Source organism: Passer domesticus, chromosome 7 (genome assembly GCF_036417665.1).
Source record: "Passer domesticus isolate bPasDom1 chromosome 7, bPasDom1.hap1, whole genome shotgun sequence".
Classification (NCBI taxonomy): domain Eukaryota; kingdom Metazoa; phylum Chordata; class Aves; order Passeriformes; family Passeridae; genus Passer; species Passer domesticus.
The window spans coordinates 31,919,758-31,975,106 of NC_087480.1; the positions used below are offsets into that span (position 1 = coordinate 31,919,758).

General features: G+C 41.9%; 1 protein-coding gene and 1 long non-coding RNA gene across 4 annotated transcripts; one reads left to right on the forward strand and one right to left on the reverse strand.

Moving 5' to 3' along the window:
* Positions 1-436: 436 nt before the first annotated feature.
* On the forward strand, positions 437-28,700 carry LOC135304724 (uncharacterized). 3 transcript variants are annotated; one of them, XR_010365998.1, is made up of 8 exons: positions 437-497; positions 1,259-1,372; positions 10,106-10,200; positions 14,179-15,298; positions 15,645-15,785; positions 17,115-17,167; positions 17,545-17,638; positions 28,169-28,700. It is a non-coding gene; the product is annotated as an uncharacterized LOC135304724 (long non-coding RNA). The 3 variants fall into 3 exon arrangements; XR_010365997.1 differs by lacking the exon at positions 14,179-15,298; XR_010365999.1 differs by lacking the exon at positions 14,179-15,298 and having other exon boundaries at positions 15,699-15,785.
* Positions 28,701-40,124: 11,424 nt separating this feature from the next.
* Positions 40,125-43,070, reverse strand: RGS2 (regulator of G protein signaling 2). Its single transcript, XM_064427442.1, has 5 exons — positions 42,920-43,070; positions 42,659-42,760; positions 42,496-42,557; positions 41,479-41,645; positions 40,125-41,095 (listed from the first exon to the last, which is right to left on the reverse strand). The coding sequence occupies exons 1-5, from the start codon at positions 42,982-42,984 to the stop codon at positions 40,901-40,903; spliced, it is 591 nt and encodes a 196-aa protein (XP_064283512.1). The 5' UTR covers positions 42,985-43,070; the 3' UTR covers positions 40,125-40,900.
* Between the last annotated feature and the right edge of the window lie 12,279 nt (positions 43,071-55,349).

A 55,349-nucleotide genomic window follows, 5' to 3' on the forward strand; every position in this document is an offset into this window, starting at 1 on the left:
TGGAGTGAAAATACAGAAACTGGAGCTAGCAGAAATTGCCATAGAAAGCACTTTTCTAGCACTTTGCTTGTAGAAGCTACTTTACTAGGGTGGACTGTTGTGGTGCGTTTTATATGCTTTAGCCCGGTTAAGTTGTAATTTGGTTTGTTCCATGTACCCTTTATTTGTAGTGGTTCTGCCCTGGTTATCTCTCTCCTCCCTCGCCCCATCAGTCCAGTGTTTCCTCCTCGTTCCCCCTAGCAACCCATGTATCTGTTCCTTAGTCGTCCCCCCCCCCCCCCCCCCCCCCCCGGTGCCCTGTCCATCACTCGGCGGCCCATCCTTTTCCTCTAGAATCTTCCAGCCAGGGCGTCGAGTGATTGGTTCAGGGGCCAGGGCCCCTCCCCAGGTTTTTCCCTATTGATTGTTCCACTGTGTCCATCACCTTCTCCCCACCCCCACCCTCTCGCTGATTAATTGAAGACCAGACTGTATTGAGTTTGTTTTTCTTGGACCAGGTCTCATAAGCTTTCAAAAAGAAACATAATGCACCCAAGGATAGCTTAGCTATTACTTTGGGGGCACAAAGAAGCAGGATGACTTCTGCTGCAGTGTTAGAAACAAAAAAGGTTTCATAAAAGGCAAAATAACAAACAGAAAAACTGGAGCCAGGTGCAGAGGTCTGCTCCTGGTATAAACACCTTACAAAAGCACTTTAGTTCTTTTGTTATCTTATTTTCTGCCTGATGGGCCAGGCAGGACTTTTTGGCTTCTATCCAATTAGATGTCCTCAAGTTTTTGGTGAAGTCCCTGAGGTCCTATGAGGTGGCTTTTCACCTAATCGTTGAGAGAAACTTCTGGGCTTCTTTCCTTTTTTGGGGGACAAAGGCTAGTTTTGCCACTCTTGTCATTAGGGGGCACACTCCTACAAGACTCACCTCTGTATCCTCCCCTCTTTAAAAGTTACTGTCAGACCCCGGTTCGGAGTCTTCAGCTGTCAGTTCCCCTTGACCAAATAAATCTGGATTACACTGCAGCTGGAGTCTGTCTCCTTTCCTCCTGTTGGGTGGCAGCCCTCTCTTCGCTGATCCTCATCCCTCGAGGCAAAAGCTGACTGGAGCAGGGATCGGGAGAGTGTCCCAGTGCTGCTGGTGGTGCTGGCCACAGCTAGCAGGGTCGTCCCGAAAGGGCAATCGTTTTCCCCTTTGAGGCCAGCTGCTGCTGCAGTGGACAATGTTTCTGGGTTTTTATTGTGCTGTTATTTTCTGTCTTTATCTAGATGGAGGTACATCTGCCCCTCCTGTTATGCTACTCCCAATTCCTGTGGAAAAATGAGAGGATTTTTGCTTTCTTCCTTGGAGAATCCCTTAACCATGAGGATGTTATGGAGGAGGTAAGCACCATCACTGCTCTCTTCCTCTGCACATCTTTAGAAGAAAAGTGTTCATCCTGTTCTTGTTTGGAGCAGAAATTGTGGGATCGTGTTCATCAGGTGTGCTCTGGACTCTGCACACAGTGTCACCCTTTGTGATAGTACACTGGGGGTTGGATAGACCACTAGTAGGGGTTTCCATGTTCTTGATGTGTTTTTGACACTAAATTCCCCCTCAGTGTTGTAGGAGTGAACATTTCACTGGAGTTTAGACTAAAAGACCTGACTAAAAGATACAGACCTAAATTCTCAGATTTGTTAATGGAGTTGGATGCCATGAATTTCTCTGAAAATCATTGCCCTCAGCCATTCTGGGTGTCTTCCTTAGCAACACGTATTTTACATGATGTTCTGTTTTTGGACCTGTATCTCTGCACTGACAGCAGTGGGGAGAATCACTGCACAAAGCAGGACTGGGTTTGGGTAAGGCCAGGACTGCACTCAACTGCTGCTCAGTACCTGCTTGATATGCTCATGGCCAGTCTCCACAAAGCACTGCTGTAGCATGTGGGATTTGCCTAAGGCTGAGTGCTGTTTGTAATTGCTTTCTAATTTACAGAGCATAACATGGTTTGGCTTTAAGCAAAAAGAGAAAATAAAAAGAGGTTTTAAATTGCAATTGGAGCAAATCATAATAAGGAAGTTGCTAGCAGTAGTCCTTCTGGTGGAGATAAGTCTTATATGCAGTGATTTAGAGAACACATTAAATTAATCACAAGCTCTTAGAAGTTAATATTAACTCGATTAGACTGAAATCACCCTTATATTTTATTTCTTGAAATTCATTAAATAAGGATGTTTGCTCTCATGTTCAGTTGCATCAATTGTCTTATGATCCATTTTGCTTTAATCTTTTTCTTTCTACAAGTCTTGACACCTAGAAATTATTAATGACAGCAGTCATGCTTATAGTTAAAACATTGTCTAAATCCTTAACAGGATTGAAAAAAATCACCCCCGTAGCAGCATCCCATTTTTGCCTCAAGACGTACAACTAATTGCTTTCTGGTTTTCTTTGGTTTTTTTAAATGTAATTTTCTTTTTTTTTTAATCTTTATTTTGTTGATTATTTATGACTCTTATAAGCAGATGTTGCATTTTATGTTCTTAAATAGTTATGTAAATGTATTTACATAGATAAAAAAATCTGGCCTGCAATTGTCAATATCACTATCTTGGTGAGCAGCTTGATAAAATAATTTTTTTTCTCATCAACCTTTAATTTGCATTTAAGATACTACATAAACATTGATATGATTTTGATATGTTATCACATATGAAAGGTGCTCCTCCCACAAAAAAAAAAAAAAGAAACCTTATCTTGTCATAAAACTTTTTTAGTTATCTGCAGTCACAGAAAAGCATAATTGCTTGTCAGTCACTGCATTGTTTCCCAATATCTGTTCTGGGTTTGAACACCTGTATGTCCAACAAACAGCAAGAACTTTCATTATTCTACAGCCATTTTGAACAGAAAAATGTCTTTTAGTGACATTTCAAGTGCAATAATCCTATTTGTATTGGTACACATAGCTCACATGGTGTTTTACTTGTTTTCTCTCCAAAATATCATTCCTTTGCAAAGTTTAGCTTTAGATATGCAAAAATACAAGGGTTTCAAATGCCATTCACAGACTTCAAACTAACATCTACCTTAGAGCTCTTGAGGAATTGGAAGTTGAGCTTAGCTGTGACTGCTTCAGTTATGGTTGCTGTTGCTGAAGTTGCTGGATTTAGTTCACTCAATCCTTAGTGCATCTGCCAAAAAACCGTTATGACAACTTCCAATTTTTATTTCATTTCAGCAGGAAAAAAATTACCTGTGTTATGAACCTATGATACATTTTAATTTGGAAATATCAGCTACCCACTTTCCTGAAAAGACTAGAAAATTCTAATTTGTAACGTTTAATTTGAATAGGTACATTCAGGAGGAGTCCTTTCTTGCTGATAGTGCAGTGGCCTCTGAAAGACTCCAGTTAAGGCCTAATAGACATGGCACAAAATATGTAGCATAAATTTAACAAAATAAATTAACAACAGTGTGCAAAAATCTCAGATGGCACCAATGAGTTTATCCCCTCTGCACTCAGTCATGTGAAGTCAGCCTCCATCAGAACTATTTCCCATGTGTTTATGTAATTGTGGGAATAAAATCTAATGAAGCCACTGAAAGCAAAATTATACCTTTTGTTATTCATTTTTGTTTGCTCCTATTGCCATTTTTGGGTCAACGAACTCAGACAGAACAAGAGCAGAAGCAGTAAGAATATTAGCATTGCCTATTACTATTGAAATATATATGTGAAATATAGGAGTGGGAATATTCCTATTGTATATGTAGATGTGAGTGATTTTCAAAAAAAAATTAATTTTTTTTAAACCAGTTTTGACTGTTACATGTGCTTGCATGTAAACATTGATTTGTGTAAATCAAACCTCAGATGAATAAAGACAATAACAAAGATGCAAAGGGATGCTCCCTCCTCTCTTTCTGATCTTAATTTTGATCTTAAAAAAATCCTCAAAGTTAAAATTTAAATCTTTTAATTATTGTGTCAGGAAGAAGAAAGAAACAGAAGAGCAAGTGATCTTCTGCCTTTTTCTTTCATCCTAAACTTTGTCTAAAAACCTGATGGTGCTTCTGACAATATTGCCAAGTTACCTAGTTCAGAGGGATGCCCAGGATTTATAGTATTGGTTCCCTGGAAACTCAGGCTGAGTCTCTTTCTTTAAAAAGCCCTCATTTGGTTACTGAAGAGCTTCTCCATTGATGCAGTACATGTTTGATAAAGAATCCATACACTTATTTTAGATATACCTCCCATTCTGTTACAATCTGATTACTTTTGATAAGTACTGCTAGAGCAGAACCTCAAAAGGAGTCACTGCCTTACTCCTCTTCTTCTGAGTTGTTGTCAGAAACTGCATTTAGTCTAAATATCCATGCTCAGCCCACCATTCCAGAACTGTCCATAACAGTACATGTTTTTCCAGTTCTTTATTTTAAAAGGGAATGTCTTCTGTTAAATCCCTTGCATGAGACTCTCATCACTATGACCTGAAGCAAATGTTTGTCTCCTGTTTTGTAAGAGGGCTTGGCTCATGGGAGAAAGCAAACCCCACCAAAGAGAGATCTGTGTGTCTTGCAAAAGTAACTGTAATATATTTTTATCTTTGTCCTACTGTCAGGATGCAAACCTATCTAAATAGGGCCTGCACAGATTCTGACCTAGACACATTCATTATTTACAACGTGGGTATTGGAACTTTTGTGCCCTGGTCCAAAACTTACTCTAGTGAATTTCACAGAACTGAGTAAATGGGCTGAATTCAACAGCTCCTGGAAAATCAGGTATCATCTTTTTACGCATGAGGGCAGGAAACATTTTTAGGAATTGCTACCTTTGCCTTTCTGCAGTATTGCACCCAGGGCATCTCTGGGAAATGCAGACCTTGCAGTGGAAAGAAATGCTATCACAGAAATGTGACTGCTGAGCAGCAAACCAAAGGGAGAACAAGTCCTGGCATAAATAATAATAATAGACCTGAGCAGGGTTTTGTCCTTGGCTGCAGTTTCAGACCTTCCCTTGGTGCCTCAGACAGTCACTGTTTGAAACAGTGACCTGTGAGATGAATAGGGCAGGAGATCTTTCTCCTTTTTAATGCCTTTATTAAAAAGAATCAGCTCAGGTGGGGAGAAATCGACGGGTCACGCCCACGCCGCCGGTGCTCCCAGGAGTGGCACGGAGGAGGAGGAGGGTGATGGAGCTGTGTCCGCTGGTCTGCAGGCAGAGCTGGGGATTCCATCCTCACGGGAGAGTCAGAAATTCCGCTTTTTCCGTCTAACATTCCAGGTCCTCTTTCTAGTTAAGACCTTTTGAGGTTAGGGTTAGAAGTAAAAGGGTCTTAGCAGATACTGGATTAAGTTCCTCATCCTTAGACGTCACTTAGGTCTCTTAATTGCATGTTGGCTCGTTGTTTTTAGGGTTTTTTTCCTTGAACGTTACAAAATCTGGTGAAATGCATTCTCATCTGCATACTAACTCTGATGTCACTCACCGTCCTGCCACCTGCAGGGTCTGGTGTCACTCCCTGGCAAGCATCAGGGGGGACAATGGCTAATCACCAACCATTAACAGGTAATTGAAGAAGAACTCTTAACAATAGGTGGCTGCAACATGCAGGTAACCTTCAATTCAACAGCAACTGGCTCAACTTAACTCTGCAACCTTAAAAAAAATTGATAACTTTTTATTCGTAACAACCTGCAGGTTGGGTTTGGCAGCCAGGGCTCTCCATGGCCCCGCTGCCAGCCAAGAGGAGAGCAGCTTCCCAGCTTTCTTGGCCACTCTGAGCAGCTCTGCAGCCCTCTCCCTGTGCTTTCCGACACAGCTCCAGCGGGGTGGCCGAGAAGGAGGGGAGTGTGTGTGGGGGTGTCTGCATCTATCCCCAGGCTTCTCTCGGGAAATGGCCCAGCTAATTTTAGAAGCCAAAACAGTCAAAAGAGGCCCGTTTCAAATGCAGCCGGAGTACCTCCCCTCTAATCAGCGCTGAAATCTGATTGATGCTAAAGCCTTTCCTTAGCAGAATGTTTATTGGTCTTGAAGGGGGCGGGGAGAAAAACAACACAAGAGACCTTTTACAAGGCAGGCATAAGTGAACAGAAGCTCTTTAAATATGGAATTGTAGGAGCCGGCTGACTGATGCAATATATCACGGGGATAGAAAGGCCAGAAGACAACTTTCCGAGTACATGGCATAAAATCAGATGGGGAGAAAAGAAATTGGTTCTTTTTGCCTGACATGACCTGAGGAAAATTACTGGCTGTTGTGTGGCTCTTGCATGGTTGTTTCAGGCATATCATGTTCTGTAGTGATTAAAATACAACTGGTGACAGCAGGAACCCAAATGCCCTTCTGAATTGTGTGCAAAGTGTGACAGTTGTTCCTTCAACCCAGGTAGTTTTCAGAACATGCTTCAGCTATTGCTTTTTATTGCATTTGATTCCTCTGTTGTTGTACTGAATGAAAACACAGGAAGTGCAGAATCTTGTGGCAATATTCTGTTTATAAGGGGAAGGGTCAGCTGTTGTCAGGGTCTGTGGGTGTTGTATGGATTCACATCGTGCCAGGAAGGTAGGGAAGACAAAACAAAAGTATGCACATTTTCCAATATTTCATCTAAACTCTGCAGCATAAATTGAATTTTTTTTCACTGAACAGCTGTTGGAGAAAACATTTTGCTGCAGGAGTAAACCAGTGGTGTTTTCATTATTTTCCTAGCAGGACTACCAATGAAGCTCCTCTCTTCCTCACTGACTACAGGAGCCTGGGGCATGAAGAAGGTCCTAAAGAGAGGGAGTCACATCCATTTTCTGCTGTCTGCTCCTCAACAGACCTTTACCATGCTTCTTTTCACAGGGGGGGGGGGGGGGGGGGGCGGTGTTTTTGCACAGTGTTTTTTATCTTATTTGCATCTTACATAACTATTATTAGCTTTGAATATGTTACTTAGCTGCAGACATGAGAAACAGACTTTAACCTAAACAGAGTAGGCCTGAAACTGATGTATTTGGGCCTGGCTTTAAACGCTCACATTTTGGGCTGCATATTATAGCTCAAGTTAAAAGGTGCTTCATTGTTTCTAACTGTATGTACATTTCTCCTTTGATTGCTACATGTGAAAGAACCAATTCCCTCTTATTTTTGGTAGGAAGGTACTTCCTGGTCTTCCTTGTAGCTTCAGAAAAAGAGCAGTTTTTCTCTGTACAAAATATCTGCCACAAACCTAGTGCCATTCTAGAACATTTTGTTACAGCTGATTGTGCCTCAAATCTCATCTTTGGGACATTTTGGGAAGACTTCTTTTCTCTCTTTAGTCTGGACTGACATGAACGCTGGTGAGTGATTTCTTGCATGATTTAAGTTCTCAGAGCAAAGCTGATAAGAGCAGCAGCAATCATGTAATGTACAACTTGTGACAACTGTCTGCTCTAGTGGGTTTAACCAAGCTCTTGCCACAAATTCTCGTGGGAACAGATGAGGATGTGCTGAAGGCTTTTGACAAATCCAACCAGGAACATTTTTTGAGAACTGTAGGACCTTTTTGAGGATGTATGTAATGATCTAATTTGAGGCACGGAAGTGAGAGCCCTAAAGCAAGGAAACTGCTCCATTGTTTGTGCTCTTAAAATTGCTTTAGGGCTCAAGTCACTTCTGAGCCAAAACCAATAAGATATTAGACCTCAGTGAACTTGTGGATGTCAGAGCTATTTTGAGAAATTGGAATACTTCATAGTAACCACATATTTGGCCATGATATGATGTGTGGCCCCAATTCAAAGAAATTGTAAATACTGCTGTTTGTCCAAATTATTATTCCCTTGTTATGTCTAAACTTCAAAGAAAAACAGTTTCTTAATAGTTTGTATTCTGCTATAAATAATATTTCTCTTTATTGCATACTGAGAAAAGAATAGCATTCAATGAGTCATACTTATTGTGGGGTCTGTGGACAAAGCTCTCAAGACTTTATGAGATTCCACAATGTGCAAAAGCTTTAAGGTTCAACAGTCTTGCTTATTCCATCAATAAATCAAAGGCAGATTCTTAAAATACTTCAACATGAGTAACTGAACTTGCTTTAAGAAACACCTTGGTGCACCTAAGTTGCTCTCAGATTCAAACAGAGGAAAGCAAAACCTCCTCCTTACAGGTAAGGTGAAGGAAAATCTTTGTCCGGAGATTTCTTGGGTGTTATTGGTGTTATTATTCAATAACAGGTAATAAGTTCACTGAATGCTATAATGCAAAACTGACAGGATTGGTTTGGGAGTCTTTAATTATTTACTTGAACTGAAACCTACTTAAGAGAAGTGACACTTGGCCATCATTTATTGCAAGTGACACAAATCCTGCTCTAGTCCTGTTGAAATGCATAGTAGCAGAGGGAAAAATTTTACCTTCCTGATTATAATTTACAACTTTGAGCCAAATTGCCAGATAAGCTGCTTCAATACAATTTTGATCATTTTGATATTTCTCTTGTATGAGAATTGCAGTATGTGGAAATTCCATTTGGATTGTATCTTTTGTAAAATGACAAACCCAAAACCTGAAAATACAGTGATTTTGAGGTACGCAGTTCCTTGCCTACAGAATTATCTTTTGCAAATAAGTACCTTTGAGTGGCCTGGGGCAGACCTGCAGTTTTTTGCTGTCCTGTGTAAATGTCGAGAGGTGTGAAGTTCAGTGGATGTATCTCAATGTTTTACCAGGCCTGGCTTAGCTGGAAGGTTCTTGGCAGTATTGTTCATTCTGTCAGAATAAAAGGTGAAATAATAAGGCCACCTCTGTGACTGAGCACAGCTTTATCTTCAGTACCCATGTGATAGGAGAGAGAAGCAATCACAGTAAGGATGGGATCACCAGGAAACTATTGAATAAGGCTCTTTGAAGAAATTTCCTGTGTCTTCAGATACTTCATCCAGAAATCTCTCTCCATTTTACAATGGCTCTGAGAGAAGCATATGATACACTGAAAGACACTGAATGATTTTCTGACTGACCAGATCTATTCCATAACATTGTCAAAGAGCCCAGTAAATGCATATGGCAATCATTTCCATTTGTGTGCAAAAGCAAATATAACTGACCTTTTAATATACTTCTGCAGTCACGTCTGTGAACTTTGCAACCTCAGAGTTTGCATTCAGATTGCCTCAAAAGCTGTGCTCAGACTTGGAAGATGAAACGAAATTCTGAAGTTTAAGTTTTTTTCACCCTTTTGAAGATGAGGTTCTCATGAAAAGTCTTGGTTTGGCTTATCCTCTGCTTTGGAGCAGAAGTTTCTTATCCCCACTCTGCTTCCAATTTCTTCTTTGCTAAAATGTGAGAGTCTCACACCTTGCAATTTGGAGATTAGAGAGAATGATGCCATGATACTGAAGAATATATTTTGAATTTGTCTTTCATTAGACTTTTACAGGTGAAACTACTATAAAACTAGTAATTGATCCTATTTGATACACTCAGTAAGGTAATGCAAGATTTAAGATTTCTAGGTGAGAGCACTGAGATTAAGGATTTTGTTACCAATGTTTCAGGAACTATTTAAACACAATAAACACTGTGAAAATGGATTGCTGCAAAGGAACTGTGGTATTTCAGAAACTCCATGCCTTCAAGGAGAGCAGCTCTTGCACCCTTTTCCGTCTCTGCTTTTGCAGAATTTGCAATAGTTTTTGTAGGACCTCATGAAGACTCCTCATGCTGCATTCTTTTTGCTGTCTCTAAATATGATTTTACTCTGCATACTAGACAAATGTCAGATGAAATACAGGGAAATATTTGATTACATGGGAAATCTCTCTTAGGGCTAGTGGATTTTTTTGTTTAACAGCACTCTTAGGTCCATGAAAGAGCAAGATATTCAAGCACAGACCTCTTCATTGTATAGCTTATTTACAAATAGTGAGTTCCATGGCATCCCACCTAACACACAACTGTCCATAATTATAGGGGGGGTTCAGTCTCTCGTGGGCTACTAAAAGCATTTTCTTGTGAGGGATCAGGATTTTCCACCATCAAGAAATCTAAAGCTTTTTATTGTTGTGGGGTAGGACATACTGGTAGCAACTAAAACCAGTGCTAGAACAGTAAACAAAGGTTAATTTTGTCCATTTTTCACAGGCATTCATCCAAACCAAACCATTTCAGGTTCAGGCCGCTTGGAGTAGCTGAATACAGACACAGAGGTGCTACTTAAGGACAAGATGAAGCAATGAGTAAGTAATTTTTCTGTATGTGTCCTTCTCTAAGAGACACACTCATATCTGTAAAAACTCAGATTAACCTTAATAGAAGACAAATACACATATTAACATGCCTTGAGTAACCAATCCAATCCCTGTGATCCATAAAATGAAAATAAGGATTTAAAAAAAATACTACCTATGAAATTATTGCAAATATTATTTCAATATAAAATACATACAATGGTGGGACATGTTGGAATCTTGAATTGTCAGATTTAAATCTAGTAAATGTTAAATGTCAATATAATCTCATAAATAAGTCTGAAGGACTAGTGATGATCTCTTGGCTAAAGTTGTCTTCTACATTGTAGGACATTTATCAAATTTTTTATTGGTCAGGATTATTTTAAGGGCTGCTGAGACCATCTGCTGTGCTGACTTAGAAAGATTTAGCACTTTGGAAGTTTTGACTTCAGAAGTGAATGCTGTGGGTTCTCCTAGAGATAAACTAAAACCTGTATATATTTCCGAGGGACAAAACAGGGACCGTTTGTTTTTCACTGAAACTAACATAAATGTCACAGGTTTGTACAAAATGCAGGTTTTTTTTGGTTTTTTTTGGTTGCAAAATGTATCAGCTGATGATAAAGAAAGTGAAGAAAAAAACTACCTCTATATATTTCATATTATTCACCTGCAAACCAGCATGAAAGTTATTCCTGTAGCAGAGTAGAAGGGTTTGTATTACAAAATCATTTGTCAGAACATTGTTTCTGACTGAAATTTTTATGACGAGGTTGAATAGAGCTTTCAGTTGGTTGAGATATTTTTGTTTCTTGCCTGGAGGAGAGCAGAGGGAGAAGGAGATGTGAGAGAGAACTAAGACAATAATTTGTTATTATATTTAAAGAGCTCAGTCACAGAAATCAAGTGCATCTTGTCCTGGTCTTTTAGTTTGAAGATGAAGATAAAATATGGAATCACCAGGGTCAGAACAGAGCAAGGGCAAAGGAAGCCAAACCCATTGTCAGCAACTAAGTTTCCAAATACAGAATAGTTTAATTGTCTGTCCTTGTTAGGCCTGTTTTCTAGATTTAAAAATAGCCAAGATTACTCTTTAATCAACACTTGCAAATTATGATGTGGCAGTGACCTGTGCTGGGCATCCTGCATGTCTGTGCTGTTTGGGTGGTCACAGATTTATGAGTTTTCCTGAATGCCTCCTGGATAGCTGGAAGGAAGGCCATATTCTTTTAGGCACATAAATAAATGCCAGTTGTGGTAGTGGCAAAACTGAAACTTGGATTGTGCCCTTTACCTCCTCTGTCCCCTCATGTCTAAAATACAGGGAAATACCACAATGTAGTGACCTTGTTTTATTAAAATATTTCAAATTTATGTTTACCAAAGTCTGAGGTTTAGACCAAGCTGGTCTAGAAGTTGCTGTCCTCCACTGCTTTTGGGGGGAAAACTGCCCTTGATTCACAAGGTATTTTTAAAAGTTTGATCTAGTGGATACAAAAGAATTCTGCCTACCCCTTTAGATTACTGTGTTCACATATGTGATAATATTTCAGTGTTCCTCCTATTTATACTCCCCTTAATATTTTTTATGTAATGAAATGAATTGTTTTTCTCTAAGTGTTTAAAAATAAATAAAATAATTTCTTGCTTACAGGTGATAGTGTAATTAGGCAAAACTTAATCAAATGTCTGTCTGTATCATTCCACTAGTTTTGATGCCTTAAGCTTTAGCTTTCATATTTTCCAGATTCTGTACTGCATTAGTTAATAACTCTGAATTTCATATAAAGTGTTAGCAAGGTCTCTCCACAGCTCAGTCACACAAACCAATCCTTTTCCAGCCCCAGAACCAAGGACACCGCTGCAGCCTCAGGCCCAAAAAGTGCAAACAACAGGGAATGGAGGAGGGCAGACTGGGAGGGTGGGACTGCATCACCTGAGCTGTAACTGGACAATGAACCCCAATATGGAAATGGACCAAAACTTATAAAAGTGTGAAAACTCGTGACCCAGGGTCCATCTTGGGTGTAGCCCTGGCTTGTACTGCCCAAGGTGCATCCTGTGAAGGCCTTTTAATAAATCCCTACTTTATTCCTTGAACTCTGCCCAGCCTCTGTTCTAGTAGCCTCTCAAGGCATCAGTTTCAGTGGAAAAACCTCATTAGAACTTGTAACTGAACTGAAACTCTGCTGATTAAAAGCAGCTGATGACCCATGAACAATAGATATGCCATTATACATGTTTATAATGTTCTCTGAAATTGAATAAGAAATTAAATGAGGAAGAGTCTGGAGAGAGGAAAATATTGTATTATCTCTGCATATTGTAATGTCATCTTCAAAAATAATTCTGAAGAATGACTCATTTTGGAAATAGACAGTGTAATGAAATACCCATGAAAGGTCTGAAAACTGAATGGTTACAGTGACTGCTATAAATAGGTTTCCATAAGCTTAATAAAGGGTTTCTGTGAAATGTTTAGGTGCTGATTTGGACAAGTCATTAAATATGTTGGGAGATGGGATTGCCTGAGTTTGAGCTCCTGGAATACCTAAGAATTCTTAAGTCACAAGAAGTATTACAGTATGGTCCTTATTTTGGCTACCATTGCTCCTCCTGCATCTCTTCGTTCTCACATCCTCTTGTTTGTAACTTCTTGTGCATTGCAGAGTAGTAGAAATGTCTGCACCTATTGTACCTTTATGTTTAATTAAAGCAAATGCTACCAAAGGGACATTTAGAAGAATGCTTTCATAATCTGGTAAAATATTCTCAGGAAAAGAAAAAGTAATCCCTGTGATATGACTCTGTTTCTAAAACAAAGGAACAACTTATTAGACCCGAATGGTTCTTCTCAAAGATGAGCCAGTCATGGAGTTCATCCATCATTTCCATCAACATCATGGCAACAGGAGTTGTGGAAAGGAACTCTCAAATACACATTTTCTGATCTTACCCTGTGGCTTTATGACAGTAACCCTGCTATTAGGTAAAGTTTTGCTTCTGCTCTGGTCTTTCTAACTCTTGGTATGTAGTGAGAGGGACGCTGGTAAACACGGATGGGAAAAATAATAGCGTCCCACTCACATGAGTATTAGTTACTGCACAAATAACTTTATGGGACTGCTCAGTTTTCTTTTCTCTCCCTCAGCTTGAAAAGTTCTGATATTTCTTAGTCTCTATTGTTTCATACTATTTATAACGTGTAGTTGCCCAGATCAGCTCATTGTAGCTCCCTTGCTACATTAGAAGAATGTTATTGCCGCCTTTCTGTCTAAAATTAACCTAGTGTGCTTTATATTCTCAGTTTCCTCTTATTATTCTCCCTCAGATCATTGTTCCTGATGCTATTTCTAATAGTAATGTATTGATTTCCTGTGTCTCTCCCTGTGTTTTGATTATTAAGATTATAAATGTTTTAAGATCATCTGTCATTTATTACCTATATTGTATCTCTCTTACAAGACAATTGCTACCCTGAATTTAAGAGCTGAATCACAAGCCTAATGACTCCAGAACAGCCATCAAACACCTATGTGTTCTTCATTTTATTATTTTGTTTCCAAGGTCCTGGTAACAAAGGATTACTTTTTTTTCCATGAACAGCAAGATGACGGTTTGTATTTACCTCTCTGAAACCACCATCCAGTCAGTGTCTATCAGGGAAACAACTTCTAAAAAGAAGCTGCTGTAACAAAAGCATTAATCTCATTTATTTTAGCTCACAAATCTGATATGTACAAAGCCTGAAAGTTTCAGGTCCATAACTATGCTACTGCTTTACCATTCAAGCTTCAGAGTCAAATGATTCCAAGACAGAAGTCGACTGCAGCTCATGAGTTCATGAGGTTTAAACTTGTTAAGCTTATGAAACCAATGCAGTTTGCCTACACAGAACCCTAAGCCAGCCTAGGTTTCTTCAAGCTGGTAAACTGTCACATACTTTAATTTAAAAGGGAATAATTTGCATTTTTGCTTGCTTAGAGTCAACTTTGAGCTGGTGAGAGCTCACACACCTCTGCTGCTAGGGGAGCCTCCTGCCTCAAGGGCAATGCCCTCTCTGCAGTGTATTGTCTTTGACTCCAACTGAGCTATCTCATCTTTCTCCGATTCTGCTGATATGCTGCACTTAAAATTCCCTGGAGAAAGGCAGCCAAGGCTTGTCCTGCAGGATTGTCTGGTCCTTGGGGACATTGGAGCAGAAAGGGGCGCGTGAGCAACTGAAGGCCTGTATTAATCTGGGGATGTGGAGAGAAATAGAGCTATGAAAAAGAAAATTGGGTGAAGGGCATGAACCACAGGAGTGAGGAGAGGTGGACACTGCTCCCTGTGAGCTCAGCATCCCAAAGTCTTCTGCTGGAAGCAGAGCCTGGCATGCCTACACCCTGTGTCTGAAGGGCAGTGTGGGCAGTGCTGAACTTCAGTGTAGCTACAGCCCTGTTAAGCATGTCATTTAAAGATTCAAAACAAAAGCTAACCCAGCCCACATGTTGGAACATTGCTGGATACTGTTGACTTGAGTGGAATTTCACTCCAGCAGAGGCTTACTCCAGTCATGATCCTATATTTGGAAAGATAAACATGAATGTATGCTTACATCCTGAACGCAAGTTATTCAAGGGAGATAAGGCAAGAGAAAGTAAATATAAGTCATTCTATGGACCAGGATGCCAGCTGACCTCGTGTTTTGTCAGCTCACTTCCCAATATTTGCTTTGCTGAAAGGAAAACTTGAGTATTTCTTTGCAATGTTTGTGAATGGATTGGCGTGGTCATCTTTACGCCTGTCTGTCTCAGCTCTGCAAATAAGATATGGAGTGATTAATGTACCCTGCTGACTATGTGGGCACCCTGAGCGACACCCCAGTTGCTCCCATTGCAGCCCAACCAGGAACAGGGCCAGAGCAAGATGCTTGATGTGCACAGTGTGTGAAAGGATCTGTGGGGAGCTGAGGATGTTTATCCAGCCATAAAGAGAACAGGTGTGTCTGTGTTCAGATCCATAGAAAATTCAACATCCTGTTTATCAAAGGAAGTTTCTTGTTTTTCGTGGAACCCGTCATCCTTGCGTTTGCATCTTTGGACAAGAGAAATAAGGAGCAAAAGTAAGAAATAGCTGCAGTATCAAACTGTCTTCCTGAAAGCTGCTTTGCATGGGGGGTGGTTGAAAGGCTGGGCTCACAAAGAGAGATATAATTATGTGGCCAGAGCCTGGGTGGGAGCTCTGCTTTACCTCTGAACAATAGAATATTTTCCATCTGCTTGGTTGGAGCAGAAACCTTCTCCATTTCTGACAATATTTGGCATAGTCTTGACACAAAACCTACAATTTTCCATTGTTTTTTGACCCTTGGATAACTTGGTTTATGGGCAAAAATTAACTACCTGCATGCTTTGTATTTTATGGAACTGGCATTCTGCCACAAATTGGCTTTTCTGCATTTTCTTTAGGAGGAGGAAGTTGCAGGACAATGACTGTGTGCAAACATCTTCATTCATTTCTAGTGAAGCCTTGCTGAGTGGCACTGAAGGCTGATGTCCTGGTCACTGGAGATGGAGGCTGTAGAGTTATCTCCTCATATCAGAAGAGATGTGAGTTTCCAGATCCATAATTCAGATTGAAACCTTTGTCACTTTTAGGCCAGTGAAAGTCATCTCAGGATCCCAAGAGTCAAGGAGCATTTTTTCCCACCTTGTGTATAATGGCAAACAATAAATATTCCAAAAAGCCCTACCAGGGCTGTAGCAACAGCAATGCAGAGGCTGTGATGCACATGTAGAGCTTTGCAAATGGTTTTATTCATGGGCTCAAGGTGGAATAAAGTCACATTCCCTCTTGCTCAAGGGAGCTCAGAGTGGAGATTTCTCCAAAAAGAAGGAGCATATTTGGGCAGTGGCCTTGAAGAAGGAAAATTTGCAGGTTGAAGTTGATTCAGCCATAGAGCACCTACAAAAAAAAAAAAAATCCTTTAAGGGAAAAAACCCCCCAAACCAAAATGTCACAGTTTCACTAGTTTTAGGCATGTGTTACTGTTCCCTATGAGAACCCTAGTATTTTTTGCCAATTTAGTGGCAATAGTAAAATATCTTTAGAGATTTTACCACACACTTTTATATGTGCTGCAAAACTATTTGACCAAAATGCAACCCCTGACATCTTTGAAATGCCTTCTGCTAGAAATACAAATCAATGCCTTTTTAAAGTAACATACCGACAAGGATAATTTATGTATTCTACAATATAGAAAATACTGCAGGCAGTGCTATTTTTAGCTGTGTAACCTTTAAACATATTTAACTGTATAGTAGGAAATTGAATTTTAACAGGGGAATAACTTAATATGGCAAGGCAGATGGATTACAGATGTGGACAATGTCTGTCCAGATCTCTGCTTTTTCCTGGCTCTAAATTATTCATCTGGGATGGCCAGAAGCCAGCTATGGGGATTACTGATAAAAGTGAGTTAAGAATAGATTAGAACATTTCTCTTGTGCAGTATAATGTTTCTCTGTTGACTGTGTTATTTTCCATCTTCCATTAAGAACTGCAAGCCAGACTTTTTTAACCAAATTTTAAACTATTCATGTTCTATGTACGTAATATTATTATAAATACTTGAGTTCATTGTTTTTAGGGCAAGGGGTGTTCTTTTAAAAGACATAATGTTGTAAACAAGAAGACAAACATTTCAGCATTTTGCTTAGGCATAGATTTTCTGGAGAAGTAAAACTTTTCTTCCAAAGTCTTGCCAGCTGTCAGAGCTGGATGGCTGAAATGTGCAATGCCCTTTCATTTTAGTTGGTGGTGCCAGTGCCATTCTCCTGTGACTGTCAAAATGTTAGCCCAGCTGTGGGTTTGTGTATTTTTTCTTGTTCTCTGTCACTTTTTTCACAATTGCTCTTTCTTTTTAATAAATCTAGATTACCAAGAAGATTAAAATCTTTGGCCTGTATGAAAAGATGAAGAGATGGAGGTACATATGGGGAATTAATTTGAAATGTGATAGTGGAAAAAGCATTCCTTCTAAAACACAAAATAAATGAGGTTTACTCTGTAGCTGTGCAGCATAGCTCTAATAACTATGAAAAGTAAATGAAGACTGGACAGTGGTGTAAGAAATGTGAAGTGACTATGTCCCTATGAAGGCCATAAGAGCATTTTCCTACACTAACAGTGTTTTGCTGCATTTGAAATTCATTTGAGGCTAAAAGAGAAAAAAAAAAAAAAAAAAGAAAAAATAAGTTTCACTAATGAGGAAGGAAAAACATATAGAAAGAGTCCAAAATATTGAGGTTTATTTTGGAATTGAAGTATTTTAGTCTTTGGTCACATTTCTCACCTATGTTGTAGTGAATAGCTGTAAGGAAGGAGTGGTGAAAATAGTAACATTGGATATTTCTGGTGTTCTGAGAAACGTGGAGAAAGGACAGCAGGCAATAGCCAGGTGAGCACTAGAGATTAAAGATTCAGCTCTAAATTCTGAGTTTGCCTTTTTCTGTCATCAGGGTAAATTTCTTTAGTATTTTTCCTTGGTGTAATGAAGATAATTTTCTGATCTATATTGTCATAACTATTTTATTTATTTCTTTCCATGCATGCTTTTTATAGTCCCAAGATGAAAGTTTCCTGTTGTGTTCTATATGTCCATGTGACTTTTAACTTTAAGACAAACTACAATTCACCAATTTTGCTGGTAATTTTAGAGAAATATTGTCCTAAACTCCTTTCCTAGCATCCTTCTGGCTCCTGATCTTTCTCCAGCTCCAGATTTCTGAGCTATTGCACATGTTGTGTAGCTTGGTCATGTAAAAGTTTGACTTTAGATGAGTGGAAGCTGAGGTACAGGTTGCATATATGAAGGTACTGTTTCTAAAATGTCCAGCCACTTTATTTTTATTGCTCCTGGCTTTGCATTTGTGTGTAACTGGGACAACTGGAAATACTGAACGGTGGTGGTGCCTCTCACTGAAATGTCATTGCCATTGCAGTATTATTTAAATAGTAATGACTTCAAGAGAAGGGGATTTGGTGAGAACAGCAAATGGGGTGTCTGTGGGAAATGGAAACATAAATGACAAAATGATCAAACATGCACAGCATTTGTAGAGGCTGTGCAATAAATTATCAGAGTTAACAAAGTGTAATCACAGAAACCGAAGAAAGTTGGAAGTAGAAGATAGCTCCAGTGTGGTTTAAAGCTGATACTGTCTCTCAGATGATTTTCTGTTTCCATTTGCTAACATGCTAACTTATGGTACAGAATCATATCATTGTACACTTGAGGTTTTTAAGATTACTGTTTTCATTCCACTAAGGCTGACTGTTTCTTATATTTCCTTGTTATTCTTCATGTTCCTGCCAGGGTATATCTTGATGGCCAGGATGAAATCTTTGAGGTGTTGAACTTTGTTTACACTCTGGGCATTGCAACAGCTTGTTTTGCTGCCTCTTCTTCATTCCTGCCCTACCTCTTCCTTCCTATATCCTTTCCTGTGCTCCGTCTTGGCTGGGCCGTCCTGCCCCATCCTTGAGTGACTTCTGAGCTGTAACTGAACTAGTTTATCTTTTTAACTAAATATAAAATATAGTAAAATCTTTTTTTCTGGATCATTTTCTGTACTTTCAGTGAGTTTAAAAGAAGGGCCTGATGAGTGCTGGAGCCCAGCTGGGCAAGCTGGCTGAGAACAGGGAGAGGGCTGGAAAATAATGGTGTGTGCAGAGGGATTCATAGTTCTGTAACGAGACAAGTCCTTGTGGCAGTTTGCATTTCTTGTGCTGAGGAATATATTCAGTGCAGGTAGTTTGGGGAGGCAGGAGGCCCAGGAGGCCTTGAATTGCTGACCCTTTGGATAAAAAAGGGCCTGGGGACCTGTGGCACAGCCAGATGAAGGACACTTGGGGAAAAATGAGCTGATGGCCCCACACATGTAGATTGTGAGGCTATAGAAGCCCAGGGTCTCCTTTGCTCAGGGTCCCTTCTCAGAGATATTATTGCACTAAAATTAAACTACTTTAATTATCAGGATGTCTGAGAGGCTGCTATGGGGAGCCTGGGGCCAAGCCAGTGAGGAAACCTGGTGTGGCTGTGTGAGTGTGGGGGGTGTAGCTGGGAAGGAACTTCGATTCCAGCTCAGGTGGTGCTGGCGTGACTGCCAGAGTAGCTCCTGGATGGTTGGACAGGGAAGTGTCCTTAACAGGAACTTGTCCAAAACACACCAATTTGGTGAAAATGTGGGGTTCCGAGAGTCCATGTTAGATGAATCAGCCAGAGCAGGGAGCAAGCCCTGTGTGACACAGCGGAAAGCACTTACCCATTTAACCTTGACACTTCTTCTCCTTTTCCCCTGTAGGAAAAGTTTTCTCTTCCTGGGCTTTGCATCGTGTTTCCCTGAAAGGTTTCAGTCTCCCTCATGGAAATTATGCAAATGTCACTGTGCGCAAGTAAAAAAAATCTGACAATGGCGCAAAAAGTACAGGACCAAAATAGGTTTGGCTAAATAAAAAAAAATAGAACAAAAAAAAAAAAAAGAAATGGTCTGTGTAGCAATGAGAGATGTAATTTCCTTTTGACATATTTGAATTATTAGGAGATAATTCTGTTTATCAGTCTGCCAAAGTCTCTTTTGAAAATGAGCTATACATTTTAAAGGGAAATGTGTGTACAAATGTAGTAACAATTATGAAGTAAAAAACTCTGGGATGTATAAGCAGATTCATTTGCTGCCCCAGATCTTTAACAAATGAAGGAGTTTGGTTCATGTTGCAAAACAAGCTGGCCTTCTAGCAGAGGCCAGGCATGAATCTTTTGCCAAAGGTGAATGGTTTGGAAAACTGAGCGTGTGTGAAAAGGGAAACAGTGGAAACTATTCCACACTTGGAGCGCGCCTGGGCTCTGGAAAGCAGCTCTGTAAAAATGTCAGCCTCTGACTGAGTAGGTCTGTTTTCTACGTGTGGCAGCAGCCTGAGCCTGTTGCCTGGTTTGTGTCCTGCGTGCAGGTTGTGTGCACATCACGGTCGATATACTGGTGTTGGGGCTTTGGTTGCTTGGTGCTTCACAGCCAACAGTACATGCAGCAGATGCTGTCCCAGCCCTGGCCATAAGTGGAAGTCATGCTTTACAGACTTTTCTCTGCAGATCTCTCCTTCTTCACCCTTGCAGGTGTCTGCAATGCCACTGGTCCCAGTAGAGTTCCTTTTGGGGGGTGTATTTGGAAAGCTGGGGTTTTGCAGTATAGATCTAGAGGCTACCCTGCCTTGTGGAGTGTGAGTGTCCCTTTGCCAGAGTGCCAGGTTTCTCTTCTGTGTCACTCAAAAATTCCAGAAATTCCACTTAGGTCTAGCAAAGGGAAGTAATGCCACTGAGTCACTATAGCTTTTCCTGATGTGATGGCTTGAGGTCCTAACTTCTCACAGGAGGCATCCACAAACAAGTACTTGGATGTAAATATGTGTATTACACATTGCTACATTTATACTTCTTTTCCATCAGACTTTAAGCTCATATAACAACTCCTGAAGTGTAAGAGACAGGTATAAATGACCTGAAATTGAGTGTCACTTGTCTGACAGGGCAAGTTAATAATGTTAGTCTCTGAGGAAACTAGAGCAATAAACATAAATAGGATCAGAACACTGTGTTCCTTCTTGGGTGTCTTGCCTTAATCCTGACACGTGAGCACCTACCAACACAAATAATATTATCGGGTCAGAATCGCCAGCCAGTAATAAATCAGCCCTGGCACTAGCGAGGCTCTCACTGCTGTACAACAGTATGACCTCCAGTCAGGAAGAGACTTTATATTTGGGCAGAGATGCTTGTGCTTGGTGAGAAGCATCTTGCACCAGTACCTGGGAGATGTACATGCAGGTTGGAAAAAGAGACATGGGAAGGTGTAAATTTATATGGAGTCTCTCTGGATGATGTGCTCTTCCAGCTACCCAGAATAGCTGCAAGGCCCCTAAGGGTTTCCAAACATGGAAGAAATGGGCAGACAGCAAATGCTCAGTGGCATATGGATTATAGCTCAGAGTTGGACATTACTGGTTACAAATGGTTCACTGCTGGCATACACTGGAAAGGTAAACCTCTACTTGTAAATGTGTAACACTTGAAAAACTGAACATAGGTAGATGATGAAACCTACTTTTGGAGTTACTGGCATTTCTGTCTACAGAAAAGATTGTCTTTTCTTCTCAAAAACTACTTGAGAACTCAGTGGAGAAACCTCAATACAACATGAGGTTAGAATTTGCCTCCTTTGAAAAGAGCTGGATGTGGAAGAGCCAATTTCAGTATTCTTTTATTTATAGACATCTTGGTGCCAGTTTTGCTGCAACTGTGTTCCTGTGTGCTATCAGCATCCATCAATGCATTTCAGATAGATCCCAAGCCAGCAGCTCTAGGGTTTTTCCATTTCCTCCCCTGCACTTTCCAAGCCTTTTTAATCCCAGTCAAATGCTTTATCAAGAGTCATGATGGGTCGATAAAGCACTAGCAAGAGTAGCAAGAATTATTGTTTCTGTTGGAAAAACAAGAAGTATTTGGTTCAAAATATTGGTTCTACTGCTCATATTTAAAGTCCTTTGAAGTCAATAGTGAGAATCTACTGATCCTACTGCAAGATTAATTATTCCAAGGGATCCAGTACAAACATTCAGAGCTACTTACCTAGAAGAAGCAGACTTTCAAAACCAGAGACAAAATACCACATTTAATGCACATATTTACTCTTTATGTACTAAGCACAAAGAGGAGACCATAGGGCCAGGAGTGAGATAAGGTAACTTCTAGTTTATGCCATGAAATTGTATCTGACAGCATGGTGTATCTATTTGTGAACAGTGTAAATGAGTCTGAACCATCTGGGGAAGTGAGTAAGAAGGGATCTGTGCAGATGTACAGCTGATGGCAGAGAACATCCCCTGTACTTTCTGCAGTGTACAAAGGAGGAAGGAAGGGCAGGTTGCACAAAGGCAGTGCCAAGCTGTCAGGATTTCCTCCCTGAGAACTTCTGATGAATGTACAGAGCATTGTGTGTTACCAGATATTGCATCGGTGCGTAAAAGACACAGGTACATCTGTGACAAAAAAGGGTAATCATGGCTGTAAAACTGAGCATGCAAAAGAAATGCTTGAATTATGGTTGCTTGTAAAACTTTGCTTAGTCTTCCATCTAGAATTGAAGTACTGCTTTGATTTCCAGAGACACTTTGAATGCATGCCACTGTCCTAATTTGGGCAGGCTGTGGCCAGTTTATACCCTCATCCCTGTGCAGATCATTCACAGGTAGGTGGCATAAAAAATCCGCATGGACCTGGTATATTTTGGTGCCCTTGTGCATTCTCTAGTTTCTGTATGGCTTTACTGCTGCACAGAACGTCTATAAACATAACCCACAGTCACCTTTTGTACTTTTTCATTTTCTCCCCAAACAAGAATGGTCTGGTCTGGACTTTGCAGTAATCTCTGATGTACAGGCAATCTATCTCCAGTGATGCAGGAAAGGAGCAGCAGCCTCTGTCAGCGATCAAGGCTGGCTGGCAGGAGGAGGTGAAGGATCTGCCCAATATTTAAAGGCAAAAGTGCAAAACTTTGCACAGATCAAAGGGAGTCAGTTATTCACTTTACTCAGGCAGAGGCCTTCTGTGGTTTCAGGACAGTGTCAGAGCTAGAGCACCCAAAACAAAACCTGCATTTCCATGAGTAGGGCATGGCTGGTGATGGAAATGTTTTTTTACCTTGCAGTGCAGTGGCTTGCAGCACTGCTGTCTGCATGTCGTGCAGGAACAAGCTCTTTCAGCTGCTATCAAGCTTTTCAGTCACTTTGAAATTCATCCATGAGCAACTCCTCCATGAAACCCAGCAGCAAAGAGCAAATCGGCATTGGAGAACTTTCTCATAGTGCTTTGTGAAACTATCTCAGAGATTTGTATGTGACACTGGCAGTTTTTCTGAAAGAATAATCAAAACTCCTCAAAGTGTTTAAGGAAAATACGGCAAGAATTTAAGCCTTGTGTTAGAAAAGTTGTTTGTATCATTCCTCAGAGAATTTATTTATAAACAATGTTGTCGTACATTAACTTCTTGTGCACCCAGTCCTACCCAATCCTCTTTCTATCTCTTGAAATGTTTAGATAGAAAATATAAATAATCTTATAATGCTTACTTATTGTCTGCCTCTTGCATTTACAAAGATGCAATCAGGTTTAGAGTTAAACTACAGCGCTTGTTTAAAAATGTGCTGTTTCAGGGACTCTTACGTAAATTCTGCTTGGACTTTACTTTTTCTTTCTCCAAATTTTTCACTGCCCTGTCATCAACATGGAAGAATGATGTGTGATCAAAAAGAGATGTAGGCCCAACATATTTAGGTCAGTGACATCTGTGTGCTCAGATCCTATAGCCACACAGATGCAAGTGTGAGGGCTGGACAATAGGAAAGAACTACTTCAGGAAAGAGCTGCGTTTATCCTGGGATTGACTCAGCATTTGTTATATCTCCCTGTCCAACTCCACGGGTAGTCTCTGGAAGCCAGAATAATGTGCTGCTAAATGTGAGTAATGCTATTTCTATCCCGCTTATGGTAACAAAAAAACCCAAACTGACACTCCAAAAACCCTGAAAACCTTCAGGCCCTAAAAACATTTAAAATTACATTAAAAAAAAATTTAAAAAAAAAAAAAAAAAAAACCAAACCAAACCAAAAAAAAAGAAAAAAAAAAAGGAAAAAAAAAACAAACAAAACCCCCAAAAAACAAACCCACAAACAAAAACCCCCAAACCCCTCATTGTTGGGACCTTACACTGATTGTACTGGATTAAGTACAAGCTGCTGCTGCGAGGGGCGGCACAGGCCTTGTGACACTCCCTGAAGAGGGGACAAACGCGGCAACCTGTTTCGTTTCTGTGCTAATTGAGCAATCACTCCATTGCCATCATGGAGGCAATTCCCTCCTGCTCTTGCAGCAGTGTGTGCTGGTCCTCCTGCCCCTCGAGCCCCTGGGAACTGCTGTCCCAGCTGCTGGTGGCAGGGCTGGCATGTGTCTCTTTACGGAGCTCAGGGGCTTTTTCACCCCTGGTGCTCACACTCCAGTAAGTGTTGAATGAACAATGATCCAGTGCCTATTTCTGGGTCTGTGCACAGCTCCACGCTCGTAGGTCCCTCTGTTGTCTGTCCCTAGGTTTTTCCATGATGTGCCTGTATTTCGTCAGTTTCATTTGATTCTTGCAGTCTGAAATGCTAAATTCATACATCAAAGGGGGCTCCCACCCCCGGCTGAGGGATTATGGCCATACATGGTATTTAGATTTATAAATTCGGTAAAACTGTTGCTATTTTAAGAAGATGCTGCCAGAAGTCTGGCTCTTGCCCTCTGGAACTAGGGCTAAATAATAAATTTTAAATGTTCTACAGTGGTGAATCTATCACCCTCCAACAGATTCTCTGTGCTGCAGCAACAGGGGCTCCAGACAAAGGCAATGGCATTGCACCATTTTATTTTAGTCCTAAACACTCAGTAAGAATTAAAAAGAAAAAGCTAAGATCTCTTAAATAATAAGAAAAAGGGGATTTGGGGAGGAAAGAGGAAGTTATTAGCCTTGCAGTCTTTTATGCTTTTGGAAGTCACATTTCAGCCTTTGCTCTGCAAACCACAAATGCTATAGATATGCTTTCAAAAGAAAATTCAATTAGTTTTATTTTAAACAACTGCTCCAATAGCTTATACCTCCCATAAAGCAGAAAGGACACCAGAGAAGTTAAAAATGCTGCCCACGTGCAATGGACTTTAGATCAAAATCTGGTTTTAAGTCTTGAACTTTCACTTTCCATTTTCCTTGCCCAAACCTTGTCAAATAATCTCTCTACACACGTTACTAAATAGCCAGTTAATTAGCATGTCCTGTATGTTTTCTGCCACTGCTCTGGTAACAGCAAGGAGTTATTTCCTCACTGCCCTGCTTTTACTGCTCTGCTCAGGAAGCTGTGTCATGAGGATTTGTCAGTGCCACCACACTGACACCACAGCTGTGCACGATGACATCTCCCAGTGAATCAAAAGAGAAAGGCAAGTGCCAATATGTGTATCCTGGGGTGCAGTACTGACTGATATGGAAAGTATTAAGAAGTGTCATAATGAGCAGTGTGTGTAGGAGTGCTGGGTGTAAGAAGGGCTTCAATAAAAAAAGCCTTGTGCTGTCTGACAATTGTTTGAGTAAGCCTTAAATTGACAGAGGGAGAATAAAGACTGCACCTCCACTTTTTGGGCCAGCTTATGTGAGCAGCAAATTAAACAAGCAGGGAGCATCAGGTTTCTATTTTTAAACCAAACATTCCTTTTGGTTTTGTGCAGAATGTATGAGCAGTAAAGGGTGCACCTTTCTACAGTGTGTGATGATGGGGACTGGATGTGAGTCCCTGGTCCTGCAGGCTGGAAGCGTGGGAATGTGCACAGGTACCGCAGTGTAAATAACCCCTTCATGCTCAGGGAATGTGCAGGTAAAGTGTAAGCACTTGTTAACCACCCTGGTGTGGCTGTCAGCACGGGAGGTTATCAGAGCCCACCCAGCGGGTCAGGCTGCAGGAGCAGTGCAAACAGCTCCTGTGGGAACGGTGCACACGGGTTAACACCATGTGCGTGCAAGTGTGTGACAGCTCTGAGTCACTCCTTAACTTTTCTTTCAACCACATAAGTAGGTGGAAGTGATGGACAGCCATCAAGCTCTGCCATGTGTTCGCACACCAACCAAACGCTGATACTTGCAACACTGCCGTGGAAGGAGATGCAAGAGCCTGCTCCCTTTCTGTGCCAGGAATGCCAGAGCTGGCATCCTGCTGGGGGTGAGGACGTGTGGGCAAAAGGGTAGCATTGCAACACCCTAAATATAGATGGGAAGTCCCCAGCTACGCCGCTGTGGGACTGCATTCCAGTCTCTGACAATAGTGCATGATTTTCAGACTGCTTTTTTGCGACATAGTGCTGGGTTTGCCTCTTTGTAAAGTGACGTGTGCTGTGCTCTTCAAGCCCTGGCTGTGCAAGCAACATTGTCATAATATAGAAAAATATCCCTGACATAAAGCTGGACAAGTACTTTCATGTTAAGAGTGCATGTCTGTGATGTTAAACAAGCTTGTCCTGGACTCCTGCAGTGTGAATTCAGAAAGAGAACTTTTAATCACATTGGCTTTCTTACCCTTTGTGGATGGCTGCATTTTTACCCCTTCCTTAGCTTGCAGAATTCAGCAAGCACCACCAGCTGTGTGTGCTTATGAGAGTGTACGGGAAGGACATATAAAATACGAAGCTCCTATGTCCTGGTTACAACCTCAGCAAAAGTCTTAAGAAGCTTTTCAACTTTGCTTTAACTTATCCCTAGATCGACATGTCAGCTGATCCCTGTAACTCTTAGGTGGGCTCTGCACCGTGGCACAGATCTCTGCTCCTTGTTTTCCTCAACATAGCTGAAAGGAGCAAAGACAAGATGATTCCTGTCTCTGCACTGTGGCAGCAAACTACCGCTTGGAGATTTGTTGCAAGCAGGCCATCAGCTCTAGTAATCACACAGCCCAGTTTTTTTTCTTGGGTTTTTTTTTTTCCTTTCTTTTTTTTTCTTTTTTTTTTTTTTTTTTTTAATCTTACCAGTCATATCTTAAAGCTGTTGATACTTTTGATCTGGATGATCCAGAGTGTAATTACAGAGTGTGCAAGGATGTGTTCCCTCTTGTTTGTTTTAGATCTGCCTCCCGGCAGATGCAGTTGGGTGCCAGACGCTTCCCACATTGTGTGAAGCAGGGAGGGTTTGTTTTGTTGATTTTTTTAAACTCCTCTGCACTATTTGCAAAATTATAAACAGGCCCCTCTGCCACTTTTTTTTTCTTGGCTTAAAATATTAAACCCTGTCAAAACTGGCTGTTGGGGTACAAGGTGTGAAATCCCTCTTGAGGACAGACCCTCTGCCAGTTCCCAGAGCAGCGTGGAGATGAACATCGGTCTGATTTCACAATCTGGGGCTTTCTGCTTTTCATCCTGTTTCCATGGGCTTTTCTGTGGGAAACAAATCTCTGAAAAGGAAAGTTGTCCACTGTGGTAACGGGTTTTCTCTTATAAGTGCTGCCTGCTGAAGGCAGCGAGAGCACAGGCAAGCTAAAATTGCTTTTGAAAGCTGTTCTAATGTCTCCTGGGCATTTCATACATCTCTCTATTTTCCACCTCCTCCCAGTAATGTATGACAATAAAATCAGATCTAGTGTTAGGAAATTGCTTTAGAGTTAGCTCGGGTTTGTCCAAGCTTTAAAGTGATTCCTGAATGTTTGTGTTCCTGGAACTTTACTCCATATGAAAGTCCATTTTAGATTGATGTATTTCCCTGAATAGGCTAAACTAAGTAAGGAAATGACAGCTGGATACCAGCACCTGAATAGTTCTGTCCTGGGCTGAATACTCTGATTTATTTTATTTCACATTAAATATTCCAGCAAATTCTCTGATGAAAAAAAATGTCTAGTGGAACTGTAGAAAGAATTAAACCTTTTTTTTTCCAGTAAATCAAGTCATCACTGTAACCTCACTGAATTGCTTCATATTTTCCAAGACTAAGGGACTGAGAGGACATTTTGGATAGAAAATTCTGTTATGCTGATGTTTATAAATGCCAGTCTTTATACCAACCACCTCTTTTTAGCAAAATCATGTGCTTTTTTTAAAAGGCCTCATTTTAGTTTGAGAAGCAGGAAAGATACAGCAATAACTTCTCTTTTTGTAACAAAAATGTGCCAGCCTTGTTGTAGGACACAGTCAAGTCAAAGCCAGGGTGTATTTTCTTATTTCTTTGTATTTGTCCCCAAAATTAGGTTTCTCATCTCCATTTCTCACATGCCCATGCAGGTGACTGGGCACGCAGGAAGCTGAAAGATCTATGTGTCACTCACCTTTTCCCCAGACTTTAATTATTAAACACAGTCACCGTTTTTCAGGCACAACTTCTCAGCAAATACCTTTCTGGAGGAAAACCCACCAGTCTGCAGAGCTGGAAATCTGATGTTGGCTGGTACAGCAGGTGGAGTAGAGAGGAAAGCTTTTTTATAACCTGGGGCTGCTCCAGGACAGGAGGAAAGGTGCCTCTTCTGCCAGGGCTGTCCATCATCGTACCACTCTGGCTGTGAAAACATGCCAAGCTTTTCTCCAAGAGGCGAAGTTTTAAGTGACAACTTTGAGTTTGCACATATGCCCAATTAACTCAAAATTAATGGCCCAGAATGTGGTACAACAATTGTGCTTAATGTTGCAGAACAAAACTTTCCCTTTTATGTCCAGGGTAATACTTTTTTCCCTAAAACAGTGTTGGTTAGTCTTGAATACCAAAGGATTGTAAGCATAAGTATAATGTATGCATTTAAATTGACTGTTTCTTGTGCCCTTTGTTGAGCCTTTCCTAACACCCAGTATTGTATTGCTTCAAATTTTTTTGTCTTTACAGTTGTAATTTTAAAAATAAATAAATAAATAACTCCCTCTTCAATGTGTTTAGCTGCATGCTTATGAAGTCCCCATACACATGCTCAGATGGAGCAATGAGAAAAGATGGAGTTAATGCTTCTGTGGCTGATTGCTTGATTTGCATTTCAGGCTTTTCTGAAAGGCTAAACTTGAGGAGAATAGCTATTTATTCAAAAGAGTTGCTATCTCATATACGGTTTATTTTAATATTAATGAACACTTGTATTTTAAACACAGACTTTACAGATTGTAACTCCTCTCCAAGCACTAGATGATAGGTAGATGTATATGGTCAGTCATTAAAATGAGTGTAATGATTTCCATTGGCACCAGACCTAGTTATATATTAATAACTTGGATTTATTACATAATACCAGCTGGAAAGGAAAATGCTTTAAACTACCTCAAGAGTGCTCTGGTATCTTGTAATGTAACTTGCTGTGCTTTATTTTGGGTCTAAATCAAGAGCTGCACCTGTTAGCCTTTTGTGCAGAGACTTTTTATTAGGGCATGTCGTGACAAGGGAAAATGGCTTTGAACTGCAAGAGAATAGGTTTAGATTAGATATTACTGTGAGGGAGGGCAGGCCCTGGCGCAAGGTGCCTACAGAAGCTGTGGCTGCCCCTGGATCCCCGGAAGTGTTCAACGCCAGGTTGGACTGGGCTTGGAGCAGCCTGGGATAGTGGAAGGTGTACCTGCCCATGGAAGGGGGTAGGAATGAGGTGATCTTTAAGGTCCCAGACCAAACCACTCTATGGTTTTATGACAAATGGAGGAAAGTTTTGAAACTGAGACTTTCCAGCAGAGTTGTAGATCTTGGAGCACTTGATCCTCACCCTGGAAGAAAGCAAGAGGTCATTACTGCAGGTGTGATGTGACTGAAGTGATGTTAGCTGAGCTTCCAAAACCAGTTTTAGACAAAACCTGACTTGTTGTCAAAGGTTAATTGGGAAATATAAATGCTGCTTGCTTGAAGAATCTATTTTGGAAAACACCAGATGTTCTCCCTGGGAGGAAGGTGGTGGCTGCTGAGGTTAATGGAAAAAAAAGCTGTGCTGCAGCTCAAGATGTGCCCGTTAGCAACTGCCATCATTTGGTGATACAGAAAAGTTACATTTCAAAGCATTTCAAACCAGAAACCTGGCTCAAGGTCTCACTGTTATTTTCTGTACAGCAGATCCAGGTCTTAGTGACCAAGGACAGAATAGGTTCTTTCTTCATAAAAGGATGATGGAGGGAAAAAGATATCTGGTATTGCTGACTTCATTTACTCCTGCCAAAGGGAAAGTGTGGGTGAAAAGGATTCCCTGAGTTTTGTAATACTACAGTTTTGGCAGTAAATAGAAATGGTAGCTAGGGAAGACTGCAAGAGTAGAAATCATTATCATCAGTCTTCAGGCTTTGGGAAAGGGAAATAATCTGCTATGTCAGCTTATCCAAGTCTTTTGGCATTCCTGAAACTGCATCAGGGATCAATCACAGCACTGCCTTGCTTTATCCCCATTCTTAAGTAATGCATCTCTGCCTCTTTGGGAGAGACTGAAGTAGGAAATACTGGTTGGTTAGGAACACACATATGCTGTAAATAAAATTTCCTTGAAACTTGAGCAAATTTAGGTGCAAGTTGAAGCTGTTCAAGCAAGTGCAGTTGAAGTCATTGCTTCAATTAGAACTGTTTGGCCCCAGTCAAAATGTAACTAGTAACTATAGTCAATAATAACATCAGCTTCAGCTGCTGCTGCTGAGCTGTGCCTGCTGCCAGTAAACCACTTTCTGTGTTATGAGTAGTGCCTGAGAGGGGCAGAATAGTTATAAACTCTGCAGGAAGAAAGATGCAGCAACACAATAAGTTAGAACTAACCCTCATCTCAAATATACTGGATCCTTGAGTAAATCAGTATGATCCTAACTAATTTAGGAAGGTATCACTGCTTGGTGAAAGCAGGAAAAAGTAGCAGAAAAAGGCTACTTTAATAACTTTAAAAAGTCTCCTGGCAGCAGATTTGTAGTCTGATATTTTCCTTACAAAAATCAATACACTGTATGCAGTGTATCCTGTTCCATAACAGCATGAGTTTTACTTGTTCTGGAAACTGCTCGTCGTCAGAAAGCCACTAAATAAATGAAAATGTACTGCTGGAAGATATGAATTTCCATCAGTGCTTTTCCAGCTCTGTTTGGAAGCCAGGTAGGCTGCTTTTGGAAAAGGATGGTGATGTTCTGAGTAGCTTTGTCCATTGACACTTTTGCCCATTTGAATTACACGAGTGACTCAGATCAGGTCATGTTACAAATGTACTAAAATTATTTCCAGGCCATAATTGAACCTTGTACCTCCTGAGCAGGCTTTTAAGCATCAGTAGGTGCTCAGGTGATCTGTAACATGAAATTATTTATTGGATGTTAAACCAGCCAACCAGCTCTTCTCTTTCTTAGTGAATGACCCGAGCTGTCCCTTCTCTGTTTGGACATCACCACATTCACAGTTTTGCTGGTGATATCATCCATTTCATCTGCTCCCACGGTCTGTAAATATCTCCTAGAGGTGCTGCCCTGTGACCAGTCTCATTGGGTTATCAAGGAAGGAGGGGCAGGAAATCAAGAATGCCGTTTCCAGATGAATGGCATTCCTTGTGAAGATGCACCAAAGCAAGGTGGAGGTGGAGTCTAAAGGGAAAAGTATGACAAAGCAGTGACAAGGGACTTGAACCTCAACGTCAGTCAGCCACACCTTCCAGTGTCTCAGGCTGTGTCTCACCAGTATGTCCCTCTCTTCCTTGTCACCCTTATTTAGCATCTGGATGGCTGCAGACTAAGTTGGATTAGTGATCTGATTCTGTGGAAAACAAATCCACCAAAAAAAGAACAGTTTCCTGCCTGACCAGCTTGTTCGTCTAGCTCCACAGCAGCTGCACAGCTGCTAAATCAGATGCAAGGGCAGTGAGGGACAGGCAGGGAGCGGGGGAGTGTGACAGTGTGACCATCCCGCTTCTCGGGAAAGCAGCTGTTCTGGGTGCGTCAGACCACAGCATAACAAGAGACACATCCTTCATTTGTCTGAGCAGAATTCCCTGAATCCATGCAGCTAGCAACACCCAGCGGAAAGCCCACTGAAGAAAGCTGATGCTGTCCCAGCACAGGCATATCCTGTCAGTCCCCTGCTGTGGTGGGACTGCGGAGGATGTGACCAAAGCAGCTGTCACCCAGCCGGTGATGTCACTTCAGGTCCTTTGATACACATGTTAACAGCATGTTGAGATTTAAAACAGCTGCCCCAATGTGGCTGGGGTAAACTGCTATTAAAGTAACCCTGTGTGTTCATTTGTGGTTATGTCAGTTCTGCAAGTGACTTGTCCCCAGAAAAAGTAATTTAGGCTGTACTAAGTCCCACAGGTACAAGCTATGCTTTGTTGTCAGCAAAGCAGCAAAGCAGCTGCATTATTTCTACCCTTGGGGAGTGCAAGCTCCCCTTGATCTGAAGGGGGAAATATTTCGTATCTGCTGGCAGTCTGCTGTCAGCTACACCCACACTTCCTGAGTGACAGTTCTTCCACTCTCCTCTATTGTCCGTGGCACTGAGACCCCATGCAAAACCTGCAGCTGATATGTTCTTTGCTTGTAAATAGTACTTTGTTCCCCTCATGTTTGTTTGTTTCTGGTAGCATTGATTCCTGGCCCTCCAGTTGTCACAAGCAGCATCTGCCTGAGCCCAGCCCTCCCCCTGGGCAGCTGCAGGGCAATACTCCACCATCCTCTGCTTATTCAGAGGAGCTGCTGCTGTCTTTGGTCATTATTTCCTAACTTGTTGACTGCCATCATCATTAGTCACTTACTATTTCCTAGTGGAAAACATGTTCCACAGGGACTCCTCTCCAAGTCCGTGCTAATTCTACCTGTTCATGTGGAAACAGGGGATGACTCCCATCCTCAGCCTGACCTTGAAACCTTCACTCAGTGGTGATTCATGGGGCTGAAGCAAATGCTTGGCAGGTTGATCCCCTCACTAGTGGCCAGCTGTTCTCTGCAATGTCCTGTTTTGACCATGCTGCCAGCCACGTGGCTGGCTTGGCGGGAATGCTCTGTCTTCCCTAGGGAAGCCACTTCCCATACCAGGGGTGCTTCTCTTCAATCCCAGTACTCCTGTAATTAGGCCAGGCTGCTGGGCTAGAGTCATACTCCTGTTCTAAAAAGCGTACCAGTGACTGCTGCAGGGGTGTTTCAAAGAGACTCACCATCCTCTGGGGTTTCTAGGTGCTATCTTTAGGAACTGGCTATTATAACCTGATTATGGGTATAATTCCTGCTTTGCTGTTTCAGTTATACTGCATTAACTGAGATTTTCTGGATGCTCTAGATTGGTATAATTGCCCCACACAAAGCTGAGGATCTGTATTTAATATTTTCTAATATGTGATTCGAGGTCTTGCATACATCCCTTAACTAACAATCAATGATTTGGTTTGCCTATCTCTATCACAGAGTGAGGCCATGGGAATGAACCAAGGGTGTCCAGGCCCTTGTTCAAAAGAGGCTGGAGAAGGGCTCTGATTATCCCTGGATGCAGGGATATCCCACTGGTGGTCAGCTGGGGAATGCTGAGCTGGTTCTCCCTCTGCAGACTCTTAACTCTGCACAGGGCAGGAGTTCCGCGCTGCTCTGGGGTAATTTGGCACCAGATCCAACACTGTGCTCAAACCTTTGATGAACACATAAAAAACAGACTTTGCTCAAGTAGGGTTTATGTAATAATTAGTCTTGGTTAAATGCAGCAGGCATGTTGTAGGACAGGGGCATTAGCCAGGATGTGGGCTGCAGATCATGTAGCTGTTTCTTGCTGCTCCTTTTGATACTGGGCATTGTGATTAGTTTGTTGCCCTAAAAAATGTTTGGTTTTCTCACAGGAATGAAATTACTGAATGAGATTAACTGTGGTGTCCAAGAGAACTGATAAAGAAACATATTTCTTCCTATTCCAGCCATGAAAAGGGAAGGAAGGTAAAAGCCCCTTTCAGGAGGTTCTGCCAAAATTAGCAACCTTGACAAAAAAAATACAAAGAGATTTGCTAAAGTTCTTGCATGTGAGGTGTAGGTACCTTCTCCAAAAGTTACAGGGCAGAAGATCAAGAGACCTTGCTTGTTCCAGAGCACAGTGGGGTTTATACCACTGTGACTTTTTTGTTGTTGTTTTTATAAGGAAACATGCAAAAGGAGAAATTGTTTACAAGTGTGTTTGTGTTTCAGAACACTTCACTTCGGAAAATTGTGGGGTCTTGTATTTCCTCAAACAGCTACAAGAGAACCCCTTCTTACAGCCAGCTCTGTGCAGCACTTTGTGTTTCCCTCTAAAAAAAAGTGAAGCCAGGAGCCTTTATTGGGAATATTCTGTGTATTTGCAGTAGTGATTTATGCATTCACACAGACATTAGTCTGTTGGAACATGCGTAATCTCCACAGCATCACAGAGCCGCAGCCAGTGGGACTGTGTAACTGTGTCACTCCACCCTGACCTCCACAGAGCTCTGTGACTCTGTGCTCCTGAAGTCACGGCTGATGTCTCCCTCAGCTCTCAACTGTGACCCATTTACGCTGCACATTTATCTGGCATTTTCATCTTGAAGGGCTGCTGGCTGCCGAGCAAGCCGATCTCTCGTTTTGAAAACAGAAGGACCCGGCTCAGAAAGCTATCAGCCTGCAGGGGGGACAAGGGACAAAAATGACATCTCGGTGTGCCGATGGCACCGAAGGCAGCCGAAGAGTGCTGTCCTGCCTGGCAGGCATTCCTCCGTGTGTGCCGACGGCTGGACCCAGCCCACAGCAGGTATCAGGGACAGCAAACAGCAGGAACCAAGCACAGAAGACAGCTCAGCTCTGCCAACAGCCGTGCTCAGGCTGGGCAGGTGCCAGGCCGGGCAGCCACACCTGGCACACAATCCCCTGACACAGTACAGAGCCTGCTGAGAGCAGGGAGCCCTGCAAGGTCTGCGCATCCACAGCTGTGATGGCCCCGGGACGCTGGGGACGGCTCTCCCCCAGCGCCCCTTCGCCTCCCAGGCTCAGCCCCACCAGCTCCAGCTGGTCCCAGCGACCCTGGTAATCCCAAGGGCCTTCAAAAGCAACAGTCAAATGAAGAGGGTGCCAGCACAGCCCCTCTGCTGCGCTCCTGGTATTTCCATTTCCCTTGGACACCCACAAAGACAAAGGGTGTCCAGCTCATTAAACTGCCCACTCTGCTCCCAAATGTCTTTTCCATATTGGAGTTTCCGAGCCTTGTAAAAATCATAATCATACCATGTCCCCTTGAAGCCCAAAGGCAGGCTCCCATCCAAAAAGCCAGTAAGTTGCTTTCTAGTCTAAATCTGTAACACAGAAACTCAACTTCATGCAATCCCAAGTGGGAAAACTGGCTGGGAAACATTAGTACTAATTTGTGTCAATTAGATTATCTTGAATGGAATATTTAATATTTTTAATGGAACATGTTTTAATTGATGCTCATGGACACTTTATAGCTGTTGGAAACTCTGATCTAAATGATTATTTTAATGAACGATTGCCAAAGGACTCACATTTGAAACTCCTACATAGTCTAACAGTGGGACTGTTTTCCCTGGGCTGGCCAGCTCTCATTTCCCAGTCAGGGCACTCAGGGTAATGCCAATTAGCACAGCCACAGAACTCAATGAGGCAAATTGCTGAGGGTGTTCACCACAAATCTGACTGTGGAGCTCCCTCAGAAACAGTCTGAACTGATGGGCTCATATGGATGGAACAGGAACTTTCAGAAAAGGATAGCTGCATATTTGTGTCAGGACCTGAGGGCACTGATGGTTTAACTGCCCTGACCAGTCCCTCCTGTACTTCCCACCTGCTGCCCATTGGAGTGGTCTCCATTTAAGTTCAGCCTTGAGATGCCTCTGTTACCCCCTGAATGTTGCTGTAGGTGCAGCCTCCCATACAGCTCTTGCTCCCAGATGGATCAACACCCTAAGCTGCAGATAGGCAGATAGGTCTGTCACCAGCCCTCTTTCTGGTCTGTCTCTGCAGTGCACCTTGCATTGATGTAGAAGCCTTGTGGCTCCCTGGCACATGTTAGCTGTGCCACCTGAAGGAAGTTGAATTTGGAATTCTGGGAATTCTGTCCCAGCTTCTGACCAGTTCTTCCATCTTGAATCACAGTAAGTTAAATCTGGACCAAAAAACCCCAAACACATGAAAGCCCTAAAACTATTTCTAAATGTCACGTTTCTTCTCTGTTCAAGTTGCCACATCAGAAAGTTTCATCCCAGAAACCCTTCCACACACATACATGCGTGCCTATACAGCCCTGTAAACCATCATTAGTGTCCCCTTTCCCAAAGGGAGAGATGCAATTTCAAGTGGAGAAGCAGATTGATTGTATTTATAGTCTGGTTTTATTTTTCAGCCACAATACACAAATCCATGGAGCAAGAACCCTGCACTATCATTTGTTTACTGCATGGCTTTGCTTTCCCATTCTCCTGGAGTGGTGAATCATCCTCGCTGCTGAGCTCGCCCTGCTCTCAGAGGCCCTCTCCAGTCTTTGCGCCACAGAGCACTTGATGAGGGTCAGCAGCCTTGGTGTTGTTCTTTAGAAGGTTAATTTACACATTGCCTCTTGGCAGCACAGAGGACTCTCCTTCAACTTGCCTTGTGCTGTAGTGTCTAGGCAAGCCCTTCAAAATCCAAATTGTTGCTGGATGCAGTCAGTTGAAACTCCTGACCTAGTTTCTCAAAATGATGTGGTTGGCTTAAAAAATTAGATTTACTGCTTTTTAAATGATTGTGTAGTCTTTGCTTCAAGTTATTGTTTGAGGAATTGCTAGAGATACTCCAGTTGTAATTTTGAATTTCTCTTCGTTGTCATAAAGGTAAGAGGTGTATTTTTATGTGATATGCAAGAGGGAAACCGCTTGCCTCTAGCAGCTAGGAAAAACACCAGCTATTTTGACATTGTGATTTAAAAACAGCAATATGTGGATAATTAGAAGTTGCCATTATTCCAGATTTGCTGGGTCGTGAAGGCAAAGAGTTCAAGGTACTAAAGTCTGTGCTAAAATCTTTCTAGCATAAAGTCCTGAGCAAAACCTGCAGCAGCAGCAGCAGCTGCTACCTGGCATAGAGTCCAAAGTTCTGAGAAGGAGCAGCAGCAGCAGGCTTCTTTCTTCTTGATGATGATGATAGTGGTGGAGGAGAAGAAGAAGAAGCAGCAGGAATAACAGCCATTATTCTTGTTTCTTCTTCTTGTTCTTCATTCTCCTTGCCCCATTACAGGGGCATTTTATTAATAAAATATCAAATCAGCTAAAAACACAATTCTCAAACATTCTTCCTAAACCAATCTAAGCATAATTCTAATGTACAAAAGTAGTATGAAAGTAATACGAAAGTAGTCAATTATTACCTAAATTTTTACGCATATAATTTTATCTATTTACGCATATAGCTTTATCTGTTTACGTGAATAATTCTATCTATTTTATCTAGAAATGCAAGCAATGTTCTGCTATGTTTTCATTATGTCTGGAGTTAAGTTACTGAACTTTAAACTAGGTTTTAGAGCCTTACTAGCTAACACAGTCTCTCTTTACTTACTTAAAACTATAACTTACACTTCCACTTACTTAAAACTTAAACTTACCCTTCTACTTCATATCTAGGTGGCTTAATATATTTCAGCTTCTCTAAAGGGTCTAATTCAAACCCTGCATTTCGTTCTCTCTCTGAAGGACTCTGAGAGATTTCTGTCTCATGCACTGCAACAGCAGGGGTGTTTCAGCAATTCCAGATCCTCAGACCTGTGTGCAGTTATCAGATATGTTAGGACAGCATGGGCTGGCAGTCACTTGGGATAAGTCTGGGCTCGCTGTGTGGCTGGAGGCAGCACCCAGGTGCTGGGGTGCCCTCCTGCAGATGCCCACTTCTCACTCCTCAGTTTTTTGCAGAATGTGTGTTCCCTATCAATGCTAGGCTTGTTTACACATTTGTCCAGGTTCTGTGCTCCTTTGCAGCTATTCACTGAGATCCTTTTTATTTTTCTGCCTGGGCAGCTCCAGCCCATATCCCAGATAGTGAATGTTGGCAGGAGCATTTTTATAACCTGATGGAAGCTAAAAAATGGACAGTGCTCTGGATAGCTGCTGAGCAGTGCCCAGACCTTGGCCTAGAGAACTCCAGTTCTGTCACTCTCCCCTTGCCATTCCCATGCCAGTCCTGTCCCCATGCCAGTCCTATCCCTGGCATCACAGTGTGTTTGGTTGTGGGCAGCCTGGTGGAACTGGGTGTGTGTGAATGTGGACAGGCTGTGGGAAAAGGAGCGGTTTATCATTTTTTGCTATTGGATACTGATACCAGAGTACCAATTTTAACTACAGCTGTAAGGCTGCCGGGAGTACAGAACCAGCATCTCTTAAAGCAATCGTTGGGGTTTTATTTCTATAGGAAATGTTCATAGCAGTATCTCGGGTTGCAGCACTCCCAATATGCTGGTTTTCTAGTGAATCTTCCTCCTAGAAGTTGAGAAAACAGATTAAAAATGGAAAAGCAGCAATTGGAGGGAACATTGTGTGTTGGATTTTACAAACAAGATGCTTTTAATTTTTTTTTTTTTCTGTTGATACCGGGTTGTTTTGCTACACAGCTTGGCTGTGGAGCCAGGCCTCTCTGTGCTGCAGACAGACTGTGCCAGGGACTCCGCATGGCTTGGTTGCTTTGTGAGTCCAGTGGCTTGCTCTGTGGCAGCTGCAGAGCTGCCTGCATGGCCTTCCTAATGCTCAATACTCATAAGTCAGATTTTTAAAAATACCCCAGGGCAGCCTCAGGCAGGGATGCCAGGACTAACAGCCCCACTTAATTTCCTCTACATAACTGTGCATAAGTTGTTCAGGCACCTGCTGAAACTAGAAATGTTTCTTTCCTTAAAACAAAACACCAGCAAATGTGGTTAATTACCACATCCCAAACTGGCACAGTTGAATCTTCATGGAATTATTCCTGTCCCAGGTCTGAGTCTTTAATAGGTATACCTCTGGCTATTTATATTGTTTTGTTATATTACAAAAGCAGTTATCAGCCCAAATCTGTTTTCCCTTGTTAGCAAAAAACCACTGTGGTAGGAAATTATTGGGATGAGGGTTTTTTGTGCTTTCTTTATCTGGACTTAACTGATCAGCAAATGTAGCTGCATGAGAGCTGGCTCCCACAGCTCCAGCCACCTATGGCAAGGTGGGGGCTGTACCAAATAAATTTCTGTGCACAGAGTCAGTATAATAGACATGTATATCTGTGGATATGAATGTATTCACTATACATAGAAACCTCATGTAATCATAGACTGGTTGGGGTTGGAAGAAGCCCTAAATGTGAACTAGTTCCAGCCCACCTGCCATTGGCAGGAAACCTCCCACCAGACCAGGCTGCTCAAAGCCCTGTCTAACCTGGCCTTGAACACTTCTAGGGATAGGGCAGCCACAGCTTCTCTGGGCTACCTGGTCCAATGCCTCTCCACCCTCACAGCAAAGCACTTCCTCCTAATATCTAATCTGACCTACTCTATTGGAATCCATTCCCCTTTTCTCCTCACTCCATTCTCTTGTGAAAAAGTCCCCTCCATCTTTCTTGTAGGCTCCTCTCCTGCAATGCATACTGACCTGAAGGAATTGCTTTTGAACATCTTTTTGGATGTGTAATTGGGAGTAGAAAAAGCCATAGTTAGAATTTTTTTGATGCTTGGAAAAGTAGTGTTATAGAAGCAACTGCTGTGGATATATGTGAAATACAAAAACAATTAAAGCTGAGAAATTGAGCATTGGAATAAAAATAGCTGGATCCAGGACCTAAACAAACCTGAAATGCAGATGCCACAAAGCTAACTAGAGACTGGTTTTGGGAAAAACAGTACATGGAATAACTACAACCAGTAGCTTTCCCCTAGGGAACAGTCACCAAGCTGGGAGTCAAATACCTTTATTGTACTATTGCCTCTCCTGACTTTGCACAGGTTTTATGCTAAAGTCCTTCCTCCTAAACCCCTTCTGAAGCAGAGGTCTTGGGAGGGTGCAGTACTATGGGTGCCTATGTTCCCAATGGCATCCTGTGAGCTACAGCAGCATTGCTGCTCTCTTTGATCTGGCATCATGGGCAGCTGAAGGTGTGCCTTGCATGTCTTAAGATATTGGCTTCACAAACATGTTGGGACAGAGGATGTGGCTGAACATGTCTCTCTGTTAAGCTCTGAACGTTTTTATTCTGTTGATAAAACCCAAACAGAAAACTCAATTCATAGATTAGGAACTAACTGCTTTAAAATTAGCCCTATTAAGATCTCACCGAGGACCCACAGTCCCCACACTCTGGAGCCCAGTGCCAGACAGTGTTTATCTGTGTGTGCAACACACACTGGGCAACAAAACAAGCTTTGTAACAAAATAGTTTATTAAAAACAATAAAACTTCACTGAAGCTTGCTGTCTTCAAGATAGAATTATGACATTGCAGCATTCAACATGATCATAATCCACATATAAATATAGTACTGCACAGCTCCTGTTCACCTTGGCCAAGTTCTGCCCTCAGTCTGGCCCCAGCAGCCCTGCTGACACAACCCAGCCCTGCATACTTTAGCTGCAGAACCTGTTCCTCTGGGAACAGAGTTATTCTGTCCTTTCCTCCCCTCACAGTGCTGTTACTGTGAAGAGGTTGCACAGAAACCCAGCACAGCTCTTGGCAGCTCGAGGCAGTAACAGAACCGGTGTGAGCACACTGAGCCACCGACAACAGCAACGCTCGGGGATGTTTAGGAAAAATAAATAGGCAACCAATTACTCAAGTTCCCAACAGTGCCCAAGTGCAGAGAGCAGCTTCTGTTCACAAGAAGGAAGGTCTGTCCGGACCTGCCACATCGCTCCTTGGCCGTGACAGAAGGGCTCCTGCACAGCCACCTCTCGCTGCAGCACTGGCAGAGAAGGGCAGTGCCGGCAGCTGGCTGGCACGCTTCTGCCATCTCCCCTGAACACCCTCCAACAGCAGCACTCTGGGCCATCAGCTCTGCAAGAAAGTCAGTATTTGTCCTTGCACTGTGACATACAGACTGAGTGCTCAGTTGGCAGTGCCTTTTGGGTCAGGATGCAGCTCATGAGCTGTGGCCTGGCTTCCTCGCCAGCCCAGAGGTTGCTTCTCTCTCCTCTCCATCGCTCATGTGCCCTGGGCTGCTCTGCTGATAGGTGTCTTCTTGCACAGTTCCTGGTAGAATTCAGATTCCAAAAACCGCGGGTAGGAGTTATTCTCCATTAAGCTGTAAACTCTCTTCTGTGCCACACTGAAGCAGGTATGGGTGGCTTCCTGGATGCTCTGTGCAATCATGTTCTTGGTCTGGAAGTCTATGTTTATCTGAAATACAGAAAGAGGGACATTACTCCTTAGAGCAGAATTCAAGTAGATGTTAATACACAGTATGACTTCTGAAGAGGTGAAAAAGGCAAGACCCCATTACTGCAGAGTCAAATTACTGGAGAATTTTCTTTAAGAAAATTCTTCTTTTGCACAAAACCAAAACTAATTCAGATACGGCTTTTCTCAGTTAAAATGGAAATTCTTTGCAACACTGCTTGTGCCATTTTCCAGCTTGGTGAAAAGGCACTTGTATCCAGACCCAGATATTAACAATGAGGTTATGTACAATGCAGTTTGACATCTGTATCTTGAGTTCAAAGAAATAACGGCTGTGAGAACTCATAGAGCAGAGCATTTATATATAAGCAACTTTTCTTTACCTCTTTGGGAGCCTCCTTTTCAATGAAGTCATTGTAGATTTTCTTTGCTTTCAATGTCAGCTTTTGGGGTGATTTTGTTTTCTTGAAGTCCTCACAGGCCAACCAGAACTCAATGTTCTCTTCACAAAACTCAGACTTTAAAAAAGCTCGGAAAGCAGCAAGACCATCTAAGGAAAGAAAAAAATACCATCAATTAACTATTTCAGGAACCTTGATTTTACCTATTGGTCATATGAGCTTCTACCAGAATGTTTCATTGTAGGTCTATTTTTTTCAGTAATATAATGGCAATAAAAAAATTCCATAATTTATGTTTGCAAGCAAGTTAATGCTTTAGCAGCTTGGGAGATTTCCCTTTGATTTTGCCATTTCTTAGGCAAACACAAAAACTAAAACCATATCTATGGTTATGTTTCTTTCTGTAATGCCTGAGAATGCATTAAAAAAACCACTTCTCTCTAGATAAGCTCTCCTCTGTTAACCTTTACACTGCAGTAAATGACTGCTACAATACTTTGGAATATTCTTTCAATGGAAAGGATGACTCAAGCTCAAAGAGCAAACAGTAATATTATTTCTCAGTCTTTTTGTTTTGCTAGTGAATGCTGCTTCTTGCAGAGCTACAGTAAAACCCCAAGATCACTGAACTTGCATTGCAGGATCCTTCCCACATTACTGGAAGGCATTTGCTTTGCTTATGCAGTGAGCTCAGGGAATAAATGCCCTTCTCCCATTTGGTAAAGTCAAGCTAAAAGGTATGATTTTAGCTACGGGGATTTCGAGAAAGAAACACAATTTACTGAGGCATTCTTTGCTTTATTATTAGTTTACTTGTTTTAAAAAAAAAATGTTTCTATGTATTTTGGCTTTAAACTGTCAAAAGCATTGAACTTTCAAGACCAGAATCAAAGCTCTTTACATGAGAGGTACAATACTGACATGGAAGAAAGCAAACTCTTACAGATAAACTTCTCCTTCCCTTTGCTCCCAAATGTTACTTTTTCAAGAGAAACTTACATTTGCTAGCAAGCAGTTCATCAAAGGCTTCTGACCACAGCTGGGCTTCTTCAGGTGAAGGTCTGCAGAAAGAGAGTGAGAACATTAGACTACACTGCTCAAGCTTTACTGCTTTTGAAGAACACTCAAGTTATTTAAACAGAGTCTCTTTCTCATAACTTACCTGAAGTAGTTGCGGTGTTTCCCTGCCTTCTTAGATTTCCTTTTGTTAGAACTGGAAGAGTTCTGCAGGAAGTAGCTTAGTCTTGTTTTCCAATCTTTAATGCTGGAAAAAAAAAAGAAGTGGGAGATGCTCATTAAAAATGACAGCTCGCAGAGCTTTAGACAGCAGCGCTTTCCCTGAGGAGGCTCCTGCAGCGGCAGTCACCCACAGCCGCAGAAGGCAAGGAAAACGCTTCCCGTCCCTGCGGGCGGGGGGACTCACATGGTTCTCTTCATCCTGCCCTTGTCGACCTCCTCCGGCTCGCTGCGGCGGCGGCCCCGCTCCATGCGCCCGCCGTGCCGTGCCGCGCCGCGCCGCACCAGCAGCAGCAGCAGCGCTCTCCGCGTGCCCGGGCCGCGCCCGCCGCGCCCGCTCTTATGGCCCCGCGGGCGGGGCCGGGCTGCGCCGGGGGCGGCGCCGAGCCAGCCACGGCTGCCTGTCTTTCCCAGCCACGGCTGCCTGTCTTTCCCAGCATGGCGGACTTGGCCCTCCGCCGCGTCACGTCTGCTTTTCCCCCTTTATTTTGTTTTTCCTTACTCCCCCTCTTCTTGGAAATCTTTCGGCGTGTCACACCGCCAAAGGGCGGGCTGTCCTTTCCGTCAGTCAAAAACATACCCTGATCTTCTGGTGGTGCTTCTTTTAAGGTTATTTTTGAGTGTGGCTAGTACGTGAAAAAGGAAGGACTTAGCCATATTTCTTGAAAATTTGAAGTAGCTCTAAGTTTGAGCTTACGGCGCTTTTGGTGTCGTCCCTCTGCTAACCCAAGCTGTGGATCCCTTCCACCCCGTGTCTGCACAGGATTTAGCTCTGGGCACTGTTGCCACCTACCAGTGAATTGTGTAAATTACTCCCAGCACTGGAAGCTGAAGTTGCAGTGCCTTACTCTAGCCCTCGGCTTATTGAATAGGCCATGTCGTCCTCAGCAGTATCCAGCTGGAGGGTATAATGTCCAAGCAATTTGGATTTAGGAACCATGTGAGTTTCTCTTTACTCTCTCTCTGCTTTTCTGCTCTTTTCTGTGCATGTATCTTCCTCTCCATAGTACACTAGAGCCTGTCTTTACTGCCACAAAAAACAATGTCCAGAGAGAATGACTCCCAAAATGCTGGCTGAGTTCAACACAATCGTGTAGCATAAATGTCTGATCATTTTAGATAATTACTGTGTCCTTACAACCTCTGCTTGTTGAACACTCACAAGCTGCACTAAAGCATTTTGCTTTAAATGAGATGTCTGGGGAAAATGAATGCCATTTAATTTGTGACAGCATTTAAACAACTTTTCACTGCTTCTGGTTGTACTTTGCAGTATGTATTGATGATCTGATAGGAGAATAAAGTTCAATCCTATACATTTTAACAAATCACTTTAAATTATTTTTGCAACAGGTAGCTCTTAGTCCTGTATATGGTATGTACATAAAGTAAAATTATTGTGAGGATCGTTACCATGGGAGAGAGTATGGGAAAAAGAGGGCTCTAAGTGCTGTAAAAGCATCCATTCCAGAAACTCTGTGGAGTGAAGTTGCCAAAGCGAAGAGCAGGGCAGGCAGTGCCAGGATGATGGATGGGTGTGTGCTGGCTGCCTTCCAGCGCTTCATTTGTCCCTGGTGTGGAGAGCCAGGGCCAGGCGAGCTGTCAGTGCTCCGGGGCTGCGGGACAGCCTGTGACACGTGGGAACACCGTCCACACGTGCGGGCCTGGCACGGCAGGCTTGGAACAACGCAGGGAAACAGCCCTGGCCTTCCCCACGCTGCAGCCCCTGCAAAGGATCAAATGATCTGCAAAGGAGAACAGCACGTCCCCACCTGCCACGCGACTGCAGATTTCCCTGATTTGGATGCTGGTTTTGAGTTTCTTTCACCTGATTCTCAAAGCTGAATGGGGGAAAATGTGCCAGCTATTGGCAAGTGGGAAACTTCAGAGTCTAGCAAGCTACAGTAAAGTTTGGTCAAGCAATTATATTTTGGGAGCTTATCTGTAGCACACCAAAGATACAGCAGATGTTTAAAGCCTGACAAAATGTTTTCTTGTTGGTCCTAGAGGAGCATTGCAAGGGTAGAGCTGGGATATTCCCAGCATCTGCCAAGTTGTAAAGTTGGCAGTAGTCAGCATATGGAAAATTGCAGCATGAATCATGTATTTATCTGATGCTTTCTTTTCAAACTTTTAATTGCTTCTTTTAGAAACTCTTAAAAAGGAAGTACCAGTAAAGGAAGGCAGTTATAACATGTTTAATATCTTTGAAGTGTATAAAAAACAGGTAAAAAATTAAGCTGAATATGGAATTGTGGGCTTAGATGACCTTACAAAAAATTCTTATTGTAACATTTGCTTTGAAAACTATTGAGATTAAAATTGTCAGCTGCGTTAGGTATATTTTGGTTTATATATTTATTACACTTTTAAAGCATGGATATTACTGCTTTTTCCCATAAAAGAGATGCTTTACAAAATACTTTTTCACTTCACCGTGGTGAATTTTCCAGCTGGGACAGTTACCTTTGTCAGGACATAAATGACACATCTGCATGATAAAATGTGTTTTCATATATGTTCAAAGACCAAGAAAAAGCATCTGACCTCCCACAGTGTCACCAGTGTGCTGTGCAAGGACCCAGTCAGGGCTGGGATGGAAGGGAAGAGGCTGCTGGGAGGTGACCGGCTAAGTTCTCCCCTTGAGAACAGCCCTGCATGGCTGCACTGCCAGCAAGAGTGTTTGGGCTCACTGAGCAGTTTTAAAGGTACTAAACTCAAGCATTACTTCATTTTATCAATTTCTGATTTTTCAAAGCAAGATGGCAAAGTTGTTCAGGTCATTAGCTTGCCTTTCAGAAGGGGGGTCTGTTTCACACCAGTGGTGCCATGCATTGACTGGGCAAAGAAGATTTGGCATCTCAGCCCTGTCCTATTCTGTGTCTTGCATAAGGATATTGAAATATTCCAGGAAAATTAGGAATTGGGGTTATAAAGAAAATCACTGAGTTGCAAGTGCAGCACAGGTTCAGGTGTGTTAGCACAGAACTATGTGGAGTGCTGCTGGAAAATCTATGTCTCCAAGGTGTGATTCCTGTCATTGGGAATGGAGGTGAGTGGCTCCAAGCAGTGCCCAGCACAGCACTGCAGATCTGCCTGTAGATGTGCTGATCTCTGCCCTTTGGAAAAAGAGAAGCTCTTGGTGGCTGAGGACAAACGCAAGCACAGTACTCAAGCTTTTCCTTTACGTCCTCCTTAAAGCTTCTGTATATTTCTGTCCCACTGGTCTCATTGGCAAAGGGCAAGGCTGAGGGAAAGTGGTGGGAGGAGAGAGCCCAGAGCCCAAACTTTGCTATTGAAGTCTGTGACAAATTTGCTGTTGCCTGCAGCAAAATCTGATGGCAGACATTTAATGGCACAAGTGCTCACCCTGGAGATCACACTTCGCTTTTCAGAGCCCTTCTTGAGAATGTTCTGTTCTTTTTCTGCTTATACAATTCCTACGGGCACCAGGGATGGCTGGATGTACAGGGGACTGTAACACAGGCAATAAACATCCCAGGGAGAAGATTAGAATTTTTCCATCTCGGTTACGTTCTATGTCGCAATAGCTACGCTGATCTTTTGAAGTTGTCAGCGAGTTGTTCTCACTGAACGATACTTAAATCTGTGTCTGCATTTTGTGAAATGCCAACCCTTGTTTCTGTCTTTTGCTTGGCTGGTAGGACACAGGAAAAGTGGTCCAGAGTTTATAGCTGAGTTTCATAAAGCCAGGAGGATAGAACATGCTTTTGCATGGTAGTTCAAACCGTGCATGGGAATTATTTAAGGGATGTCTTATGAGTGGCTGAAAAATCATATTCAAAAGGAGGAACAAGATGTTGAGCCATGTCTTTTTGTTTTGTAATGCAAATTGCAAATGACACAGGTGAATTTTCCTGTATTTTTATTGTTCTTGAATGTACAGCTGTACAATCCTGTGCTGTGCTGTGAGATGATTCATGTAAGCATCAGAACAGGAGATCAGCAAAGCACACCACATCGTGACCCTCTGTTTTTACCTCCCCTTCAGTCTGTGTCTTCTCTGAAGTGCAAGGACTGATCTGTATCAGTGCAGAGGAGCACAGATGTGCTCAGCTATGGTGCCAGCAAAGGCTTTGTGCTGTGCATTGCTGAATAACAGCAGCCATGCTTAGGCTGTGTGATAGAGCACAGATTTCTAAATTAACATTATGGTGATGAATATTAAAATTGCCACTCTCATTTTTTTAATAAGTCAAGAAGTTCACTGAAACGCTAGGTCTAATACTAGTCCTGTTCATTGCATTCTGCCTTTCTAGCTCCTGTTAGAATTTCAGTTACATGTAGTAGGGAGTGTTGTTTTCTTTGGATTTTTTTTTTGGGGGGGGTTTTACAATTTTGTTTGTTTGTTTGTTTTGTGTTTTATTAATTGCTTTGAGATTGCTGAAGTCAAGTTGTTGCATTCTCTGACTCTGGCCCAGCTGGCTGTGCCTGACAGGCTGTTGTACTCCCCCCAGTATGATTTTCCAGCCATAAAGCTCAAAACGTGCAAATCACCAGAAGCCATTTCTGGATCTAGATTTAGCACTACTATGGATTAACACTGGACCAATCATATGCTCAGTCTTTCCTAAATAAAAAATATCTCATTACAAGTGGATCTTGTTTCACTTAGCAGCAAAATCCTCTGAGTAACGTATAAACTAGACAGGGTTCTCTGAGACCTCATCAGTCCCAGCCCTCAGACACCTTGTTTTACATAAACACTGACATTAGTTTATAAAAGTTCTAAAAATAGAGCTGAGATTTGTCAAGTGGATCAGCTTGGACTGTGTGTCTACATACAGGGTTGCTGTTGTGCGGATATGTACATCTCTATTTCAGTGATGCTGTGAAAAGAATATGAATTTAGGTGTTCAGCCTAACTTATGATTCACCCTCTGCCCCTGGACATTTGGAAATGTTGGTTTTGAAGGAGATACTGGACAGCAGCAGGCAGGAATTGGAACAGCAGGTTCCCTAGGAAGCAAGGATGGCTGTCCTGCTTGTGTCAGATCTCCTTTATCCCTTCTGCAAAAAAAGCTGAAAGAAGACCTGTTAATATAGTCTGCATTCTAAAGGACAGGACATTCTCAAATTCCTTATGCCTTTTGTCAATCCAGAAAGCAAGCAGCTCAACAAGAAGCAGGTTATTTTTAACAATGAAGTTTTCTTAGCAGATAGAAGCTGGGTCACCATCTCAGGTGAAGAGAGATGATTAATCTTTTTTGAGGTTAGCCAGGTAATGCAGAACACTGGCTCCATGTCCTTTTCCAGTTGCAGTCTGTTTTGCACATCCCCCGCCCCACCCCCCCTCCCCAAGACTGTATTTGTTAACCTGGAGTGCAGAGGGACATTAAACAATCAAATATGTTTGTTACATATGGATGTAGGCACCATCTTCATCATATTATCTGCATGTAACACAGTCAGCACACAGCCCTTCTGATGACTCTTTAATCCACATTAATTAACGTCTCTGCAAATACCTGAATGGTGTTAGTCAGACTTTGATTCAGAAAGTCTCTGTGGCTTGGAGAATTCCTACCTTTTACATCTCCCACAGGTGGAAACTGTCAGGAGGACAGCAGCAAGAAAGCTGGAGATTAGAGTATAGGAGTATAATCATTTGTGCACCACCTTAAAGGTTCAAATGTTAATAAGCATTGAAAATAAGAAGTAAAAACAAGCACTTCTTTTGAAATGAGATAAAATTTCTTTCTTATTTTGCAATGGGCAAAAAAGTTTTAAAAAGCCCACTTCTTGGGACACCCTGATCTCCATGCTGGGTAGATCTAGCAGAAGTTTAATTACACTTTTTAATGGAAAACAGAAACAGTAGCAAAATTTCAAATTTGTCAGTGGAAATGTTTTCATTTCTTTCAAATTATTTTAGGGTGATATTTTCTTTTTATCACTTTCAGCGTTGCCACATAGGCTTTTTGATGAAGAGTAGAAAAGTAATTAATGTCTTTGAGATGTGATAAAGGCTGCATGGCAATGGAGAGGAGAGGAAGCACTGTCTGAGCAAATCTGCTTATCAAAGTCAGGAGGCATCTCAGGAAGGGCAGCCTTACATCCTTTTTAATCATCATACTGACAAAAACAGCTTCCAGATTTGTAGGGTAAACTGTCTGGAGTCAGAAAAGGCCAGAATGAAGGTTTCCTGTACAAGGTTATTAATCCCACAGTGGCACCCTGTGGGCTACTCCCAGAGTGAAGGCTAGGAGAGAAAGGAAAGACGGGGTGAACTTTATCCTCATCAAAGTGTGGAAATTCCTTCCTGGCTGTTTGACGAGTACACTGAGGAGATCAAACCATAACCAGGGTGTCTTTGGGACAGTCTGGGAGACAGACATAGCCAAGTACCTTGACAGATTAGTCATTCCCTAAATGACAAATGTTGCAAAACAATGTCCCAATCCTCCAAACCCTGTAGGCAGATACATGGTTCCCCTAGAAATTTTTTTAATTAGTTCAGCATTCTAACAGGCCTTCAGAGCAGAGCAAGTCATTCAGACTTTAGGTGAATCATTCAAAGTGGAAAATACATGTCCAAACCTATAAAAATGTGGGGAGAATGAAAAAATAATTTCTCCTGTCTGAATGAATATTAGGTAAAATTCCATAGAAATTAGTAAAGCTGTCCTTGTTGATATTGCAGTGCTAGATGTAGTCAGAACACTTATTGTCACAGCAAACAGCAGTGACAGGTAGTTTTGCATTAAAGAAACACATTCACTGCTTGCAGTGCTAGAACATGTCAGTGCAGGACTGTATATTACTACAGGTGGCACTCAGAATTTTGAGAGGCTGCAAATAACTCATTGACTGTTCCGGCAAACTTTTTAAAGGGACTGTAGTCAGTGCCACACTGTGACACAGCCTCCAGTTAGAAGTTGTGATGAGATCTCTACATCAGGCACTTGGTATTTCTCAAGAAAGCTCTTCAAGGATTGCTTGATGCATCACTGAGAAAAGAGAGCAAGAAACCTCAATTAACAAAAGAATCAACAAAAAATTACCATTTCTTCACTGGCTACAAGTACTAAAATGTACCAAATAGATAATTTAAAGGGAAAAGAGGAAATCTTGATAGTTCTTAAAGGATGGGACAGGTTAATTGGAGGTGACAGAGAGGAGAGTTGAACATGTCTGTTCAGCACTTCTCTCCTCACAGGTTCATCTTTTCAAAGATGAACTAGTGCAGGGGAGGGGGTGCTCTGTGATATTGGCTGTGATTTCACCTGCTCCTTCCAGGAAGTTTCTCTTAACTCTTTTTAAAAAGAAACCAACTGAGTGGCAGTTTGTAAACACACACTTCAAAACAGGATCTTTCAGTACTTTTTCTGATGCATGTTGCTTTGAGGCGTGACACATGAGCTACAGTTCAAGCTCTGGAACAGTGAACTTATTTCACATTTAACACTAAACTAATGGATTGCAGTGGATTTTTTTTTTTTAAATCAAGTTGTTTACCTAATGTCTTTAAGTAAGTTTGTTTTTCTGGTAGTTTTCTTACAGAAATGGTTATTTGAAGACTGGGAAAACATTCCTGGCAAGTTTATAACTGAGAAAGAAACCAGGGTACAAGAGGGCTCACATCAGCTCTCTGGGATATATGTGAACATACTAGGAATCATAGGATGCATAGGTAAATTGCAAGGGGTAATGAAAAAAAGAACAAAAATTATCTGGAGGAAATTCTTCTGCTGTGTCCTATACCAATATCCACTGAGTAACTAATGCTCGCTGTATTGATTATGTTCTGCTTGCTTTGCCTACAGGAGACATGAGGACAATTTTTTTCCGTGTGTTGTGGAATTATTCCTTCTTTGCATAAGTATGTTCTTTATTTCAGACAACTACTCCAATCCATACACAATAAGCAGTGAAGAGAGGTTTGGAACTGGACACAGAATAAACACGGGGAAAGCTTCTTGAAGCTAGAGGGTAGTTTTGCATTGACAGTTTCTCTGCAAGTAAATGGAGAATAAAGAGAAGGATGTGGTGAGGTTCTCTGCTGTGCTTCTGGGTTTGCAGGAGGTATTACACAACTGCCCTGTATGTATCATAACAGGCATGGTACTTTGAATCTTTGCTAAATCTTCTTCTACTAATGATATCTGCCAGTATTATTTAATTTGCTTCTATTAAAACAAATTGAAACAAGATGCTATTTTGATACAACTCAAAATGCACTCAAATTGCATTGTTTTCTTTGTGAGTTTCATTTACATTTGTAATGCATTACTAGCCAGCTCATTTTCTCTTTTTTTTGGTGTAAAGCACAGCTGAGAAATCAACAGGTTTCCATTAAACTACATCCCTGGGTTTTTTTCCTCCCTCATCAGAGGAAATCTAGTCAGACTGGGTATTGCTTGCCTGTGTGCTTGCTTTTAAGTTTCTGAGTGAAGAATCAACATATGTTTGTAATGTTGTTACAGCGAGTCCTTTCTGACCTGGGGAAAGTAAATCAGTGTCCTGGTTTAGGGCAGATTTGGGAGGAAACCTCTAAAGGGGTTACTCTAGAAAGAAAATTCAAATGGCCCCTCCCCCACCTGGTTTGGGGAAATATTTCTTTGTAGGAAAGCAGGGAAAATACTGTTTATTTAACAGGCAAAGAAATCACCAGCACAAAACAATTAACAATATGAAACAATAAAACCTCTTGCTGCTCCAAAAGAGATGACAAACTCAGAACAGTCCCCTCCCCGGGTTGCAGCTCGGCTCAGCTCAGTCTCTGATCAGTCCCTCTGGCTCTGGAAATGCCGCAGCCCAGGCCCAGCCTGGTGGGCCACAGGTGTGAGCTGCCAGTGCTCTTCTGGTGTTCAGTCCAGAGCAGGTTTGAACAGGTCCAAGAAAAAGAAAAAAAACACAGTCCAGGGAAATTTTCTGCCTCAGCTAGCTAAAACTAACTAAAACAAAGGCGAGCTCTGTCCTGCTGTCTGTCCATCCAAAGACAACACAGTCCAGGAGCAGGAATGTGGAGCAGTGTCTGAAAACAAACTGTGTGCTTATTCCTCCCTGCTTCGCTCTCTGGAACAAGTCTTAAAGGTGCAAAACTTATTATTCAGCATAAACAGAACAGATGACTGGGGAGACCAACTTCATATAGCAACCCGGGACAATCAGGTAAGAATAGGTACAGTCAGACCTACAGTGTGTCTGCTGTAGTTTGGGCTGCCTGTCTTGTCAATGGAGCTGGGTTACCATGATGGCTGTAGTGGTGAAAAGCAGTATTTCTCAGCTGTGGCACATGTTTGTGTAGCTTTCCTGCAGGATCTGACCCAGACAGCTGGCACCTCTGGCAAAACTCCTGCTATGGCTGGACACCCTCTGAGCAGAGTAGCCCTCAGAAGCATCCAGGTTGTTCCTTGTTCTCCATGAACCTCCATTTTCCCTGGCATGACCAAAAATCTACATTGCAAATGTGTACTCACACACAGTCGTGGCCAGAAAGGAAAGAGGTTGTATGGAGGGGTGAGAAAGGAGCATTTGCTACTGTGGGTCTGTGCTGCCTCCTCCTGCAGCCAGCCCAGGAGCACCTTCTGTGTGGAACAGCCTGGGGCCAACGTCCACACAGCTGGGCTGAGTCTGGGCAGCCCTGGCTCCAGCCCTCTCCCGGTCACAGCTGGCTGTCACCCTGCCAGGGCTGGGTCACTGTGCAAGGGCAGAGCCGTGCAGTGCCAGCCCTGCAAGGCTGGGAGCTCCCTTTGGATGCTGTCCCCTTCCCAGACAGATGTTTACTCATGGCTTCTCTTCTGTAGAGAAATCAATCTGTGGCTTCTTTCTTCCTGTGTATGAACCCCCTTGGGCTCAGCAAGAGCTTTGAAGTGGTGCTGGCAGCTGGAAAGTGCCTTCTGAATAATGAGGCTGAATGTTTCTCTCTCTGTACTTTTACTTTTATTATTTTACTTTTAATGTTTTCTCTCCACTCTGGGAATTGTGCATTCTGTGCTGCTCTGATTATATTTATTTTTTCTTTTTTTCAAACCCTCAGTGAAATAGCAATATTGGCCCAATGTTTTAACTTTTAAAAGTGGGGTTATTACCATTCGCAATTGCTCAAGTTTAAGGGCATATTTATTTATAAATATTTACCCAAAGGATAATGAGGCAAGAGCTGAGAATGTTTTCTCCAATCCCCTATGGTACCTGGTCATGTGGTGCCATTTAGCAGATTTACAGCAATTTTCCAGCTCTGTGAGCTCTCCTAGGTAAGAAAGCTGCCAGTGAAAAGCTCCAAGATTTCCCTTCAGCCTATAAATACACTGGGGAAAATGGAAAGATATGAAGCACCCTGAAAATTTCTGGGTGTCTATATTGGTTATTCTAACCTGTGCTGTAACTTTATCCTCACCTACTTTGCTCTGCATAAACTGCATGTAGCTGAAAGTGTGATCTGAGGACTGGATCAGTAACCTCTTCTGGAGTGCATAAAGGAAAGTTGAGTTAGGTTTCTACTTTTTTCAGAAATCTAAAAGAAATTATTATCTGCAAAGCATCCTCTTATTTTTACAGCAACAGAGGACTGTTAGATTTTGCAATCTCAAAAGTTTCTATATTGGCCTGTATTTTGCCCTGCTTGTTTGTCACCCCCTTCCTAGAGGGTAGTGAATGGCTTTGACTCAAACCACAGAATGCTGGGATGCATTTGAGGAATATGGTGAAGTTTTAAATTCATGGTGAACTGTTGGGAAGGATGAAAGTTTGACAAGAAAGTCTCATAGATATGTATGCTTAGCAGAAGGATTTTTGAATTTAGAATCTGAAGAAGGAATAGAAGTGAAAGCAAGTTTTGATATAGAAGAAAAGAATTGCTGAGCCATCTTACTGGATAACCAAGGAGACAAAGGGTTTGTTAGTTAGAAGGGGGTTTTTATGACTTAGAGCAAAGGATAAACCCACCTCAAACAAGATGTTTTTACCAAGCAGAAAGATAGCACAGGCAAACAAGTCAGTAGATGTTGGAAGTAGAAAAAGGGTCTCAGAATTTTCCACTGCAAGAAAACTGAAAAACAACTTCTAGCTTAAACTGTAATGTACTAACTTTTAGTGATTGGAGAATAGTAACATGAATATGGTAATTGTAGTAGTTATGATAGGCTATAGATAAAAGTTAAGGTATAGATTGCTTCTACTGTATTGAGATGCTCAGCAAAGTATATAATGCATTTGTAACCTAAACTCAGGGTCCCCAGGCCTGCCTGCAGCTGCAGCTGACAGCTGTAGGCACAGGCTCTGTCGCCCACAACCCTGGACTGCTCTAACATCTTGCATGTAATAAACTGCATTTGGAAGAGCCACCTGGAGTCCCACGTCTCTCATTATGGCTCTTACAGTGAACAGTGCAGAAGAAAGTGCACTGTACTAACTCATGCAGGTGTCTTGACCTGCATCACTTTTTGGAGAAGTAGTGGTTGTTTTTTTTGTCTCATGTCTTTGTCATTAATTAGCAATGGTTTATATGCTCAGGAACTTCTTTTTCTTAAGATACATGGAACCTTTGAATATTTTTAGCCAGCAATGTAATTACCTTGAGCTTCCTGCTTAATCCACTTGAGGGTTTTAAATAGGTATATTTTTTTTAGACAACCTTTTCACAAAGCAGACTCAAACGCATATGAAATTATCCTCATCTACAGCCAAGTTCAATTTGACCTGGAATGTTCTCAGAGTGTGATAACAGTATTTTGTGCTCTTTGGAATTTAGGGTAGTTTTAGGGAGAGAGAGATTGAGAGCTTCAATTATTCTTTTTCTGCAACCATTTTGAGGTGAAATCCTCTCTAGGTATAGATATCCATTTGTGTTGTTTACTTTGCCACAGTCAGCCTTTGCTCAGTCATTACCAGGCTGAGTTTTCATCAGCTCCTGGATAAATTTAACTTCTCTTCTGCTAGCTCCTTAGTTACTTCAGTGCCATTTTCAGGGCTGCCCAAGGCACTCTCCATTTTTTCACATGCATTTTGTGAACTACTGAAACATTACTTTTGCTCCTGTTGCCTTTTATCATTTTTCCTAACTAGATTTTAGTCAGTAGTTGAATGTGCATGTGCTCAAGAAATGTGGCAAGTGCTCAAGATGCAAGACAAAAAACATTACCAGGTAATTAGTGTTTGATGCTTAATTGCTGCCCTTTTTGGAATGTCATGTTCAGGGCCACTAGAAAAATGTGGTGATGGTAAATCTTCCTTTTTTTTTTTTTTTTAAATTTTTTTTTTTTTTTTTTTTTTTTTTTTTTTTTTTTTTTTGTTTGGTTTGGTTTGGGTTTTTTTTTGTTATTTCCTGCCTTAGTTCTTGTTGGGAACGGGGAGGTTCGTGGGCAACAGATATGTAAATGGGTACTAAAGGACAATTGTTTTGGGCTTATCTAACATGAGGAAGGAGACAGTGCAAAGAAGGGAAATTAGAATGACCAAAGAAGTGAAAGTACAGTTAGGGGATCACTTTATACAAGCACTAAGAGAGCAATTAGAATAAAACCAGACCTGCCTTCAGCCAGCAGGTAGTGACCACCTGGAACTAGCTTCCATGGAAGGTTGTGGGGGTGGGCCAGTCACTGGGTTCAAGTAAATTCATAGACAACAGATCCACAAAGAGATGCTGAAAAGGA

Bases quoted from the DNA above. Each gene is read 5' to 3' on its own strand.
- RGS2 (XM_064427442.1), bottom strand. From the start codon at position 42,984: ATGGAGCGGGGCCGCCGCCGCAGCGAGCCGGAGGAGGTCGACAAGGGC. The intron at 42,558-42,658 runs GTAAGTTATGAG...CTCTTTCTGCAG, and splicing joins AAACACCGCAACTACTTCAG to ACCTTCACCTGAAGAAGCCC. The intron at 41,096-41,478 runs GTAAAGAAAAGT...TCTGTATTTCAG, and splicing joins AAAAGGAGGCTCCCAAAGAG to ATAAACATAGACTTCCAGAC.